At 45.0% G+C, this 71,181-nt stretch overlaps 3 protein-coding genes and 2 pseudogenes across 7 annotated transcripts; 1 reads left to right on the forward strand and 4 right to left on the reverse strand.

The window, feature by feature from the left end:
- Positions 1–8,061: 8,061 nt before the first annotated feature.
- LOC136521346 (zinc finger CCCH domain-containing protein 45) lies at positions 8,062–14,405 on the reverse strand. The gene is made up of 7 exons (XM_066515073.1): positions 13,928–14,405; positions 13,060–13,449; positions 11,916–12,078; positions 11,676–11,786; positions 10,464–10,532; positions 9,655–9,741; positions 8,062–9,038 (listed from the first exon to the last, which is right to left on the reverse strand). Exons 1-7 carry the CDS (start codon positions 14,278–14,280, stop codon positions 8,268–8,270), a joined length of 1,944 nt encoding a protein of 647 aa, XP_066371170.1. The 5' UTR covers positions 14,281–14,405; the 3' UTR covers positions 8,062–8,267.
- Positions 14,406–21,286: 6,881 nt separating this feature from the next.
- LOC136519721 (uncharacterized) lies at positions 21,287–21,763 on the forward strand (annotated as a pseudogene).
- A 1,558-nt stretch (positions 21,764–23,321) lies between these two features.
- On the reverse strand, positions 23,322–28,509 carry LOC136520472 (geranylgeranyl transferase type-2 subunit alpha 1-like). Its single transcript, XM_066514016.1, has 8 exons — positions 28,269–28,509; positions 27,672–27,831; positions 27,375–27,541; positions 27,204–27,308; positions 24,777–25,550; positions 24,511–24,700; positions 24,259–24,436; positions 23,322–24,001 (listed from the first exon to the last, which is right to left on the reverse strand). The coding sequence occupies exons 1-8, from the start codon at positions 28,382–28,384 to the stop codon at positions 23,610–23,612; spliced, it is 2,082 nt and encodes a 693-aa protein (XP_066370113.1). The 5' UTR covers positions 28,385–28,509; the 3' UTR covers positions 23,322–23,609.
- A 528-nt stretch (positions 28,510–29,037) lies between these two features.
- LOC136521686 (probable 3-hydroxyisobutyrate dehydrogenase, mitochondrial) lies at positions 29,038–32,112 on the reverse strand (annotated as a pseudogene).
- Positions 32,113–51,716: 19,604 nt separating this feature from the next.
- Positions 51,717–55,823, reverse strand: LOC136520271 (uncharacterized). 5 transcript variants are annotated; one of them, XM_066513724.1, is made up of 9 exons: positions 55,662–55,823; positions 54,172–54,612; positions 53,870–54,044; positions 53,472–53,766; positions 53,200–53,272; positions 53,011–53,101; positions 52,436–52,515; positions 52,111–52,355; positions 51,717–51,984 (listed from the first exon to the last, which is right to left on the reverse strand). In XM_066513724.1, the coding sequence occupies exons 1-8, from the start codon at positions 55,704–55,706 to the stop codon at positions 52,119–52,121; spliced, it is 1,437 nt and encodes a 478-aa protein (XP_066369821.1). In that variant the 5' UTR covers positions 55,707–55,823; the 3' UTR covers positions 51,717–51,984; positions 52,111–52,118. The 5 variants fall into 5 exon arrangements, 3 of the variants coding, with proteins under 3 accessions (XP_066369821.1, XP_066369820.1, XP_066369822.1); XM_066513723.1 differs by having other exon boundaries at positions 54,172–54,624; positions 55,662–55,822; XR_010775204.1 differs by lacking the exon at positions 51,717–51,984 and adding an exon at positions 52,639–52,768 and having other exon boundaries at positions 52,297–52,355; positions 54,172–54,624.
- Positions 55,824–71,181: the final 15,358 nt, after the last annotated feature.

Here is a 71,181-nt window from a genome sequence, read left to right on the forward strand (position 1 = left end):
CGAACGTCACTGCCAGCGTGCAGATGGCATCCGTCAACGAAACCCTGGCCGGAGCTTCGACAACTACGGCATTCGATGGTTTGCCACCTATCACCTCTCTCTCTCTGCCTCTCTGTGATCCCAAACACCTACTCCTACTATGCTAAGTATCCTGATCTGATGAACATGACTAAAAAGAATACTAACAATGGTATCGGAGCCATGGTTCGATAAGAAATCAGATCAGGAAAGTGAATCCGACCGATCTGATGTGGATCGGGAAAGAAAATAGAAAACTGAACCCTAAGACCTAACCCTAATTCCCCAAATCAAATCTGAAGAAGGGATTGTAGAAGGGAAAAGGGGAGGGTTGGATTCTAAGAACCCTAGACGCAAATCCAAAAGAGAAAAAAAGGGGAAGAAGAAAGAAGTAGGGTCAAACCCTAACCCTAATCCTAGTTTTTCCATTCAGATGAACGAAAAGAAAGAAATAAAAAGCAAAGAAAACGAATCGGCAAGAACAAACCCTAACCCAAATCGGCAAGAACAAACCCTAACCCAAATCGGTAAGAACAAACCCTAAACCTAACCCTAGTTTTTTCCCATTCGGATAAACCCGAAAAGAACAACTCAAAAGAAAGAAAGGGGAAAGTAGGGCTAGGGTTATGGTGCGTTGGATGAACTTTCACCAGCGCGGAAGAAGAAAAGTCGAACCAGTTTCTTCGCCGGTGTGGGAGAAGAAACCGAGCCAGGGGCGCGGGCTCGCCGGGCTCGGCCAAGGAAGCGTCGCGGCCAGGCCGCTCGACGGCGATGTGTTCACCTGTTGGGGAGCACGCACACCGACGAGGGGGCCGGCGACGGCGCAAAGGACCGCTCGCTCGTCGTTTTTTCGCTCTCGGTTGCAGCTCTCTACTGTGGATGAAGAGAGATGAGAGAGAGCGGCGAAGAAGAGAGAGAAAGGGAAGGGCCGAATGGCTAGGGTTTCTAGGGCGCCAGCCGCGGCGATGCTTTTGATCCGCGCGAAATGGCCGCTCGGCCGTTGGATCGAGACGAATGGCCGTGATTCGCTGGGCCAACTCGCCGGCCCAGGCGGGCATGAGCGCGCGCGGCACTTTGCTGGCCCAGGCCTAGGTTGCGGCCTGGGTGCGGCCTGTGCACGCGAGGCAAGCCGGGCCGAGCCGGTTTCAGCACGTCTTGGGCCACGCTGGGCTAAAAATGAAAGAAGAAGAAGAAAATTTTCTTATTATTTTCCAGGAGCAATTTTAAATGCATATTTTTGATGAATTTGAATGATTTTGATACAATTTTCTGTGCAAATTTTATCCAACGATATTTTGCTCAGAAAACAATGAATTTTTTAGTGCTTCCGGAAAATAATAATATGAAAAGATTATTAATGTTTCCGCTGTGCATGATAATTATTGTTCTCTTTGATTAAATTTGAACCAACGGGATAATTTAATTTTAAGAGAAATGAATTTCTGATAATTTTGATGCGATTATGATACTGTTATTTTCTGACCAATGTTGTTAATAACAATATTATAATTTTTTATCCATGAGAAATTGTGCATTAATTTTACTTCTACCCAACGGTGATGTAAAATGTTTGCATGGATGAATTATAAGTTTTAATTTGACCAACGTTGAGTTAAAGCATGGAATTTTATGTATAAATGTTTCTTACTTACTTTGGTGTGATTTCAGGAGGCAAATGCATTGTGAACATTGCCAATATCCCGACACTCAACGGAACCAATCACCGTGTGTGGTAGGAGAAGTATGAATTGGAACTTGCGTTGGGAGAGGTCGATTTTGCCATCACCTCACCGTGTCCTACTGAGCCAGAGGACCCGGTGAGAGGTGACAATGAATCTGACGCTGATTTCGCTACTCGAAAGCGTGATCATGCTGAAATAAGAATGAAATATGACCTTGAACATAGGCAATGGACTCTCTCCAACCGCAAGTGCCTATTGGTAGCCAAAGCCACCATAGAAGAACAGATAAGGGGCTCAATTCCTGAATGTGCTACTGCTAAAGAATATCTTAAGAAAATCAAGAGTCAGTTTACTGGGTCTATCAAGGCCACAGCAAGTTCACTGATTAAGAAGCTTGTGAATGAGAAATTCACTGGTGGTAGCATAAGAGAGCACATTTTGAAGATGAACACTACGGCATCTAAGCTAAAAGAAATGAATTTGAAGGAGGAGGATTTCCTAATTCATTTGATTTTTGCTTCTTTGCCAAAAGAATATGACACATTCATTGTGAACTACAATATGCAGCCTGAAAGATGGGGCATAGAAAGACTCATCTCAATGTGTGCTCCAGAAGAGGAGAGGATAAAGTCCTCACAAGGTGAATCTGCTCATTTTGTGAAGGATAATAAAAGAAAGAACTTTAATGGCAAGAATTCTAAACCACAAGGGAAACCTAAGTGGGATAAGACCTCTTCCTCTAGTTCACAGGGAAAGAAACCCCAAGATTCTGAGAATCAACAGTATGGTGGAGCTAAAAAAGATCAGTGCAAGCACTGCTTCAAGAAGGGACACTACAAGAGGGATTGTCCAGACTTCCTGAAATCTCTACTAAAGAAAGGTGATGAATTTATTACATTTGTAGATGAATCCCTGTATTTATGTTATGATAAATCCACTTGGTGGGTTGATTCAGGAGCAACTACTCATGTTGCAAATTCTTTACAGGGGTTAAGTGGGACGAGAACCTTGCAAAGAGGAGAAAGAATGATTAAAGTTGCAAATGGAGTGCAAGCCAATGTTGAAGCCATTGGAGATTTTTCTTTAGAATTGAATAATGGTTTTGTACTTAGACTTAAAGAAGTACTTTATGTTCCCTCTTTGCGTAGAAATTTGATAAGTGTTTCGAAACTTGATGATGATGGAATTGATTGCCATTTTGGTGATGGCAAGTGTAAGATACTGGTTAATAATAAATATGTTGGTCTTGCCTTCCGACAAGACAAGCTTTATTTATTATCTCTTGCTGAGAATGCGAACAATGTATGTGATGAGAATGTGAATGATTCCCCATCTACAGATGTAACTAAGAAGCAGAAGAGAATTGATACTGTCTCTTCAAAATTATGGCATTGTCGCTTGGGCCATATTTCGAGGGGGGGAATGGAATGATTGGTTAAGGAATCAATTCTCCCGCACTTAGAATTTTCAGATTTAGAACAATGTATTGATTGCATTAAAGGAAAGTATGTCAAGAAAATTAAGAAAGATGCCAAACGAAGCACAGGAATTTTAGAAATAATCCACACAGACATATGTGGTCCTTTTCCTATGAAAAGTGTGGATGGTTATGACTCATTTATAACATTCACAGACGACCACTCTTATTATGGCAATATTTATCCAATTAAAGAAAGATCGGAAGCATTGGATAAATTCAAAATATTTAAAGCTGAAGTTGAAAATCAGCACAATAAGAAAATCAAGATAGTACGATCAGACCAAGGTGGAGAGTATTATGGGCGACATACCCCATATGGCCGAATTCCTAGACCATTTGCAAGGTTCCTACAGGAAAATGGCATAGTTGCTCAGTACTCTACACCGGGTGAGCCTCAGCAGAATGGAGTGGCTGGAAGACGTAATCATACCTTAATGGATATGGTAAAAAGCATGATGAGTTACTCCACATTACCGATTAGTTTATGGATAGAGGCACTAAAAACCGCCATTCACATACTTAATCGAGTACCAAGTAAATCGGTGCCTAAAACACCGTATAAATTATGGACAGGAAGGAAACCCTCACTTAACCATTTGCATGTGTGGGGCTGTCCAGCTGAGGCAAAAGTGTTTAACCCAAACATAGGAAAGTTAGACTCCAAGACAGTCAGCTGCCATTTTATTGGCTATCCAGAAAGATCGAAAGGATATCGCTTCTATTGTCCTGACAGACATACGAAGATTGTAGAAACAAGACACGCTGTGTTCTTGGAGGATAACATGATCAAGGGGAGCGTGGTAGCACGAGAAATCAGCCTACAGGAGAAGCAGGTACATGTACCCACTCCGATGGTTGAAGAACCATTCTTCACGCTACCTGCTGCTGTTACACCGATAGTGCAGGACACTGTAGTGCCAACACCTGTTGCAAGTTCTCCCGTGGCGACAATGAATGAACATGAGAAACCTGTCCTTGAGGAACCTATTCTTGAGGAAACTATAGAACCAAATGTTACACATGAGGAAGAACAACAACAGCCCAATGTGGAACAAGTGCCGGAGGCACCTAGAAGGTCTCAAAGAATAAGACAATCAGCTATTACTGATGACTATGAAGTTTATGAAACAGAAGAATGTCAGATGGGGGATGATCCCACCTCATTTGAAGAAGCCATAAGAAGCGACCACTCATCAAAGTGGCTTAAGGCCATAGAAGATGAATTGAAATCAATGAGTACCAATAAAGTTTGGGACTTAGAAAATATTCCTAAAGGAGTCAAAACAGTAGACTGTAAATGGGACTACAAAACGAAATATGACTCACAAGGAAATATAGAAAGATTTAAAGCGCGACTTGTGGCAAAAGGCTTCACGCAAAGAGAAGGGATTGATTACAATGAGATGTTTTCTCTAGTCTCATGTAAAGATTCCTTTAGAATTATAATGGCACTTGTAGCCCACTATGATTTGGAGTTACATCAAATGGATGTAAAGACGGCTTTTCTAAATGGGAATTTGGAAGAAAATGTTTATATGGTACAACCGAAAGGTTTTGTCGTAAAAGGAAAGAAAAATATGGGATGCCACCTGAAGAAATCAATCTACGGATTGAAACAAGCTTCAAGACAGTGGTATTTGAAGTTTGATAGAACGATAAAAGGTTATAGGTTTGAAGAAAATGTTGCGGACAATTGCTTTTATGCAAAGTTCAAGAATGAAAAGTACATATTCCTAATTTTGTATGTGGATGATATCTTGCTTGCTAGTAGTGATATCAATCTACTAATGGAAACGAAGAAATTCTTGTCCTCAAACTTTGATATGAAAGATCTCGGTGAGACCTCGTTCGTTTTGGGAATAGAGATTCACCGAGACAGGAGAAAAGGGGTTTTAGGATTATCGCAAAAGGCATACATAGAAAAGGTCCTGAAGAAATTTAGTATGCATGTGTGCAGTCCTTCACCTGCTCCTATAGTCAAGGGCGATAGATTTGGGGGAACATCAGTGTCCCAAGAACCAATATAAAATTGACCGAATGAAAGCGGTACCGTATGCTTCAGCTGTTGGAAGTTTACAATATGCTCAAATGTGTACACGCCCTGACTTAGCTTTTGTTATCGGGTTACTTGGCAGATATCAAAAGAATCCAGAAATTGAACATTGAAAATTAGTGAAGAAAGTCCTACGTTATTTGCAGGGTACGAAATGCCTCATGCTTACGTATAGAAGATCTAACTCCCTGCAGATAGAGGGGTATTTAGATTCTGATTATGCGGGAGACGAAAGAAAATCCACGTCAGGATATGTATTTACTCTTGTAGGAGGGGTTATATCGTGGAAAAGCTCCAAACAAACCGTAACTACATCCTCGACAATATATGCCGAGTTTGTAGCATGCTATGAGGCAACGGGGCAGGTGAATTGGCTAAAGAAATTCATACCTGGATTGAAAGTGATTGATGATATAAATGAACCACTGAGATTGTATTGTGATAACAATCCAGCGGTACAGTACGCTCACAACAATAGGCCAAGTAGTGCTGTCAAACATATTGACATAAAGTACTATGTTGTGAAAGATAAAGTTCGGGATCATATAATAAATCTTGAGCATATAAGTATAGAGAAAATGCTCGCAGATCCGCTCATAAAGGGCTTACCACCCAACGTGTTCAGAGAACACGTAGCCGGCATGGGTTTAAGGGAAAGCCTATGATTCCCGAACATACGAAGGGCCCAAAGAAAGTTTACATTTCAAAACGGAGAAGTGTATTGTGGCTGTTAGTCCAATGGCACTAATTGCTGTGATGATGGGACAGTTCTATGCACTAATCTGTGATGAAATAGGATAAAAGCAAGAAAAATATGAATTGAAAGTTTTGAGTATGAAATTAAAGAACGAAGAATAGATGAGAGATCAAGGGGGAGAATGTTAGGATTGATCTCCCACCAGTTAGGCCCAACGGCCTAACTGGGCCTTGTCCTCGCGCCCTGATCGGGGGCGCCCAACCCTACATGGTTGGGGACCCCGTCGCACAGCGCTATAAAGGAAAGGTGGGGGCCGGGGCTTGCTGTACGAGGTTCACCGCGCCGCCAGTCATCCCACCGACATCCTATCCCTAGACCCGATCTTGAGAAGGGGCGCTGCCAGCGACGGGAAGCACCACCGACGCCGGCAACGCCACCCGACGCACACGCCGCCGCCGAGGACGCCACAGCGCCGACTCCCTCTCCACCGAACGTCGCTGCCGGCGCGCAGATGGCGTCCGTCAACGAAACCCCAGCCGGAGCTTCGACAACTACGGCATTCGATGGTTTGCCACCTATCACCTCTCTCTCTCTGCCTCTCTATGATCCCGAACACCTACTCCTACTATGCTAAGTATCCCGATCTGGTGAACATGACTAAAAAGAATACTAACAGCTAAATGAATGAACCAAAAGGTCAGAAGACCTTGTTGTGGATGGCTCGATGCCGATCAAAACGACGTGAAGAAATTGGAGATATGCGTAGCGTGCATTGACTGAGTCCACCCTTTTGCGTACCAAGGCAAATAAAAGCTGATAATGAAAGAAAGTAAGCAGTGGCCACTACAGTTGACGATTACAAAGGCACGATGGCAACTTGCCCTGGAGCCGGAGTCCGGAGATACGTTGCCCAGTGTGGACGGGAACCGGCACGAGACTGTGGACCGTGGGCCGGGCAGAGCCGCAGAGGCTGGCATATTTCAGACCGTTGTTTCCCCTGAGATTGCACTGTAGGAGTACAAACCAGCATTTCAGACCGTTTCTGTCGGAAAGGCTAGAGCGCATGAAATGAGGCCTTGTTTAGTTTAAAAAAAAAATTCAAAAAATGCTACGATAGCCATCACATCGAATCTTACGATAGGTGTATGGAGCATTAAATGTAGACGAAAAAAAAACTAATTACACAGTTTGGTTGAAAATCGCGAGACGAACGTTTTGAGCCTAATTAGTCCATGATTGAATACTAATTGCCAAATAAAAACGAAAGGGCTATAGTAGCCAAATTCTCAAATTTCACCCAACTAAACATAGCCTGAATCCACGAAGAATACGCAAAACAAAGAAAAAATTGCTACAGCTCTGAAAGTGAAAGTGAGGTCTGTTCGGCTGGTATTAAAACCGACTGATAAGCCGGCTAAAGCTGTTTTGTTGTGAGAGAAAAATACTGTAGATTCTAACTGATAAGCCGGCTGATATGTTTTCAGACGTGCATACCCAATGCGAGCAGGGTTGACTTGACTATGAACGAGTGGTCAGGGAGGCCTGGATGCGAGCAGGGTTGAATGATCGCCCGGTCTTTTTTAATCTTGTGAGTCCCATGTGTGCCTCAGCAATCCAGGTGGCCACTTTACGCCGCCTTTTTTTTTTTTTTTTTTTTTTTTGCAACTCACGACGGTTTGGTTATTTAAAAGTGAATCAAAAACCTTTTTAAGCCTATAAGCAAGAAGACAGGTATGTAGATACCTTGCAGAAGTCCTAAAGCAAGGGTAGGGAGAGCATATATAAACCCAAATAATTCAAACATAGCACCTTCGTGCTAACTAAACAATATGCGAGAATAAGAGTATAAGGAAATGTGTACTGCAGCCTACGGCGACCCCATCTGGGTCTAGGCTGTCAGCGTATTTTGATGACATTTGTTTTCATATGTAAAAGACAATAAACCATTCTTATCATGTTGTATAGTAAATGTGTACATCGTTGTGATGATAAGCACAGGACAACTGCACAGCTGAACAAATAGTTCATGCCAACGTTATTCTACCAGTTTCTAACTCATGAGTCAGTACTGTGATGCACCACTAGAATAATATCAGCCTGCCACAATGTTCTTACACTTTCCGCCTGAGCAAAATTCAACTACCAAGTGTCACTGCCCACAGCATATGCAGTTATACATAATCCACATTTTTCACTATCTTAGTTCTAATCTCGGTTTAGAAAATAAGAGAGAATCTATTTTAGTCTATCTCAGCTCTGTTTCACCGGTACATCATACCTCTCTCATATCAAGTAACAACATGAATCTCAGCACTCGGTATCGCTCTATGTTTTTTTCTATCGTTTCCTTGACCGCCTGGGAGCCGCCTCCTCTTCACTCTCGCTGTCATCGTCCCGAAGGGCGCTTCTACCGTACCTGTCTCCAGACTGGGCTCTGGCCCCATCTGTTCCAGAGTTTCCAGTGTTATCATGGCCCCTGCTGCCCTGGTCTGATGACGCTGTTTCGAACCTGTCCCCACGGTCACCCCCTGGCCTTCTCTGTTCTCGCTTCGCAGCACGGTTATTTGGAGGTGGTGGGGGCACGAAGGGCGCCATACCCATGGGGCGATTAGGCCGTCCAGGTCCTCCCATTCCCATGCCTCCCATCAGTGGACCACGGCCAGGGCCCATCATCATGTCAAGACCCAGAGGGAAAGGCTGCGGAGGCCTGCCAGGGAAGCCCATCCCGGGCATCGGGCCTCTAGCAAAGTCCCCAGGGAACCTTGGGCCAACAAATGGTGGGAAGCCGCGTGGCATGCCAAAAGGATCAGGCATGCCAAAACCGCCACCGAAACCAAAGCCATCACCCATCATGTTGGGAGGGAAGCCACGCCCTGCCATCATTGGCCCACGCATCATTGGCATTTGAGGCGGCCACATCATCCCCCTTCCTCTTCCCCTCCCTTGAGACTCTTGGCCGTTGCCTTCTTCCTCCTCCTCGCTTTCCTCTTCCTCATCCTCTTCATTGTCATCAAACAGCACAATATCTTGATTATCAGCTGCCTCGTCAGCACTGACTCCCTTTGCTTTTTCCTCCTCTCGCTTGGCCTCTGCTGCAATTAGCATAGCCTGAACCCATATTATAAAATATCAGACACAGGAAATGGACACTTCAAACAAGTGAAAAAAAGGAAGAGGCAACATATGGTAACTAAAATAATATATATCAAGTAAACACAAGTGTACCGGGCCTTTCGACAAAAATGTACCAGGCTATTTCTCTTTTAAGCAAAATAGCACTAGCACCGACCAACATGTGGAGTGCTACTGCTTGTAGAGAAGTGTATATGCATTGTTAGTCCTTATTCCATGAAGAGAATACAATGTGCCATTATTAAATTTTAGTCAATCTAAAAGCAGTAGCAATTATCTCCATTAGAATAATAGTGTAAAGAAATATTGTAAATTTTAGTGATATCTTCCACCTCTTTCTAGCACAACCCTGCTATGTGAATCTTATATGCACATAAATTATGGTCATCCACAACCATGATTTGACAATTACACAACTAGTTTAGAGTTAAGAAACAAGGCAAATAGTGCTCAAATGTGACTAGACCAAATCCTATAGTGTCAGTTGTGGTTGCAATGGACTAGGTTGATATGCCTGATAGTAAGAAAACAGAAAGGTAATGAGAATGTTAAAACCAAGATAAATGGCAATGGCAATAAATGCATAACCTACCGTAAGTTCGCTGTCTGGCTCCAGATAAAGCAGAGAAGCCAACTGCTCACCAATGAAAGGTTCTAGTTCCTGGCAATCTCTGCTGATCTGCATTAATCAGAAGTGAACTGAACAATTAAATCCTGGAAACTTTTTGAGAATGTAGATGTATAAAAAAAGCATACAATTTCAACAATCTAGTCAATCATCAGTGTGTGCATACCACTAGAATTTCTGTTACTTATCTTTCTGGCCTACATCAATTTAGAATATCCTACCGGCAAGATTACTTTTCCAGCTAGTGTTTTAATCATTATATAAACTATACAAAAGTTTGAAGTTTAATCAACCAACCAAACGTAACACAATATTATAATCTCTGGTGAAATATAAATCTACTCCCTCCGTTCCAAATTATAAGTCGCTTTGACTTTTTTGTTCATCCATTTTGCTATGTATCTAGACATATTATTATATCTAGATGCATAGCAAAATGCATGTACCAAAAAAGTCAAAACAACTTATAATTTGGAACGGAGGGAGTAGACAATAAGGATGAACAACATATGTATGGTTTGTAGTTAAAGCAAAGTCAGCTCAGTCTTTCCAGGCAGGTTTGACAATGGCTCATTCAACATTTTGATAAAGAACAATCAAGATGGAAATATATCAAAAAAATATGAAACAAGACAAGCCGTGAAATAGTGTTATATGTATAAGCTAAACCAACAGTTTCCACACTTTGCCATTTTATAATATATAAAAACATAAGGTGTCGTATTTCAACGAGCCAAGGCCAGCGAACACCTAAGACAAGGTGATCCACGTACCTTAACAGGGAGGTTATCATTGTATGGATTGCGGAGATGATGGGTTTTCTGAAATGACAACTCACAAAGCTGCAGTGCAAAAACTGTTGTAAGTATAGACATAATGATGATAGACTTATCGTAAGGCTTTAATGCAAAAACAGATGGCAAGAAATATTCAATGAGAAGTCTTATCAGCCACAACTTCAATTAATGATTTGTTGAATGATATAACCATGCTTGTAAAGTGTAAACTCAACATCAATTTTATGGTCCAGTTCAAAACAAAGAATTTATATCAATATAAAGGTGATAAGCCATATTCAATTGTGTTATGTCCAGTTCATAAAAAACGTATACAGAACATAAACACAAGGCCTTTGGCCTACGCGCTTGCAAGAACTAAAGCTAACCAATGACTAGTTCATCTGTACAGTGAATGTAGCAGATCCAAATTTTGATATGGAAAACAGCGCCCAATGGAATGACACTTCAAGGAATTAATACGATAGTTTCAGCTCTAAATAAATTGTCTGGGCCTAAAGCACATCTTAACCACAATTCCATCAACATATAAGTCTCACTTTCTATCAATGTTTGCAAGTTTGTAAACCTGAGCTTGGCTATTTTAGATGGTTTTCCCAGAGGAGAATTAAGTCCAGATTCCCTTGGGAACAGGGACAGGGTTGCACAGATGAATAGGTGGACAGAAAGGAAGATCTGCACTGTTACTAACCTAACCAAAAGTACAACATACAAAAGTCTTCATGAACTATAATGTGAATTTATAACCATACTGTCATGGGCCAGGGCTAGGCGCAACACATTAGCCAAGCTGCACGGCTTCCCCGCCCAAGCCAGGCGGCAACAGCATGAACTTATGTGATGGGTTAGTTTTTCAGTCATTATTAGTTGCATTAGGAATTTCCATCTGTTTGCCACAATGCCACATGGGCATTTAAAGGAGTAATGTGGTCTGTGAGGATCGAACAAAAAGAAAAATCAATATCCATGCCGATCTATCTTCTCCTTATCCTGCCATTGTGAGGCTACCGCCGGCCGACAAGGTCACTCTGTTTGGGCTCAGGGCCATCTAAAACAGCCCATAACGCATAAGCTATGATAATCAGTTATCAGCTCAAAAGTCGAATATCCCAACATCTGGAAAGGGCTAAGCTACGATTAAAGTGGTGATAAACAAACATGAGTACAAAATCAGCAAGAAAAATGCACCTTAAGCCACTGCATAGAGAAGTTCCGACCATAATGTGCTGTTCCATGAGCAGATTTCCAATTTCCACCACCAATGTAGCCACCAATCCTAGAAGTCATCTTTGCACACCCCTTGAAAAGCATAACATTTAGTCTAGTAAATAAATTTAATTGAACAAATTCAAAATAGCATTTGCAAAGATTAGATCAAAGACAGGCAAATACAACAGTATTCATAACAAATATAAACCTTCAGTATACCTGGAAATTGCGAGTTCTATTAATTGAGAATATCAAAATAACATTCTCAGTGGATTCAAAAGCTTCATTGAGTTTAGCCTCGTTACTCCTCTGTGTGGCCCAAATTCCTTGTTGAACTGATATTTCCAGATTCTCCCGATTGCAACTTTTAACAATGAAGTACCTAATGTTTTACATTTACCAACCCAAGACTGGATTAGAGAACCATTATAGTATAGCACAGCTGATACCATTAAACAATTAAATGGAACTTCTGACAAGATGCATAGGTGATGGTATTACTAAAATATGAGCTAAATTACTGCATTCACTCAACCATAGCAATAGGTACAGAAGTAAAAAAAAATTGATAAAAGTAAGCAAGTAACCTGACAGAAGGTGAACCCATAGTACTGTTATGCATAAAACTAAGTAACTTGCTAAGCTCCATATATATTTCAACAAGCAAGTCAAATATCTGATTACTATGTCTGTAAAACAAAAGGGATATTCTAACCCTTCTTTTTCAAGGGATTCCTCAAGAAACCCAAAAAGAAACGGAAAAAATGTTGATTTCCCAAATATTGCAGCGCATGAACCAGACATATAAAAAAAATACTAAACAAGTACACATTCAGGTAATCAGGTTAAAGTATAGTGTAAACTGCATATGTGAATAATCCTGTGTATTGTCTCCACGGGCAGCAGAGGCGTGCTCAATACCCTGTGTATGACATGGCCTGGATCAGACTACAGGTCTCCAAAATTAACCATTCATGCGATGTTCACCATCTCATGTGCTACTTGAACTTTCCACAACGAAATCCGTCTATACAAATAGAGTAGTAGCTTAGCAGTAACTATCATTACAAAAAGCTTCTTCTACTGAAGAGCTAAATATTGTGGAACCAACCTCAGAGAATAACTAGCTGACATATAACCTAGCTTTGTAATCCAAAGAGCAAAAATAACTACAAACTTTTTCTTTCAGTCAGTTATAGAAGACACAAGTTTGAAATTAAGTACAATTTATCAACAAGTGTCAAAACATATAATATAATATAGTAGTTTTATGAGATACGCTGTTGCAACCAAAACTAAACTATGTATGTAGTTTTCACAGTTCTAAAAGCTTTACAAGCATGACTAGAAACTCCACACACACCTAGATGGTCCTTGTGGAAGGGGTGTGGCAATTCTAGTGGCCTGATGGCCATTTGAAACACCTTGGGCCTGGTCATTTGTATTTGGCTTCTGCTGCTGCTGCTGCTGCGGTGGCTGTTGATTCAGCATTTGTGCTTGTTGTCCACCAGCTGGTGGAGCCACAGCAGTAGCATTTTCTGCCGAATTTTGGTTAGGCATCCCAGAACCCTGTGGATGTTGGGGTCTCTCCCCCTGCTGATTATAATTATTATTTCTATTTTGACCGTATCTGTTGAAAGAGCGCATCTGCAAAATCTTCTGAAGAACTTCCTCAACAGAAGGCGGTGGCCCAGGTAGCTTGATATGCTTGTACCGGCAATTAGGACCATTGGGACAAAAACCCATCTTGTACCTGCAAAGTATGTTACAACAGATATTCAGATGTGACGAAAGATGGCAAGCAATCATTCTTAACTTTGAACAACGACTATACAAAAACTAATCCTAGTCACAGCTTTACAGGTTATAGTCGTATGGCCATTTTTGTAGCAAAAAAACTGCCAAATGCATTGCATTCCTAGAATATCATATCAGTTGTAGCTTCTTTCAGTGAAACTATCAAAGTTGCTAAATTCTACAAAATTGAATCAAACCACATGTACCAACCGAAGATTAAGACAGACCCAGGGATCATGATCGCTATAATCTCAAACCCAAACCCCCTATCAATCAACACGAATTGGGCATCTTACTTAGAAAAATTACCGACGAGTTAACAAATTTCGTCAACCACAGCCACCACCAAGCTTATAAAAGCCACCTATTTCCCACCCAAACGTTAAAATCAACACGGGGAACCCGAACAAGTCGGGTGGGATCAGAGATCTCACATGTTGCACTCCTTGACATCGTCGTACGAGTGCTTGTACGCGCAGTCGGGCTCGCGGCACTCGCCGAAGTCGCGGAAGAAGCGGCAGACGGGCATGCGGGCCTTGTCGAACTGGTGCAGGAACCCGCACGCCTCGCCCTTCATGCAGAGGCCGCGAAGCCAGTGCCGGCACACCGTCTGGCGGTAGCTCCCGCGACCTCGGCCGCGCCCGTGCATACCCGGCCCATCGCCGCCTCCGCCTCCGCCTGCGCCGGGGTCGGTGGAGGACGGCACGGGCCCCCCGCCCCCGGCCGCCGGGACGGAGTCGAGGCCGCCCTCGAAGTCGAAGCTCAGTCCGCCGTCGCCGTCGTCCATGGGGAGATGTTAGGGTTTGAGATTTTTTTTTTCGTCGATTTGTAAAAGAGAGGCATACGAGGGGGAAGCTGAACAGTTCTCTCTCCCTCTCTCTAGAAAATCAGCTTTGCTAGAGATCCCAATTTCGGAGATATGCATGCAGGTGACCGACTAATCTCAAGTGACCGACTCATATTCCACCATGGTAGATTCATGAATTAGATCAACGATTAGCTAAGATACAGAGAAAAAATCAACTTAATTTTCGAAGTTGGCTCGTGCTAGAACAAGGGTCTGTTTGGATCCTCCTTTTAACAGATGGTTGGATAGTTCAGGGTAGATATAGCCTTGTTTGGATGTTTAGTTTTTGCCAGTTTTTAAGAAACTGGTTTTTAAAAACTGAGTGGGATCAAAACAGGCTAGTTTTTGTTGACAGTTTTTGCCAAATATTTCAAAACCAATAAGCTTGTTGATATCCAGCCTTTGCTAATTTGTTGCGACCTATAGAGCAATAAATGAAGACAGGTTTTTAAAAACTCAATCCAAACACCCCCGACTGATTTTTACTCATAATCCAGATTAAACTAGAGACAAAAGCTAGCTTTTAAGAATCTGAAAATAAAATATTAGCATGTATTAGCAACTTTAAACAAAGCTAATGGAACTAATAATTAGCATCCCTCCCGCTAATAATTAGCAGGTATGTTTAGATCCACTAGTATTAATTAGTTGCTACTCCCTTTTCTTGATATATTATTTTTATTATGTATCTAGACATATTATATATATAAATACATAACAAAACTACATTAAAAAATAAAATATCTTGTAATTAGAGCCGAAGGGAGTAACTTTTTTTAGTGCTAATAAATCTAAACAAGCGCTAAGGAAATAACCTAGCTAATCGGAGCTGTTTTTTTGTGAGGTGAGGAGCAAAACAAGAAGCCAGTTCATTTTAATTTATATGTGTTGGGTCTTTAATTATGTTGATGTAACCAATTGAGAGAGAAAATAAATGGTGGCACATATTGAAAGTCATTGTAGGTACTCTTACATTTTTTTTGACAAATAGGCACTCTTACATTTATCTAGAACAATAATCCCTTTGTCCTAGAATAGAAGTCGTTCTCGCTTCTCGAGAAGTCAAACTTTTTTAACTTTAACCAATAATATATAAAAAACTATTGATATTTATAATACATAATTATTATCATTAAATAGATCATTCAATATACTTTCATAATACGTACTATTTTTTACAAAGCTAGTTAAAGATGAGTGTAACACTCCCGGTGCTATCGCTTAAACAACTCGCTAAACTATGTCATGAGCATCATGTTTATGTGTCAATGCATGTGATAAAGTGTGTAGATCAATTTCTGTAACTCAAAACGATCAACAAAAATGCTTAACGAAAGTTTATTCAATAGTCATGTTATATCACTTACGGTTTAAAACTAATTTTTATTAAGCAAAAATACTATAGAACATGTATGTGACACTTAAATAAAGTTGAAAGTACAAACTTGGTAGATGACAATGTAACTTTAACTTTTGGAAAATAGATGTTGTTAACTAGTGTTTTGGGACCTCTAAAATCAAACTTGACGTTAAGATAAGCTCTTTTCGTTAAGTCGGCAAGCACTTGAACGATTGTTAAAATATCATTTTTGACGAATTATATTGAGCGAAATAGTTAAATGGTGCTTAAATATTTTGCTCCTCCAGGTTAGTATAGGGTATGGACTATTACATGAAGTATTTATTGGTTGAAGTTAACAAGGTTTAGATCTATTAAAAATTACGACAAAAGAGTTAATGGTGACTTAGCCTCAATTGAAATCCTTAACTTCTTAAGTATGGAAAAGTAGTAAGACAATGCTATTTTGACATTTAATTTCTAATAAAAATGTTTAAACACTAGTCGCACGTTTTGGTATTGTTAATTGCATAAAAACGAGTGCTTGAGCATGGCATGGGTCGACATTGTGTTGGATGTCATGTTGTCCACTCTAAAATTGCCCTAACTTCACTAGAACGCGTTGTGAACCCTGATTCGGTGTTCGATTCGTGAACCGGTGTTCAGCGTGACGAACCCATGTTGGCACCTCCCTATCTCCCTTTCTGGTCGCTCTCTAGATGTGAGGTTTGCTTCGTTAGCTAGATGTTAGTATCGACTTTGGGTTCATAGAGTTGGTTGAGTCTTCATCGAGTTGGTAAGTAGTTTTTGGCCCTCTTTAATAAGCGTGCATGTCACCATTTCGTCCATTTGGCCCCGTGGGCACGGTCGCCTCGCGCTCATGCGCAGCTGGCGCCGGGCTCGGTCTCGGGCTGGTCACGACCTTTTTCGGTGCTCGCACTATTTTGGCCAGGGAACTCGTCGGTGACGTGGTGACTCGCCGGTGTCCATCACAGAGCGCTGCCGCCCCATCTCGGGCGCACGTGGCCAGGCCGCCACAGCGCTTCCCAGCTTCAACTGTCAGTAGGGTGTACACCACGGTGAGCTACGGATGCTTCTCCGCCATCTCTACCTAGCCGTGAGGGCGTAGACTAGCTAGAACAGTCACGCCGTCGCCGCGGATAGCCGCTTGCCGCTGCAACTCGCGATAGTGCGCCTCCGAGTCCCTAACCGCCACCCATTCTTGCGTGTTTAGCAGTAGATGGTTGCCGGTCCCTTACTTCCGTCGTAGCGAGCCTAGTTGGCCTGGCGTAACCGCTGTTGCCACCGATGTGCCGCGCCGCCGCGCGCGGGCACACCGAGGACCGCCCCATTACGAAGGCGATGTATTCCGGGGTGCTTTGGGCAAAACTCGAGACTAGTGGAACAGTGTTGCATAGTGTCGTTTGAATTTTTAAGAGTACGAGCCCTCTTTTGCAAAATGGGCAGGCGCGTGCGGGCTCCTCGCCGTGGGCCGCTTGGTGGGTCGGCCTGCTACGTGCGTGGCCGCTTGGTGGGCCGAATCGTTGGCCATCGGCCCTTTTCTTTTTCTAAATCATTTTCTAATTAGTTTTCCAAGGTAAACTTATAAATTCAATATAAATTTGTGTAGTTGACCAAAAATTATGAAACCAATTTTGTTAAGTTCATAAAATCATGATCTACCTGCTAGTGTACTTGGTTCCCATAGTTCTAAAATATTTCATGGCTGCCTTAAAAATTTTAACATGCTCTAATATTATTTAAGCGTAAACTTGTAGGAATTTTCATGATAAATTGATAATAGTGTTGACTCTGAAATTTTTACAGTAAATTTCTAACATTATTAGGTGCTCACTATAATTTTTGTAGCTCCATAAAAATTAGTTTGTTAAGGTAACTAAATAAGCCCTAGTACAAAAATATATAATTAATCAATCAAATGTCAAAAATAATTGAGGGTTGTAGAACGAAAATATTTTCTGAAAACAAGCCTTACTTGGTGACATGGATACGTAGACTAGTGCGTAGTCATTAAGCTAGCTCGTTAGCTCCTGGAGCATAATCGTATTATAGAGTTGCAGTTACCATTGGTTAATTGCGTCTCTGCGTTGAATCCACGAACAACGATGGAATCGTGGAGATGACCGGAGTAGCGGAAAAGATGGTGACTTAATGATCATGCCACCAAGATGAAAGTTAACTTGGTTATATCTTACCTAGGCAAGCCCCGGTGCATAACCCCTATTATTCTGTACTTTATCTTATGCTTATACATTAAGTTTTAAGAAGTTGAATGAAAACCACTTGCATATATATATCCTTATCCTATGAGTCCTACTAGTATATCAGTATCGTATAGATTGCTATACTATAGGACCCGGTAGAAGTCGAGTGATTACCCGTCACTCATGAGAGATAGAAAAGATATTATTGTTGTTATTATATTACTATCACATAGAATATATATGAATAATAATTAGAGACCGGGCAGAATGATACTTTGGATCTGGACTTGGTTAGACATTTGAGCGAGGCTCGGATTACACTTGTTCTGCCTATGTCGGATAAGGACCGGCCGTTGTATTGGATTCTAGTCAGGTCACAGACTTATTATCCTGAGCACATACTTCCTTATGGGGGTGGGAAGGCTCGTTGCTCTCTTGTCGTGGGTTCTGGCTCTTTTTGGACCGACTGATTGGAGACGGAGATGGTGGAGGTCTAAGCACCACACTGAGTCCGGGACTCAGGTGTGGGGGTTTGGAGTCCAAGTTTGGACGGAGACCTGGACCCCTTGACAGGAAAGTGGTGGGTTGGTCCTGCTTGTGCCTGGGGTACAAGCGGGACATGTGTTTCAGGGTACTCAGCTGTGATACATTGGTTCGTAAATTGTCATGTGATACGGTACGACTTGGCTACGATCTAGCACCGTAGTAAGAACTGAAATATGAAAGATGGTAAAATAGTTCTGATTGCTTACCACCTGCTTGAAAGTAGCATAGGTGCTTACATAGAATAGTTAGTTAATGAACTAATGGTGACTGCTAATAAAATTGAATATAAGGACACATGTTTAGTAATGCTCCTGCAGATGCAATAAATCCACAAGCCAGATAGCCTTGTATATCATTGGAGTCTTTTCTTTTCTTCTGACGGGTAAGTCTTGCAGAGTACAATTGAGTACTTAGGGTTTGTCTTACCCTGTTGCAAGTGACAGATGGATGCTAGAGCTGACACTTGTATGCGGAAACCTCCTGGTGGGCTCAACGAGGATTTTCTCAACGTTGCGGACATAGAGTTTATTTAAAACTTCCACCCAAAATATTTTACAATGGAAAAACTTATAACCTGTTATGATGTATATAATGGATCATTATGTTAATGTTTTACTTGTCATTAAATGATTTTATTTCCGCTAAAACTCTGATAACCTAGTTATATTCCACTGTTATAAACAATAAATATTATACTCTGATGTTGCACGGAAAGTGATGTAAGAAATGGCTAAAATGTTGTAAGCTTTATTCTCCTATTTATGATCCTGTTGAAAAATATGGATTTTTGGGCTCTCCCTTGGGGTGTGCTCGACAGAACTGCCTGATGTATCTCACCTTCGGGGTGTTTAATGTCTAGTGGAAGACAAGCGCCTCCATAAGTAAGTTATTTCGGGCGGTTCTGCCACAATAAGAAAGTTTGACCTTCACGCAACTCATAATGTCCTTCTTCTTGGGACGGAGGGAGTACTTCAGAAGTACGACAACTTACACGTAAGTTGTTGAAGGTATGACAAATGTAGCGACTTTCTGATCCGATTCAAGATTATGATTTTGACAACTTTGATAATAAAGTTATGACTATATAGCTTTCCGTGGACGATAATAATAGAAACACATGGAAATGATTTTTTTTGCGAATGACGTGGGAATAATTATTGATGTATCTTTCTAGGATTCGACTCTTAGTCGTTTGCCTAAGGGTTAGAATGAGGCACTCCACTGGAATTTTAAATTTTTAATCTTACATGTGCCCTTTATGATTTTGTACAGACCAATGTTGTAAATATAATTAATTCAATTAATATATTTTCATCATATTGCAGTATCTTGGTATAATTTTTGTATTCATGTACACTTTTGTCACACTAAAACATGATACTTTGAGTTAGAACTTGTCTATACTTACCCTGTTCCAAAGTAAGGCCTCTTTGGAATTACCTTGTTCCAAAGTAAGGCTCCTTTGGAACACAGGATTGAAAAAAAATACAGAAATAGGAAAAACATAGGAATAGATAGGAATACATATGTAAAATATAGAAATGAAAAATATAGGAATGTTATAGGTATAGGTGTTTGGATGGACCACAAGAAAAACATAGGAACAAGAAACAATGAGGTTGGAGTGGATGTTTTTTTCTATGATTTTTTCTTGTGAAATCAAAACAAAGGAAAGTTTTCTATGTTTTCCCCATGATCATTTCGTGTGAACCAAATAGTGCTACAGTAATTTCATCCATAGAAGTTAAAATTCTACATTTCTTCTACAATCTAAAGGGGTCCTAAATGATATTTTAGCTACGAATCTAGATGTCTAGATTCATAGCTACAAGGTTATTTATTTGTAGGATGGAAGAGCAGATGTTTCCTTGCTTTTTATCAACCGAGCGATACAAACCCAATGGCCGGGATGATTATGCTAGCTCTAACATAGTTTCGCCCAACCTTCTTCCTCAATTGCTATGAGAGGCTTTCTTATTTATTTGTTTGGCTCAATCAACTATCCACTCAAAAAAAAGTCTGGACTGCAGGTCCAGTTAAATAGAGTCCTCCACTCAAAAAAAAAACAGAGTTAAATAGAGTCCAAGGAATGCAAAGAGAATTTGGATAATCCAGGCTCTAGTGGGCCCTTCCCTCTCTCGCTCGCTTTTCCTTCCTCGGGCGCAGACCAGGCGAGTGCCGCCGCCCTCCGCTAGGTCTTCGCAGGCGACGAGCACCCACCGGTATGCACGATCCTTCTCCACCGAGCACCCCAAACCCTAGCGTAACCTATCTGTATTCGGATCTGACCCAATTACAACATCATACCTACCAACTTCAAGATTTTCTGCAAAAATTGTCCACCCCTCCCATCGAGATTCTTAAGTAAACCAGGCATCAACTCTTGTGTACTAAGGGCATGTTTGGTTCTTTAGCCACCTCCTAAAATTCCTATCACATCGAATGTTCGACACATATATGCAGTATTAAATATAGATTAATTATGAAACTAATTATACAACTTACGACTAATTTACGAGACGAATCTTTTAAACATAATTAGTCCATGACTTGACAACATGGTGCTACAGTAAACATAGTGCTAATGATAGATTAATTAGGCTTAAAAAAATCCAGTCTTGGAAATTGAACCTCCATCTATGTAATTAGGTTTTATAATTAATCTATATTTAATGCTTCTTACTAGGCATCTAAATATTTGATGTGACATAATTTTATGAGCCACTCAGAACAACAGCCCCTAATTCTGCGAACAGAATGCCAGCAGGTAGCATGTCCAATCTTCTTTAACCTGTTATACACATGCCATGCTCATCTACCAGGAGGGGGGATCGTTCTTGGCACAATGGAAGGAGGAGGGCCACCAGGGCCATCCCAAGCCATCCCGGTTTCCGGAGACGCGTACTGCAACAGCTCCACTGCGCCCGTGGATGCTGCCGGCAGCAGCTCGCCGGCCGTCGGGCGGAAGCTGCTGTTCCGGCGGATGCTCATCGGCGTCAACGACGGCCGCTACTTCCACGGCCTAGTTCCACTGCATCGACAAGCACGGCAACATCATCCTCCAGGACGCCGTGGAGTACCGCAGCGCCGCCCGCCATTGCTCGCCTCCCACGGAGCAGCGCTGCCTGGGGCTCATCCTCATCCCGGCCGCCTGCCGGTCGTCTTGCCAGGTTGATTGCTCCGTTGAAGAGAAGATGTCGCTCCTGTGTTTGGAATGAATTGTGCTTCTGAAGATGCTATGCATAGATTGCAGCCAATTCTGTTATCTGAACGGCTGCATTTTTTTTATTTTATTCATGCCATTATAATTTTTTATGTTTGGAGAAACGCTATTACTATTCGTCTATTTTAAAGCATGCCATTATAATTTTTCGTTTTCCACAAAAATGTCACTGAATACGTATGAACACAGCCTGGGCCCAGTTACAGGCGTATACAAAGACGTATACCCCTGTCACTGGCACGCGGGCCCCACATGTCATCTTCTAATTCCTCCTCTCCTCCTCTCTCTCTCCATCCCGACGCAGCCACGGCTACGGCGAGCAGCAGCACGTCGGTCAGGCCGCGAGCTCCGCGCCGGCCGCGTCCTCGGCGCGCTGCCCGGGCGGTGAGCTCCGCACCGGGCGCGTCCTGCTGCTCGGCTGTGGTGCTCTCATCGTCGGCTGCTCGCCCACATGTCATCCTCTTCCTCTCATTGTTCCAATGAACTCGGCCATCGAATAACATCGTCGCGGGGAGGGGGACGAGGGCGCCGCCGGCGAGGGCTGTTCACGGGGAGAGGTGCCTGACCGGCAAGGGCCGCCCACGAGCAGGAGCTTCGCCGGCGAGGGCTGTCGAGCTCCGCCGGCAAGGGCCGCCCATAGGGGATGAGTGCGGCCAATGAGGGCCGCCTACGGGGAGGAGCTCCGACCGACGAGGGCACTCGTTCTGGTGTGGCTAGCGAGGGTCGCCAGCCGAGGAGGGGCATCGCCGACATGTGAGGGCCGCCCCGCGGGGGAGGAGAACTACCAGCGCCGGAGAGGGTCGTCGCGGCCACACTGGGGATCCCACCGGGGAGGAGGCGCCCAGCCGGCGTTAGGGCAGGACGCGCTGCGGGGGAGAGGAAGAAGAAGATGGCATGTGGGGCCCTGCGTGTCAGTGACAGGGGAGATGAAGTATACGTCTTCATATACGCCTGCAGCTGGACCCAAGCTGTGTCCATACGTATTCAGTGGCATTTTTGTGAGAAACGAAGAATTGTAATGGCATGCTTCAAAATAGACGAATAGTAACTGACGTTTATCCAAACATCGAAAATTATAATGGCATGAATTCAAATAACCTGTTTTTTGTTGTTGTACTAGCTAACATCTTTGAAGAACAAAATTGGTGTTCCTATTTTTAAAGAATTGTGTTCCTATTTTTAAAGAATTGTTTATTTGAAACTATTAGGAAGGGCATGGAAGGAGTTTCTAGCTATTGAATGATTATTACATGCAGATGTGAAGTGCTTCATGCATGAGCATTTCTATTTTCTATACTATGATGTAGAGTTAATTTTCCATAGTCATTCCAGAGCTACAACAACAGAAACAGGAGTTCAGAAGAGTGCATATCAAAAGAAATTACAAATTGTTCAACTAGTGAAGGCTGAGGCTGCAACACTAGAAGCAAGAGCCTCTGATAGGGAATTTAGCTTCAGGACTTGTAAAAAGAGATGGGGAGAAAATCTGTAGTACATCAACTGCATTCAAACTCCTGAAGTTTAATTACAAAATCATTGACAGATAACCTCGGCAAGAGCAACTTTCACCGCAAAAATGTAAATGGTAGCAGTATAGCTATGTTCTATTTTAAACTTAAAAAATTGTGAAAGTAACAACAACTTGCAATTAGATAACAATCTTCTTTCTTGTATGATCTATGACAGTTCAATCCTGAAAATTCAGAACTCTGTAACATCATATTTGGGTCTCAGATTCGCTTAAACAAAAATAGCAGTACATATGAAGCAAATCAATGGCTTCTAGCAAAACTTAGTTTACAGTGTGAGCCTTGACACTACCCAAGTTTGCACAACTCTTAAGTGAAAGCCATCAATTAATTGACATCTTCACCATCAAACCATTTTAGACAAGGAATGAGTGTCACGACAAGAGTTCTGAGGTTCTCCCCATCAATTAATTGACATCTTCACCATCAAACCATTTTAGACAAGGAATGAGCGTCACGACAAGAGTTCTGAAGTTCTCCTTGCTGGCAATTTCATTTCCTTTGATATCAAGCTGTGCCAACTTCAGAGATCTAAAGAACCGTATGGCGTCCCAGTATTCCTCCACGTTGATATTTACCTTCTGGTACTCTTCAAAAGCTTCACTTGCTTTGATTTTGTGTGAGAATGGAGACGAGCAGATATACCGTGTTGTGTCAATTGAGTGAGCTCCAATCTTGTTGAAGGATAAATCCAGAACTTTCAATGAGATTATCTTCATAAGGGGTTCAAGTGCTGTGAAACTACTGATCTGGTTGTTGCTAATGTTCAAGAACATAAGGTGCTGCAAAGCCTCCAAACCTTAAAAGAACAAAATGTTAGCATCCCAAAGCCACTGTTTCTCAAATCTTATCCTTCAGGCATTTGCCAATGACTAAGCCAATTATCTCATAAATAGAAATTAGTTTAATATAGTTATCAGTTCTGCAACTGCATTTGAGAAGCTATAGCAGACCAACTGCATTTGAGAAGTTAATTCACAGGCCTTGTTACACAGTTAAAATATCATAATTTTTTTTTCTTGAAGTGGACATAAGAGAGATGATTCAAATGCTAACCTTCGACTGATCTAAGACTATTATGGCTTAGGTCCAGCATTTGAACCCACAACAAGCGTTCAGCAAATCCAATGCGTGTTAAAGACAATCTGCAAAGTTGCACATGATTCAGGGGAGCTGAATTTGGTTGAACCTGAACTGAACAGTGATTCATGAAAGTCTCCATGTCACATGTTAGCTGCAAGGAAAAGTTAAGTTAGACAGCAGCACATTATCCGTTAGCAAAGTCTCTTCAAACACTCTTTATGTTACCTTATCCATCAGGACTAAGCTCCGTTCATCCTCGTAGTATTGCTTATGAGATGGATCCAGGTGAATCAAGTCAGTGAAGAGCCCCAGAGCCTCTTCACAGTAACCCTTCCTTTCAATTAGAGATCTTCCACGGGATTTTATAGCAGCACAAGCAAGCAATAGCCGGGCTAATGTCAACTTCCCAAACTTGCTGGAAAAGAGAGTATGCTATGAGAATGAGGTTATAATTATGAAAAAGCAGCTTCAGAATGAATTTAGAGCCTAACCTATTGTCATCAGGTAACTCTCTGAAAAGATCTATTTCCTCGGATAGTCTTTCAAAATGCCAATTTGAGTCCTGTTCAACCAAAGCGCTAGTGATCTTTAGCAGATCAACAGGGATAGGATCATGGTTTCCATGAGACTGGAAGGATTCTGAGCAATTCCAGGCAACTGGCTTATCAAACAGATCTAAACCCTCGGCTGTGTCATTGCTAATCAGTTCAATGTCAAATGTAAAATGCACAGGACTATTGTAGTTAGAGCCACTTCTAGACACAATGTCATCCGAGCAGGGTATGTTCACTTCAACAGAATATTCCTGCAAACTGCTACATTCATTGCTAATTTGGAGATATGCGGCCCAACAGTTAGAATACCCAGAGTCTGCCATTGTGAGGGGTCTCCATTGAATATCCTTGCTGAACTCCAAATCAGACTTTAAGTTAACACTTGATTGATTTAATCCTTTGACAGGCTCATTAAAATAAAGAACAATGGGTACAGTCCTTGACCAGATGGATGAAAGTGTGTGCTGCTCAACTTTTTCCTTGATCAAAGAGGAAGTGAGCTTTGCAGCATTAGAAGGCCATGAAGCAATCAGCTGGGGGTTATCTGGACTAGACGTTTGAGCTAAAAGCCAGAGGTGATAGAACCATCCACTTTGGTCACTTGGATCTGTAAAGAGAGCTTGAGTAACAAGTTCAAACTCCTCGGAAAAAATCTTCTGCTTTGACTCAAAACCTTTGCTCTGCTGGATTAGTAGGTTGGACAGAAGTATACTGCCAAAAAGGTGAATGAGAACGAAATTGCAGCAAATATATGATTTTAATATAAGTACCAAAACCAAAAAGTAAACATAATAGTACACATTGAGACAAATAGGACCAAGGGTAATACAAGGAATCAAAATATCCTTTGCCAATTACAGGAAGTAAGCATATTTACAGCATATCGATTTACAGTACAAACTACATAAGACTAAACACACTGTTTCCATTTGCTGTTTAACATGAAATGTAATCACATTATGACATTACTATAAAGTGGCAGCTCAGTTTGCCAGTAATTACTGCTTATTTCACTACAGCTGAAAATTAAAGGTGGAGCAGACTACATTTTCTTCACTCAAATGGCTGTTACATCTATTTTCATTAACCATAATCCATGGTCACCAAGTATAGGTTTAGAACAAAAAATTCTAACATCACCACATGGACATATGAAAAAGTCAGAGTAAGCATTTAGAAAGAACATCCATAAATAATAATTGTATACAAATCATCCTGAAAGAATCAACAACACCAACAACACCAACAAAGCCTTTAAGTCCCAAACAAGTTGGGGTAGGCTAGAGTTGAAACCCAGTAGAAGCAATCAAGGTTCAAGCACGTGAATAGCTGTTTTCTAAGCACTCCTATCTAAGGCTAAGTCTTTGGGTATATTCCATCCTTTCAAGTCTCCTTTTATTGTCCTCTACCCAAGTCAACTTCGGTCTTCCTCTGCCTCTCTTCACGTTACTATCCTGGCTTAGGATTCCACTACGCACCAGTGCCTCTGGAGGTCTCCGTTGGACATATCCAAACCATCTCAACCGGTGTTGGATAAGCTTTTCTTCAATTAGTGCTACCCCTAATCTATCACGTATATCATCGTTCCGAACTCGATCCCTTCTTGTATGACCGCAAATCCAACGCAACATACGCAATTCCACGACACTTATATGTTAAACATGTCGTCTTTTCGTAGGCAAACATTCTGCACCATACAACATAGCAGGTCTAATCGCCGTCCTATAAAACTTGCCTTTTAGCTTCTGTGGTACCCTTTTGTCACATAGGACACCAGATGCTTGGCGCCACTTCATCCACCCTACTTTGATTCTATGGCTAACATCTTCATCAATATCTCTGTCTCTCTGTAGCATTGATCCTAAATATCGAAAGGTATCATTCCTAGGCAGTACTTGACCTTCCAACCTAATATATTTCCTCCTCCCGAGTAGTAGTGCTGAAGTCACATCTCATATACTCAGTTTTAGTTCTACCGAGTCTAAAACATTTGGACTCCAAAGTCTCCCGCCATAACTTCAGTTTTTTATTCACTCATGTCCGGCTTTCATCAACTAGCACTACATCGTCCGCGAAAAGCATACACCAAGGGAATGTCCCCTTGTATGTCCCTTGTGACCTCATCCATCACTAAGGCAAACAGATAAGGCTCAAAGCTGACCCTTGATGTAGTCCTATCCTAATCGGGAAGTCATCCGTGTCTCCATCACTTGTCCGAACACTAGCCACAACATTGTGGTACATATCCTTAATGATCCCGACGTACTTCGTTGGGACTTTATGTTTGTCCAAAGCTCACCACATAACATTCCTTGGTATTTTATCATAATCCTGAAAGAATGACCATAAATAACAATTGTATACCTACGATTATGCCATGCCGAGTAATTACTGAAGTTCTCACTGATTTTATCCATGGTATACTTTAGCTCCTCCTCATCTGGCACGCCCATGAATCTTGCAAGGAACCTGTAAAAGGGGGGAATCAATCCAAACGGACTATCTTGACTGTAATCTCCAACAACAGAAACCTACCTTCGGTAATTCCATCCATGGAAATTCCTGGCGTCCACCTTCAACAGTTTATCCAAGAGGCCAAACTCACGTTTGAAATCCACGGGCGCTAGCTTTTGGTTTAGCAACCACTTCCGGTGATACCAAGCCCCATAGGACTTTGGGTTCTGCCTTAAAGCAACCTCAACCTTCGAAATTCCAAATTTGAACATCATCTAAGTAGGCAATTGCAATGGGCGCCAGAAACGACTAAAGCACAAAAACACAAGACCTCCACTTCTAATTGATACAATAGTGTTGATGGATCAGAGAACTAACCACTCTCAGCTCATCATCAACAGCAGACTTGATGGCCTCCGGGTCAGAAAGCTCCTTCACATTGTGCTGAAACGCAAGCTTCCGGTAGTTCCATGCGGTGTAGGCCTCTGGATTTATCTCGAGCAACTTGAAGCTCAGCCCAATTGCCTCCTTGGTGTACCTACAGGCCCTAGCCATTGATCAAATAAGTCCAGTGTGTTATCAAGCACTACTCCGGTAGACTGAATTTGGGATCTTTACTTTGTCGTCAAGGAAAAAGGGTGAAATTACAACTGGGATATGGCATCCAATCTTTTTCTTTGCTATATGACTGATTAAACGACAGATAATTTGCAATTATATGCACCAGGCCAGGTAATGAGGACCTCCAAGAACAATGAGGCAACCGCGGGCCTTCATAGCTTCAAGAAAGAACCAGATAACACAGCGTGAACGAAGCAATAAAAATCGCATCATTCCTCCGCAGGAAAATCGCCAAGCCATGAGAGCTAGCCGAAGCTCTATCATGCTAGTCCTATAGGTTGCCAGAAACGACCGGTGCTAGATGGAGCAAGAAGAGAGGGAGGAGGGTGTAGGTACGGGCGGGCGGCGGCTTACGTGCGGGCATGGTGATTGTGCAGGACCTGGGCCTGGAGGTCCCGGAGCTTGGCGGCTTTCGCTGACGCCGCCTCCTCGTCCTCAGGCTTGGCTGGGCGCCGCGGCCGGCCGTGCATCGCCTCCTCCCTCCGTCGCCGGCGCCGCGGGTGCGGGGGTTTGGATCTCGGGGAGAGCGGCTGTTCACCCTTCCAAGTAGGCCCCTTCCTCGAGGAGATCCCGTTAGCCAGGAGGAACGTGGATAAATTTGTGAGAGCTGTTCGAAAAAAAAAAAAAAAGAGGCGGAGCCGGATTTAAAGACACGTGAACGGAGCCGTACGTGGAATCTGGATAAATTTGTTAGAGAAAAATACTTTTTAAAAAAAAGAAGCGGAGCCGGGTTTAAGGACACGTCAACGGAGCCGTAGCGGGCCAATACTCGTGCTGCTGTCGTGTACACTTAGCTGGGTTCAGATTTGCCCGCACCACCGCCCTCCTCGGCGGCCGCCGCTGCCGTCGCCCCGGCGCCAGCTGCAGTGGTTCTTCGTTGGAGCCGTCGCGCAACACACTACTATGCGCTCCTCTCTTCTTACCTCGACGGGAGCCGCTGGCACGGCCGACGGGTGTGACTGACAACTGGCGTGCAGGTGCATCACTGCAGGCTGCAGCAGCGGCAGACGAAGGCGGGATGTTTCTATCTGATATTCTGATGCACATAGCTCAGATCAACGCATCTCAATTTTGTTGGCGACAACAGAAACGAAAATGCTGGAAACTGGCAGTTCTTGGCTCATGGTCGAATCTGTCCCAGAACAATCTATTGCCCGATTGCCTAGAAGCAACAAATAACAGTTTACAAGGTGATCAGATCATCCCTACAGCTCAACAACCCTGTCTCGGTACAGCGCTACACGGCTTACACTGTAAGCATTCCAATAACTTTATTTGTTTTATTGATTTTGAAAGGAGGAAAATTTGCAGCGTAACTTCAAGATCACTCTTCATCCTTGCCAGCATAGTAATGTCTGAATGAGCACGAGAAGTCTTTGAGTTCACAGCCATCCTCGCACAGCTTTCGGTAACTGCAGAGAGCACCAGCTTAGTCGCAAAGCAATGGAGAGGGAGTAATATCTTGTTCTACCAAGTGTCATCTCATGAAAAGACAAAAAGAGGGCGAAAGTGTTTTACATTTCAAGTGCCTCGGAACCCATAGGGCATTTGAAGCCAACTCCAGACAGCAGAAGCCATGGCCAAATCCAAATCTTTAGCCTGCAGAGAGATGTAAACAGTGAACAAAGTTTAATCTGGTACTCCACTCAAGCAACCTTTCTCTATGGGAAATCAGTAGGAGACTAACTTATCAGTACAAGCTACTCCTCTGTTCTAAATTGTAAGTTTTTCTGGCTTTTCAAGGTACATAGCTTTTGCTATGCACATAGATTAAATACTAGTAAACACTGTTCCCAAGCAACTCACTTGTATATTCATAAGAGTATAATAGACACATCAACTCATCCTTAGGTAAAGTAATTCTGCTTAATATTCTACAGTAGAATTTGATCAAGTGTCAATTTGTACCATTAGTTTGGAAGTGAAACCACCGCTATAGTTCCTTGATGATGGTACACCTTCCATAACTCCAGGAACTGGATTGTATGTATCGCTGTTGAAATCGACAAAAACGAAAACCACTTAAAATTCAGATGATGCAACATACAAGCTGAAGCTAAAAAACTAATCTCCATACTTCATGACACCCAACTGAATCATGGTTGTTACACTTCCAATTCTTTAGGAAGCAAATCCCAAAGTCGCAGCAGCTTAGACCGCAATAAGATGATTAGATGAGCAAAGGAGACAATACCTACTCCAGCAGCGAGCGCTTGAACAGTTGAAAATGTCTGTAAGAGTGGTTGCTTTGATCCCAAGATTCTGACCAAGAGCCAAGGCCTCGGAGACCCCAAGCAAGCTGATTGCCATTGCCATGTTGTTACATATCTTTGCAGCCTTAAATACCCAATATCAAGAGTGAGCCGGAATCATCATCACACTGAGAATTTTTTTGAAGAATGAAGGTTAACAAAACTTGCCGAGCCATTTCCAGCCCCACCGCAGTAGATTGCCTTTTTCCCCATTGCGAGAAGTAAGGGCTTGGCTGCTAAATATGCTTCCTCAAGACCACCCACCTGTACATCATTGCTTGAAACAAAAAATAAATATCAATTTCTTCTATCTTAATGTAATAGTTTTTTAGTCTGACCAAACAGCTACAAGTTATTATGATGAAAAGCAAGAAATAATACCATGAAAGTTAGCTTGCCAGCTTCTGCAGCAGGAACACCTCCAGACACTGGAGAATCCAGAATCATAGGGCTTTCAGCGTAACCTGAACATAGTATTAATTGATGCCAGTAACAGAAATAATTAGCATTCATTTAAACTCAATTGAAGTTTTTACATCACAACTGCCAATAGTAGATTATGGCTCTAATGTTATATGGTGGAACTTAACCTTTCTTTTCTTTTAAATGGCATCTTGATATGGCTGTCGATATCTTTCTTGATGTTTGTGGATCAACTGTTGATGAATCTATGTATAACCATGGTCCCAGGCGTTCGCCCCCAAAAAGCAAGCCATTGGGTCCATTGTATACATCTAAAACCTGAAAAGCATCCATGACCATCCTAAATCAAAGTTCCAGGAAAATAAGCTATATTTGTAAAGATGGTTGGATATAGGACATGCTACACAGAAGGATAATTACCGTCTACTTCTGATGTCATGATCCAAATGGTTGATCAAGAATTGATTTGACAAGAATAGGAGTTACAGAAACAATCTACTTACATGAGAAGATGAAGGAAGCATGGTAATTATGACATCACTCGACTCTGATACTTCAAGTGGAGACTGTTTTGTGGGGATTCCATCGTCTGAGAATTTCTTCATTGAATTTTCATTTCTGATAGATAGATTCAATGTTTATCGAATGAGAACCAGAAGAAAAAAATCAATGAACTCTGTGACCCATATCATGAACAGTGTATGTAAGGATAGGCAGGAACTTACATATCATGAACAGTCACTTTGTATCCAGCCGTGATCAAGTTCCTTGCCATATGGGAACCCATGTTCCCAAGTCCGATGAATCCGACATTCTGAAAAGCACCAGCGACTCATGAAAACCAGCATTGCACATCGCGATGCCCATATCTACCTTAAACAATGACTAGATGAATTGAGTCAGAAAAAAATGTCAAAGCTTCTTCCTTTTTAATTAGTCAAGGTAGACGTTGCAATTATAGTAGAAGTAGTCTGTGAAGCCAGAAAACCCCATCTAGACATCATGATTCGTGGATATGGATAGTCACCTCCAGCTGAGATGGAAATGCAGCAGAAGAGAAACCCCGGAGGCAGCTCCAGCCCCATCTCTGCAACTTTGAGCCGACTCTCCATCCGAACCCCACCATTGCCTTCCGCAAGGCTGCAACAGGGGGCGGATAGGGATAGGACTCAGCTTGTGCCGCGCAGGAGAGGAATCCGCAACCGAAATTTACTGATGCAGAGAAAGGAGTGGGAAAATGAATTTGATTGCTGGCAACAAGATAAACCAATCCATCCAAGCAAGTTATGATTCGTTACCAGCGAAAGCACTAGACCCAACCCGACGCAGTCCGCTCTGATTCAATCCACTACCAGTACAGCGGGGGCAGGAGGGGCAGGGGCTTCGGCGACGATGGGTGCCCGGCGTGCTTGGGTGGAAGGAAAGCTGGAAGAGGGTTCGGTGGTGTGGGCGCCGGCGCCGCCGAAGAGGAAGATGGAATGGGGTAACCGATGCTCTCGTGGTTGAGAAAATTGCATATTTGGGACGCGTTTAGCAGGTTTACGACCGCAATGGTTGCTTCATAAAAATAACCCTTGATTTTTATGACATGGTGTGTATTTTCCCTATTTTTTATCTTTATACACGTATTTGCCATCTAAAAGAACATCTTTGCCCTTCTGTGATTTTTGCTCCTTCTGTTCTCGTCGGATGTACGTACATACTTCATGGCCGAGACCGGTGTGCCTGGGCAGGCTTCGTGGCCGCCGCCGCCAAGCCTAGGGCCGGCGCGGCCAGTTCGCGAGCGGGCGCGGCCAGGCTGGTGTCATCCGATCCTTCCATAGACGCCGCGCGTCCGTCGAGGCAGGTCGCGAAGGGAAGGGCGGCGCGACTTCGTATGATCGGGCGCGGACAAGAGATATGGGACATGTCAATTTCACAGAAGGGCAAATTCGTCCATCAAGGCCACAAATACATGGCCAAATACCACAAAAGAGATAAAATACACATAAGTCAATGATTGGAGTTCCAAAACTGCTAAGCGCGCGATAATTAGACTCCCCAATGTGCAATTTTCTCTACGTGGAGGTAGTACTAACTGAGTTCCTCGTTGCTCGTCGTTGAGCAGTTTCAGCATCCGTAGCATACACACACGCAATTGGGAATCTTTATAAAATCAAGAAAGCCTTTTGCCATCAGTAGGTTATCCACACCCACTCCACTGCGTTATCCAATTAGCGCCATGTTCGTTTGACTTACAAACCGTATTTTTCAGTTAACAAACAGTATTTTTTTCTCACAACAAATCAGCCAACAGTATTTTCAACCATAGCTTATCAGCCAAGCGAATAGAAAATAGAAAGGGACGGACTGTTCTGCAGTCGTTGATTCTATCGTGTTAGTCGCTGAATTCTTACTCTTGGTAGTAGCAGAATTCTTACTCTCATCGAGAGAGGATGACACTAGAAATTAGAGCAATTTTCTGGTTTATTTCTCACGCAAATGTCATGCCAACTTAAGGGGTTGGAGATACATATTTATAGGCCGCTAGCCAGCCAAGCATATACCAAGATGCCAAGCATATGCTGTCCTAAATGCTATCCTAAAACTATGCCAAGATGCCAAGTATATGCTGTCCTAAATGCTATCCTAAAATAGATACTGTCTTAGATGCTAAGATGCTGTCCTAGCCAGTCAAGGATGTTGTCCTAGATGCTAAGATGCTGTCCTAGCCAGTCAAAGATGTTGTTCTTGATGAGCAGCAAGACCACCATATGTTGCAGCCCCACAAAGACCAGCCAACACAGAGACTTATCCCATCATTCTCCCCCTAAGTCTTGTGCGTCATCTTGTGGGAAAATTGAATCATCCCGGTCCAGGAGCAGAGCTCAAGGAACTTGATCCTCCCAAGAGGCGTGATAAGCAGGTCCGCAAGCTAGTCCTTGGTGTTGATATAGCTCGCCTTAATGCTCCCTTCCTCCAAACAGCATCGGATAAAGTGGTACCTCACCCGGATGTGCTTACTCCGTTCATAGAAAACGGGGTTCTTTGCTAGGGCCAGAGCGGACTTGCTATCCATCCTGAGCTCCACCGCTCTAGTGTCTCTACCGAGGAGATCACCAAGCAGTCGAGCGAGTCAGAGCGCCTGAGTCGAAGCGGTGGAGGCCGCTATGTACTCGGCCTCGCAACTGGATAGGGCCACCACCTGCTGCTTGATCGACTGCCAGCTAACGAGGCACTTGTCGAGGAGGAAGAGGATCTCACTCATGCTCTTGCTGGTGTCGATGTCGCCGGTGTGGTCGCTGTCGCTGTACCCGACGAAGTGTGCCGCCCCAGGGCACCTAGGGTAGTAGAGGCCGTGGTCAAGAGTCCCCGCAACATAGCGGATGATCCTCTTCACAGCCTGCTGGTGCTCCGTCGTCGGTCGCTGCATGAACCGACTAACGTAGCCAACAGAGAATGCCAAGTCCGGTCGTGTGTGGGCGAGGTAGCGAAGGCTCTCCACAAGACGTCGATACTACATAGCGTCCACCTCCTCCGTCGTGCTGTCGTGGCTCAGCTTTAGCCTCTCCTCAATCGGAGTGAGAGCTGGGTTGCAGTCGGTGAGCCCAGCTAGCTCAACGACACGCTTGGCGTAGACGGTCTGTCGAAGCGTGATCCTAGACAGGCCTGTCCTATGGGGGGGCAGCCTGTGCGATGCCCATGGGCCCATAAGGCTAGGGGCCCATAAGGGTATCCATGTGTATACTGTATAGTAGATGCTATCAGCCCATATGCCGACAAGGCAACAGTGTATACCAACAGGCAACAAGCCTGCGTATCAATTGGCGGCTGAAAGAAGCTTCTCCAAATTGAAGCTAGTGAAAAAAATTTTGAGGTCAACTATGCTACAAGAAAGATTAAATGGCTTGGCTATGTGCAGCATTGAGAAGGATATTTTAGATACAATTAATCTTGAAAGTGTTCTTGAAGATTTTGCATCAAGAAATGCCCGAAGACGCTTTTTAAAAAAGCACTGAAGCACCGTAGTTTTATTTGAGGTAACCATCATAGTTATTTTGCCGTTTTTTATCTTCTTTGATGTACTGTTACCTTTTCAAGAAAAATTAAATAAATGCTACAAGTTATATACTTTAATCGTCCTATTCAAATACTACATTGTCGGGCCCTTAGTGTCTTACTGGCCTAAGGGCCCATGAAATTTATGGGATGGCCCTGATCCCAGAGTCATCCTGGTGCACCTCGATTCCCAGGTAGAAGGGGAGAGGCCCCAGGTCACTCATCTGGAAGGTGGCCTTCATCTCTTCCTTGAATGCTGCCACCTCCGCATCCTTGGTGCCGGTGATCACCAAGTCATCGACGTAGACATCCATCAGCAGAGCATTTCCTCCACTGCCCCGTCGGTAGATGGCCGCCTCATGCGGGCTTTGCTCGAAGCCCATCCCCTTTACCGTGGAATCCAACTTGGCATTCCACGCCCTCGGTGCCTGCCGCAAGCCATAGAGGGCCTTGCACAGGCGGAGCACCTTGCCCTCCTTGCTGGGGATCGCAAATCCCGGTAGCTGGTGCACGTAGACCTCCTTCTTCAAGTCGCCGTTAAGGAACGCCGACTTGACGTCCATGTGATGAACACACCGGCCCTCCTGGGCAGCTAGCGCAAGGAGGAGTCGCACAGACTCCATCCGTGCCACGGGAGCAAAGGCATCGTCGAAGTCGACCTCCTCCTACTGCACGAAACCTCATACCACCAAGCGAGCCTTGTGCTTGACGATGGTGCCAGTTTCATCCCTCTTCAGCTTGTACACCCACTTAAGGGTGATCACGCGGTGACCACGAGGAAGGTCAGCAAGCTCCCAGGTGCAGTTCTTTTCAACCGCATCCATCTCCAACTGCATCGCGGCGCGCCATGCCGCGTGTCTCTTGGCCTCTGTAAATGACCGAGGCTCGCCGTCATTACACGCAAGGTGCAACTATGCCTCCAGGTCGTGAGGCACCAGTCCCGGCACCGGCTGGTCACCGAGAAGGTTCTCCATCATACGGTACCGCAACGGCTCGCCATCATGGTACGCGTCGATGTGCTCCTTATCGTGAGAGAGCGGAGTAGCGAGGTTAACCGGGCTGTGCTTCGACATGAGCTGGTGTGGGAGTAGACATGCCCAGAGAGGTGCCTGTCGATGCTAGAGTGTGTGGCGGTGCTGGCTATGGTGGAGCCGACGAAGAACTGATCACAGCCGAGGTCCTGGCTGGAGAGCGTGGTGCTGTCGGGGTAGCAGGCGCCAGGGTCGGTGGAGGCTCGGGGACTGGGGTAGACGCGCTCATCGAAGAAGAGCTGCCTACTCCCCTAGCTCCCTCAAAGTGGACGTACTCGACAGTGAAGTCATCGTACGTCGGAGCCAAGCCATCGTTGTGGGGTGTACGACCCCGGATACCCATGGCAAACCACATGGGCTGCGCCCCTTGGGGTGGTCCAGCCCACAAGAAGAAGCCTTGCGGGGCACGACTCTGCTCGGCACCTTCCGCAAGACATCGGAAAGATATCCTGAAGATACTACGAGTTCTGTTAGGATATGTATGATCCCGAGTTTCCTGTAATCAGTTATTACTTTCTGATTATCTCTCAGATCTAACCGACTTGTAACCCTACCTCTCGGACTATATAAGGCGGGCAGGGACCCCCTCTAAAATCATGGTATATCATACGATAGCTAATACAAACCAACAGACCACAGGAGTAAGGTATTACATCATACTGACGGCCTGAACCTGTCTAACTCGTGTGTCTTTATTGTCTTCTTGTTCTTGATCTCGCGCTCCTCTACCGATCAATCTATCTTCGTGGGATACCCCTCGGAGGACTGCCGATGATAATATGTCAACAGTTGGCGCGCTAGGTAGGGGTCTACATGCTGTTTCCTTGTCGAACAAGATGGCTTTTTTCATAGGCTCTTCGTTCCTTCCACAGCCTGGCCAGATCTTCACGGTCGAATCCATCTCGTGGGTCATCAACGCTGACGGAGTCAGAGAGCTCCTCGAGCCAGAGTAGATTGTTTCTGCGCCGGCCACCCATGCACCTGTAACTGCAGATCCAATCTCAAAGGAGATTCTGAGGTCCCTTTCAGCAACAACTCACCATCCGCTTCCTCGCTACCAGAGGAGGCCGATCAACAACGACGATCTGATCGAATCCATCGATCGGGTCGAACTAAAGCTCACCGATTATCTCTCCGTCGCCAAATTGGCACTGGACACTTAGGTTCAGCCCTGACCACCCTCCGATCCAAATCTCTCGGAGGGTGCTCGTCCAACTGCAAGGGCTATGGCCCTACCCTTCGGATTCTCCAACACCACCGCCGCTTACTAGCACACCCTAAGGGGCAAACTAGCCGACCAGATCGCTGTCTAGCTCCCGCCGGCTGTCAACACACTACACTTAGGCTGGAGCCCTGGGGCGCACCTCCAGACCATCCCGGAAGAAACTCTGGGCTCCGAGTCTCAGGGCTCTACGGAGACCCTCGCCGAAACCTTCTCCGATCAATTTCGCCTCCCATCCTTCCGGGGTGGCGCGATCTTCAACGTCAGCATCAACAGCCCCCCTTGGAACAGCAAAACCGAGGAGGAGCGCACTGCTCGGGAGAACCAAAACGTCAACCGCGCATAGCGGCGAGAAAATGAGGCAGCCATCGCAAGGGCCGAGGCTGCTTGGAATAATCGGCTTGGCTCTTAAGGAAGACCGCTCCTGCTCTACCGCGACCTCGACGAAGAATTTCTCCGCGTCGACGGCCACGACGTCTTCAAGACTCTAAGCGCTAATTTGGCAGTAGCCACCAATGAGCTCGCTCATTTCCCTCAGACGCCTAAGCTCGCCAAGATCACCGCCATGCTTAAAGCGGCTCACTGTCATGTCAATGAGATCCACGAGGATCAAAGACCTTCGTGCTCTATGAGCACAATTCATCGATCAGCTGCGCCGAGGTCCAATCGCCGCCCAAGTCAAAGTCGTTTTGCCGACCAGTCATTACCTCTCCAAGGGGGACCCGGGGGGCATCGCACCGAACACCATCGCCAACACGACCAGGAGGTCAAATAGGATGCTAGAGTACATCTTAGCAACCTCCGAGATGCGCGATGGCGCATCGAGCACCGTCGCTTTGGTCACCATGAAGACGAAGTACGTCGCTGCTAGGATTATGAAAGGGAGTACGGCAACCCGAACTCAGCCCTCGAGCCTATCCCCGACCACAATGCTGCAAATTACGGTGTCGACAATCCTGAGGGGCCTCCGGCTTTCACAAGGGCACTCCAAATGCTTTGATGGCCCCGTGGTTTTAAGATCACCAGAGTCGAGCTCTACGAAGGAAGAATGAACCCAACTCAGTGGTTGCAGGCTTATGCCACCGCCATCCGAGCCGCTGGAGAAGACACCAGCGTTATGGCAAATTATTTCCCCATCATGCTCACGCCACCCGCCATGAGCTGGTTCACTAGCCTTGCACCAGACTCCATCGGCTCGTGGGAAGAGTTGAAGAAAGTCTTCACCGACGACTATATGGCCATGTGTACTCGACCCGGCACGAAGCATGATCTCAGCCGCATCAACCAGAAGCCATCTGAGCTCCTCCACAGCTACATCTGGCGTTTCTTCGAGATGAGAAACTCTATCCCCAACATCACGGAAGCTGAAGTCATCAGCACCTTTATCCGAGGACTCCACCATCACAAGCTTCGCTCCAAATTCAACCGTAAGCCACCGATCGGTATTGGCGAGATGATAACTATCGCCAACCAGTACGCCGATGTAGAGGAAGCCGAGGTGCGCTTCAATGAGGATGCGAGCACTCAGCAACCACCTCACTGATACAATGATCGCCCCGACGACCGACGTCACAATGACCACCGCCTCGACGACCGTAGCTATCATCGCGATAGCGGCCGTGATCGAACAGGAGGACACAGGCCTGGCCAAAATTGCTGCCGCCGACCAGAACACATCTTCACCACCACTAGTCAACCTCACGCCAAGTGTAACTATGACGAGCAGTACCAAAAGATACTCAACGGCCCGTGCCCTCTTCACAAGAACGCCAAACACAAGATGAAGGACTACATTGGTCTAGCTAGGGAGTTCTAGGACAAGAGGCTCGACGACGACGCCAACAATGGAACAAGAGGTCGTCGACCGCCTGGGAACAACAACAATGCCTTTTAGGACCGCGATAAGGTGGTCGCCACCATCTTCGGGGGCCTCACCTCCACTGAGAGTCGAAGGGAACGGAAGCTTGCCGCTCGACGAGTGCTCGCCGACACTTCAGAAGAAACTACCGCCGATCCCAGCTATCGCCCATGGTTCGAGATCCCCATCACCTTCAGCAGGGCTGACCAGTGGGCAGACATATCATATACAGGGTGTTTCCCCCTTGTCCTCGATGCAACCATCCAGAAGGTGCTATTCAGAAAAGTCTTTATTGATGGTGGCAGTGCTTTGAACCTACTTTTCGCCAGAGCCCTAAGAGAGTTGGGCCTTGCGATATCAGATCTCACACCCTCAGACTCCTCCTTCTGGGGTGTGGTACCTGGAAGGGCATCCAAGCCACTTAGAGAGATCACCCTACCAGTATAGTTTGGCATGGCAAGCAACTACCGCATCGAGCATATCAACTTCTACGTCACCGACTTCGACACAGCCTACCACGCCATACTTGGCCGACCAGCTCTGGCCAAATTCATGGCCATACCACACTACGTGTATCTGGTGTTGAAGATGCCTTCGCCTGCAGGAGTCCTAGCTCTGCAGGCCAACCTTTCCATCACCTACGCCAGCGAGACAGAGAGTCTCTCCCTCGCCGAAGCCACCGACCTCTCCATCTAGATGGCTAGCATGGTCGCCGAAGCTAAGATGGTACCTGCCGAAGACATGGAGATTCTAGAGCTTGAGCTTCCCCGCGCCTCCGCCAAGTCCAAGGAAATCAAGGAGGTCAGCCTTGGCCTCAATGACGCTTCCAAGACCATGAATATTGGGGCTCGCCTTGACCCCAAATAGGAAAGTACGCTCGTCTCCTTCCTATATGCCAATGCCGATGTGTTTGCTTGGAAACCTATAGACATGTCGGGGGTACCACGGGAGACGATCGAGCACTCCTTGAATGTCTCGTCGGCCGCCAAACCGATCAAGCAGAAACTTCGCTGATTCGCGCCAGACAAGGAGGCTATTAGGATAGAAATAAAACGGTTCTTAGCTGCCGGGTTTATAAAAGAAGTGTATCATCCAAATTGGTTAGCAAACCCTATTCTCGTTCAAAAAAAGAATAAAGAATGGAGAATGTGCATTGATTATACTGATCTTAACAAACACTGCCCTAAAGACCTCTTCGGCTTGCCTCGGATAGACGAGGTTGTAGACTCTACCGCCGACTACGAACTACTCTCTTTCCTTGACTGTTACTCCGGCTATCATCAGATCTCCCTCAAGGAAGAAGACCAGATAAAGATGTCATTCATTACACCTTTCGGTGCATACTGCTACAAAACTATGTCCTTCGGACTCAAGAACACTGGGGCTACCTATCAAAGGGCCATTCAGATGTGCCTCGACTAGCAGATCGGCCGCAATGTCGAAGCCTACATCGATGATGTGGTCGTCAAAACCAAGACAGCCGACAACCTTATCACCGACCTCGAAGAAACTTTCGCCAATTTGAACAAGTACCGATGGAAGTTGAACCCTTCAAAGTGCATCTTTGGAGTTCCATCCGGTATACTACTGGGCTACATCGTTAGTGCTTGAGGCATCGAGCCTAATCCGGACAAGGTCTCCGCCATCACCAATATGAAATAGCCAACATGTGTTAAGGATATACAAAAGCTTACAGGTTGTATGGCTGCTTTAAGCCACTTCATATCATGCCTCGGCGAAAAAGGGCTACCCTTCTTCAAGCTCCTCAAGGCCTCCGAGCACTTTTCCTAGTCGGAGGAGGCATACTTAGCTTTCGAGCAGCTCAAGTTGTTCTTGACGAAGCCGCCGATCATGACGGCGCCAAGGCTAGATGAGACTCTACTCATATACATCGCCGCCACCTCTCGCATTGTGAGTACAGCTATCATCGTCGAACGCGAGGAAGTCGGGCACGCTTATAGGGTGCAACGTCCGGTCTACTTTATCAGTGAAGTACTCAATGAGCCAAAAACTCGTTATCCTCAGGTACAAAAGTTGTTATATGCAATTCTGATTACGTCGCGCAAGCTCTGGCATTACTTCTAATACTACAAGATCGCCGTGGTCACGGAGTTTCCCCTAGGGGACATTCTTCGCAACAAAGAAGCCAATGGCCGCATCATTAAATGGGCTGTTGAGCTCGGCACCTATTCCATTAAATTTAGAAGCCGACCTACCATTAAGTCACAGGTGCTCACTGACTTCATCGTTGAATGGACCGAGATCCAAGAGCCCATCGTCGCCGCTTGCCCCGAGCACTGGGTGATGTACTTTGACGGCGCCCTTAACATCAATGGTGCCGGTGTGGGCATTCTGTTCATTACGCCAACCAAGGATAAGCTACGTTACGTTCTTCGGATACACTTCCCGGCCTCCAACAACGCCGCGGAATACAAAGCATGTCTTCATGGTCTTCATATAGCCATCGCGCTCGGCATCAAACGCCTCATGGTGTACGGAGACTTCGCGCTGGTTATCAACTAGCTCAACAAAGACTGGTCCTGTTCCAGTGAGAAGATGGACGCATACCGGTATCAAGTACCACCACGTGGTACGAGATCAAAATCAACCAGCCGACCAGCTCTCAAAAATCGGTTTGTCTCGCGCCGCGGTTCCACCGAGGGTCTTCGTGCAAGATCTCCTGGTGCCATCCATTAAAGAAGAAAAGGAAGTTGAGGAGGTTCCCCCTACCGAGCAGTTGGTACTTGCGGTGCCTTCGCCAGTCACCGATTGGAGGGAGCAATTCATCAAGTACCTCACTAACTCTGAAGTACCTGCCGACAAGACCGACACCGAACACCTAATCCACCGAAGTAAGCACTACATGTTGGTAGATGGTAACTTGATGAGGAAGAGTGCCAAGGAAGGGATATTGTAGAAGTGCGTCCCTCAAGACGAAGGAGTGAAGCTGCTTCACGAAATTCATTCTGGTTCCTGTGGCAATCACGCGGCCTCGAGAAACCTGGTCGGCAAAGCTTTCCGAGCTAGCTTCTACTGACCCACGGCCATCTTCGACGTAGAAGACCTCATCCGGTGCTGTGAAGGATGTCAGTTCTTCGCCAAGCAAATACACGTACCGGCACAGGAATTGCAGACCATCCCAACTTCTTGGCCTTTCGCATGCTGGGGATTGGCAATGATTGGGCCCTTCAAGCCAGCGCCAGGAGGTTTCAGGTATGTATACATCGCCATTGATAAGTTCTCCAAGTGGACCGAGTACAAACCGCTCATTTCAGCTACTACAAAGAAAGCAGTCGACCTCTTTGAAGATATCATACATAGGTTCAGTCTCCCGAACAGCATTATCACCGACCTCAGAACCACATTTACCGGCCATCATTTTTGGGACTTCTGTGAAGGCCAGTGCATCTCCGTTAAATACATTTCCGTTGCTCATCCTATAGCTAATGGCTAGGTTGAGCGGGCTAATGGTATGATCCTTGACGCCCTCAAAAAGAGGCTATATCAAAAAGAAGAAAAGCATCCGAGCAGATGGCTCAAAGAGCTACCGGCTGTGGTCTGGGGACTGCGCACTCAAGCTAGTTGCAGTACCGGTGTGTCTCCATATTTTTTGGTCTATGGCTTAGAGGCCGTACTACTAGCAGATGTTGCCTTCCGAGCACCCAGGGTGGAAAATTATGTTGAAGAGCAGGCCATGGCTGTTCGGACAGAGGACGTTGACCGGGCTGAGGAAGAACGCATGATCACCGTGTTGGCACAGCCAAGTATCTAGAAGATCTGCGAAGGTACTATAACCATAATGTAAAAGGTCGTTCATTCGCCGTCAGCGACCTCGTTCTCCATAGAAAACAAAAGACCGAGGGGTTGCACGAGCTTTCTTCCCCTTGGGAAGGGCCCTACGTTGTCAAAGAGGTCACCCGACCAGGATCTTATCGCTTATGCGACTTAGATGGGATTGATGTTCCAAACTCATGGCACATCGAGCACCTTATATGTTTCTACCCTTGAAACGCTCTAGATATGTACTCTACATTTTATGTTGAATAAAGTTTTTGTCTCCATGATTTGTCTCCATTTTTTCCTTTAACTTTCGATCTCCGCGTACGGTCGCCGAAGCATTACGATACTCCATAACGATCTCCAAAATCGCCAAACAGTTTTCTCCAAAATCGTCGAACAGTTTTCTCCAAAATCGCCGAACAGTTTTCTCCAAATTCACCGAACAGTTTTCTCCAAGATCGCCGAACAGTTTTCTCCAAAATCACCGAACGATTTCTCCAAATCGCCGACCACGATTTCATCGAATAAAGTTCTCCAAATCTCAAAAATCTCCGAACGGTTTTCTCCAAAAAACGCCGAACGTTTTCTCCAAAACACCGACACATTTTTGCCAAAAAACGCCGAATATTTTTTCCCAAACACGTCTCCTCCAAATCGCCAACGTGTCTCGCCACATGTTTTTCTCCAAACTGCCGAATAATTCGCTGTGAACCTTTAAAGATATTTCGCCGATCAGCGAGCAGTCTACTTTCTTTTCTGTTCTCTTCGGAGAAGACCTAGCCTCCGATCTCTCCCTACACGTGCCACGGGCTCCGCGCTCTGCGTTATGGGTGATCGGCTATGGTTCCTTGGTCACGCCTGTTTTTCCTTCACGTGCACGGTCTCTACGCTCGACGTTATAGATTATGGGCTATCCGAGGCCAAGAGCTCAGAGCAGAATTTATTGCTCGGTTGATGTTTATGCCATCTATAGTCATTTTGATAACTGCCAAGCAGCATACGTTTCGCTCTTTTCTCTGTGGAGAAGGCCTAGTTTCTGATCTCTCCCTACAAGTGCAACGGGCTCCGCGCTCTGTGTTATGGGTGGTCGGCTACGGTTCCTTGGTCACGCCTATTCCCCCTACACGTGCTCGAGCTCTGCGCTCGACATCATGGACTATGGGCTAGCTGAGGCCATGGGGGTTAGTAGCAAACTAACTGCTCGGACTCTACTTATACTCCGTATAAATATCTTATGATCATAACTACGAAGATTTTTTCGCCGAAATACAATCTAACTGCATACACATGCACTTTATAACATTTATCGTATATAAGTGTTCTTGCGCTTTCGCGCGTTCTAATTGCATTGCGCAGAAATTATAGATGATGTTAGCCAAGCCGATCATTAGGCTACGTCACTGCCATCCGTCTCACCAAACAGATCTATGTCGCCGGCTAGTTTCTTCGCTACGTCCTCCACCTCATCCTCTAGCTTCTGGGTCTCCGCATCGCTCAGCCCTTCAGCGAAACCGCCCCCTATCGACTGAACGTCGATGGTTGGGTAGTGGGACCGAGCAACCGCAAGGTCATAAGTAGCAACGGTTATAATGGCGTCGCGGTTGAAGATCTTGAAATTCTCCCACGCAGCCTTGCACTTCTGGATAATGGTATCTGACCCTTGCCTCCTACCGTCAAGTCGGGGTGCCGTTTCTGGGTCGACGCAGTCAAGCACTGGTTTGATTCCGGCAACTACGACGTCAAATTTGTTCCTCTGGGTACGGGCGTCTTGCTCCAACACATCGAATTGTGCCTTGACCCTCCGACGGTAGTCTGCATGCATTTTGAAGTTCCATCAGGGAAGACATTAACCTCAGCAGAAAACTCGACCATGGGGTACTCACCGTCTAGCTCCTCGGTCAGTTTGTTCGCTCACTCTGTCTCCTTTGCTTTCTCCTCCCGGAGTTGCTCGAGGGCCTGGCGCATTTGATCGAGCTCCGCGTCTTGTTCTACAAGTACATCATTCATCAACAAAAGTAATTGTATCCAACTATGTGAGGCATTTTTGTGGATCGAACGTACCTCTCTTCTCCTCAGAGACTTTTTGCAGCTTTTCCAATTGCTCAGAAGCATCTTTAAGTTGTGTAGAGGCAGTGATCAGCTGTTCGGACTTGCTCCGAAGTTGTTCTTTTGCAGTCGCTAGTTGTCCGGACAGGACCCCCTTCTGGTATTCTTGGTCCCGCGCGTTGGACTCGGCAAGGTCTCGCTCGCGCTGGGCCCTTTGAATATTCTTCTCCGAAAGGTTCATCGCCTCTTTGAGTTTTTTGTTCTCCTCGGCGAGAGGCTCCATCCTCTTAATCAACTGGTAACGGTGCTCGGTAGTTCGAGTTATCCCCTGGAAATGCACAATGACAATGACAGAAGGAAATAAATAATGACAATGAAGAATTTTTGGGATTCAGTATCAACCTCGATTTGTTTTACTACTCTGCCGAGGGTGGATTTTAGCCTCCTCATTTCTCTAGGGGTGTCCTCTTCCTCGACAACTACCACTTTATCACCACGCTTGCGAAGGATCCGGACGGATTGGGTTCAAGGCTCATCATGAACGATCTCCTCGACCTCGTCCTCCTCTTTCGCAGCAGTAGGGCTCACCGCAGGGGGGCTCTATGGCTAGACAGTGGGTCTGAGCATGACTTGCGACCCCTTAGGGGGCACCGTTAGCTCCTTGGGCGCCCTGGTCTCGTCAACCCAGACTATGCTGCCTCGCTAGCCACTACAGTTTCAGCTCCTGAGGTTCCGACGCTACCCGACGTTGTTTCGGGTATTGTTGCCGAGCCGGCCTTTGCTGACGTTGATCCCTCACCATCTCTAGTTCCACATGCAGCAGTTGTTGTTTGTTCCACCAGTCACCGAGCATTGGGGGACCCTAACACGGGGGCGGCAGGCGCTACCTCTGCCTTAGGATTAGCTTGAGGCTGCTTGTCAGTCTGGGCGGGTGACTTCGGATTCTCCATGTGCCTTGCGCTGCATCAGAACATTTGGTAAATCACCCAAAAAAATAGAGGTCAAATGCAAAACAATAACAATATGAGATTACTTACCGTTTGGTCTACCGGTGTGCTTTTTTGAATCGGCGAGGCCTATTCGAGCCCCCGGGTGCGGCTATGGGGTCAACCTCCATAGTATCGGGTGGAGGTCTATCCTCCTCTATAGTTGGCCTCTGCTCCGCTTATTGTTTCGGTGTTTGCTCCGTCTGTACCACCGGGTTTAGCTCCGTCTAATGCTCGGGGACTCCCATCGCCTACTGCTCGGGGACTTCATTGCTTCCCCTTGGTTGCTCCTCCACGCATGTTCTGCATGAAGTTGTTTGCATGCTTGGGGGAGGAGGAACTGTATTGTCATCGTCATCAGACCACTCCATCACCACGGCCCTCTGCGGACGGTTGGTCTGGTCGCCGCCTAGTGATATACCGCCCGGTTTGTGGGGAGCGGTCGTTGCTGTTTTCCTCTTCTTCTAGGCCAGGTCGTCTGCTGCTGCTCGTTTTCCCTGAGATTTCTCCGATAATGGGGGGACACACCGTATGATCAACATTCGAATCTCTGGATTCTGATGAGATACCAATGAAACTATCTTCAGAGTTTTCTGTTGGTCGGACGTCCACCGCTGGCGGCCATTCAACTCTCGACACGTCAGAAAAGTATACTGCTCTATCCTGCGAATGGATCTTTGCATAAGTAAGTCAGTTCCCTGCTCGGCGAATCGACAATTGAACAATGCAGGGCAAGATTATTACCTGAGGAGGTGGGTTGGTACAGTTGAAGGCCTTTGTTTCTTTTGGTCAGCTAAATGAGGCACTGGAGGTGAATAGTTCTGTGGCGCGGCATATTACTTCTTTCCTTGATAGCCGCTTAGGTCTCTCCCGGGTTCCGTTGTCGTCGCCCTTGTAGTCAAAAGCAGGGTAGGCCCTTTCCTTGCAAGGCTGGACACGGCGTACTATGAAGCTTGCCACCACAAGTTCACCTCTCAACTCCACCCTTTGAATCAAGTCAAGGAGCTCCTTCACTTGCTCCATATCGACACTCCTTGGTCTCTCCGACCAGCTTCTTTGGTTCTCCGGGATATGGTGAACGTCGCAGCAGATGACCGGGTGGTTCTGTTTCATGTAAAACCACTTGGCATTCTACCCTTTCAAGGAAGTGTTCAGTGGTACGCTGGTATAATCGCTGGCCATTCCATCCCGGAGCTGCAGATATACACCGCCGACCACCTTGGAGCCACCGACGCCTTTCTTCTTTAACCAAAATAAATGTCTAAAGAGGTTGAAGTGTGGAAGAATCCCAAGAAATGCCTCACAGAAGTGAATAAAGATTGAGATGTGTAGTATAGTGTTGGGGTGGAGATTGCACAGACTGATCGACCAAAATACCAACAGATCTCGCAAGAAAGGATGAACAGGGAACCCCAATCCTCGCCAAAAATAATCATCAAAGACTACAACTTCGTCGGTGTTAGGCATTGGAAAGGGCTCACCAATGGCTGGACGCCATCCGTCGGTGACGCGGTCGGGAAGCACGCCCGTCGTCACCATTCTTTTGAGCTCCGCTTCTCCAGTGCGCGACGGCGTCCACTCTTCATCGCGGCTGGCTCCGTTTCCCACCTTCTTTGGGCTTATTTTCTTCGGGTTCGTGGCTCTCCTCTTTGGCGCCATCGCTCAAATCTAGATACGGTCTGGCGACGGCAGCGTTTGTGGCTGTGAATCTAGAGGTGTGGTGGCTGAGATGGAAGATGAAATGGCAAAGTGGCAAAGGTGGGAGAATGGGGGGCGGCGATACTGTTACAAAGCACTTTCCCCACTTTTATGACTCAAGGGTTTTTGGGAAACCGTTCCTGCGAACTACGTCACTGTGATTTCTTCGATGCGCCAAATGGGCCGTTACATGGGCTTCCGCGCAAACCGAAGCCCACGGCGCTCATTTATCGCTGCCTTCAGTTTCTCCTCGCCTAAATATCACCGACTTCTCCACCATTTATTGAGGCTCAGTAACTGACACTGTCCAGCTGTTACTCTGATTTTTCCTCCACGGTTGGATTACTCCTATAACTCCGCCTGCAGCTCGAGGACTGGCGGTCTTTTCCGTTGGTTTTAGGTTGTTTCTCTTTTTCTGACCCTGGCACCACGTGACTGCGTCACCTACTGTCAGGCTCGGGGGCTAAGTGGGCACACTTCACCTTACGGTGAATGTGCTGTGTGACTTTTTGTGGTGACTGTCTTGTTCCATGCCCATCCTCGCTCTTCGTTGAACACAACGTCACACGTCGTGCGCACACGCTGTGTCTTTGAGTCAAGGATGTGGTAGGCCTTCGAGCCCTCTACGTAGCCGATGAACACTCTTGGAGTGCTCCTGTCATCGAGCTTGCTGATGTGGCGCAAGTGGGAGACCGCCGGCTTGCGCCCATGCCAAGCCTCGTACGGCATCCTACCGTCAAACGCCTTGGTAGGCGAGCGATTGAGGATGTAGACGGCCAACACCACCGCTTGAGAAGGGCCTGAGCTATCCCCACAACCATCTGGTTACGCTGCTCGATGACACTATTCTGCTGTGGGCTGTATAGCGTGGAGTAGTGGCGCTGAATGCCCTCATCAGCACAGTACGACGTGAATTCAGCCGCCGTGAATTTGCTGCTGTTGTCAATGCACAGCACGTGTAGCTTGCGTCCGCACTCTACCTCCGCAGCAGCCTGTGAGTGCCTAATGGCGTCCCGTAGCCTCTCCCTTGCTACCGACCATCACCCACATGTAGTGGGAGAGGTCGTCGACGAGCAGCAGGAAGTAGCGTCGTCCTCTCGGTGTGGCCGATGTCACCGGGCCACATAAGCCCCCGTGCACAAGCTCAAGCCTCTCCTTGGCTCGAAAGCTCGCCCATTGGGGAAAGGGGAGTTGCCTCTGCTTCGTCAATACGCAGACGTCGTAGAGTTGCTCCACATGGTCAAGGCACGGCAGGCCTTGCACCATCTCCGTGGCATTGAGCCACTTCAAGGGCTCAAAGTGAAGGTGCCTGAAGCACTCGTGCCACTGCCACGCCTTGTCATCCCGACGAGCAGTGAGACAGAGGGGTTGTGCCACCTGCACGTTAAGGACGTAGGGTCAATTTGTGCTTCTGGTTACCTTAGCAAGAAGGCGACGACGGCGATCCCAAATCCTCTTGACTCCATCCTCAACCACCACGCGTGAACGGTTCTCATCCAGCTGTCCCAAGCTGATGATAGAGTTCCTCAATGCAGAGATGTAGTAGACTCCGGTGAGCAGCCTATGCTCACCAGACATGGCGGTGAAGATGACGGAGCCGACGCCCTTGATCTCCACACCGGAGGCATCCCCAAACTTGATGAAGCCTCGGACGCTAGAGTCAAGCTCGGTGAAGAACTCCCGTCGACCGGTCATGTGATGGGTGGCGCCGGTGTCGAGGCACCACCCGTCAGTCTTGTCATTGCTGGAGCCATCACCGAGGAGGGCGTGTGCTTTTGGCTCGTCAAGGTGGAGGAGAGCCGCTGCAGCCGGTGCCGCTGGAGGTAGCTCGATGCTTGCATGTGCCATAAATAGAGCCAGCTCCTCCTCCACCTATGCGACATGGGCCTGGCCGTGTCGTGGCTATCGATAGTCCTTGGCAGGGGTCGTCTCGTGCGGGCTTGTGCGTGCCGGCGGCGCCGCCCTGGGCGCCTCCGCGGGCATCACCCTCGGCACGTCCTCGCGCCCCGGCCTGGGCGTCTTTGCATGCCTTGCCACGCTTTACGGACGCCTATCGTGGAAGAAGGCTCCCCCTTCTTCCGGTCACCTTGGTAGGCAGCCTACTGCTCCCGAGTGAGAAGAAGCTTCCCGCCAGTGGTGATGGACCCCGAGAGAGACTGTGGCTCATCGCTATCGATGACCTTGAGGCGACCTATCGCCTCCTCGATCGACATCGTGGAGAGATCCAGTAGGAACTCGATCGAGTGAGCCATCTGCTTGTACTTCTCGGAGACACAGCGGAAGAGCTTTTCGACAGCTCTCTCCTTACCGTAGATGTCATCGCCGAACTGCACCATCTTCTGCAATAGAGTGTTGAGATGGAGAGCAAAGTCATCAACGTCCTCACCTGGCTTGAAGGCCAGGTTCTCCCACTCCTTGCGAAGTGCCTGCAGTGTGGACTTGCGGGTGCGGTCGCTGCCAATGCGTGTCACAGCGATGGCGTCCCAAGCCTCCTTGGCAGTCCGCTTGTTGATAAGCGAGAACTGCATCTCGGGCGGGACTGTAGTGATGAGGGCATCCAGCGTCCGTCGATCCTGGTCATAGTCGACGTTGCCATACCGGACTGCCTCCCACATGTGTCGCACCTGGAGCTTTACCCGCATCACCGCAGCCCACTCGACGTAGTTGGTCTTAGTGAGGGTAGGCCACCCACCGCCGGGGCCGACGTCCCTAACAATAGCCTGGAGCCCGTGGTAACCACGGTACTGATTCGGGGAGAGAGAGCCACATTGCCTATGAAGGCCACGCTCTCCATCGACTCGTCCGCCACCGTTACCGTGCACGCCTCCTCCAGGAGCGCCACCGCCGTGCGCGCCTCCTCTAGGAGCGCCGCCGACGCGTCCGTGCCTGTCTGGACTGCCGTCGCGCTCGTGGGCGTGCGCGGCTGCCCACTGCACCGCCCGCGCTCGCGCTACCTCCTTCCCAAGCAGCTCGAGGTCCGCGTCGGCGCTGTCGTCAGCAGAAACAGAGCTGCTGATGCTGCCGCGCAGAGCCTCGACCTCTGCTGCCGCCGCACGTGCTGCATCCGCCTCCGCTCTGGCTGCTGTCAGCTCCGCCGCTGCCAGTCTCGACGCCCTTGCCGTCGCCGCAGCGGTCTCTACCGCCGCCGCAGCGGTCTCTGTCGCCGCTCGCTCGCATTCCTCTACCGCGGTAAGTTCGGCCTCCTGCCGACGCCACGTGCTCGAGGCGACCGAGCGCTGAGACTGCCCTGTGGACATGACGCGCTATCGGGGGCTGCTGCGTGGGGAGAGGGCTGCTTCAGACGAGCTCGTCTGCGTAGAGGGAGAGGAGTGAGCAGGAGCGGGCGGAGTTGCTGCTGCTCCCAGCTGGGGCTGTTGAGAGGCTGGGAAAGGAGATGAGCAAGAGATGCTCAGGCTACAGGATAGTACGGCTTCGATACTAGTTGTTAGTCGTTGAATTCTTATTCTTGGTGGTAGCAGAATTTTTACTCTCATCGAGAGAGGATGACACTAGGAGTTGGAACAATTTTCTGGTTTATTTCTCACACAAATGTTATGCCAACCTGAGAGGTTGGGGATACATATTTATAGGCTGCTAGCCAATCAAGCATATGCCAAGATGCCAAGCATATGCTGTCATAAATGTTGTCCTAAAACAGATGTTGTCCTAGATGTTAAGATGCTGTCCTAGATACTAAGATGTTGTCATAGCCAGTCAAGGATGCTGTCCTTGATGGGCAGCAAGACCACCATATGCTGCAGCCCCACAAAGACCAGCCAACACATAGACTTATCCCATCATATCGGTTGCAAATTTATTTCGTAGAGCAAGATGTACTGTATGCTACACTAATGTTTGTCTGATCTCGCTGAATCTAGTAGAACTCTCACAACATTGAAGGAAACAGTTTGGGATTTGGGTAATTTGATCCTTACAAATCTGAGATTTGGATACAATAAATCAAATGAGATTTAGCTGCATTTGGATGTGTTTATTACTTTCGTTGATAAGCGATAATACTTCTCATCTGCTCTGCTGAACAAAGTACCTTGTAAAGATCTGTGCTGGAAGAAGTAAGTGTCTGCCAAATTCATACATGTTGCCTGTAGATGGCTTTACTAGTAGAACCTGCAGAACAGACATCTTCTGGAGAACCAGCATCACTTGGGTATTTCAATCGCTCGCATTGCATACAATTCTGTAGTTCTCAGTTGAGACAATTGTATCACAATTCAATCTGAATATTTCTTCCGTGCTGACTAGCAAACCTCAATACTAGAAAGCCACACTTCATTTATTTTCGTATATCTATAATTCTATATGGGGATATACTCTCAAGTCCCAACTATATGCTGCACACACTTAGCGATGTACACTACTTCTGTAACATCAGATCTACAATAACAACAACAACAAAGTCTTTAAATCCCAAACAAGTTGAGGTAGGCTAGAGTTGAAACCCAGCAGAAGCCATCAAGATTCAGACACGTGAATTTATTAACCTTAAAATGAATAACCCATACATTTGGTGTCAAACTACTAGACTAATAATACACAAACATATCATGTTTTGGTTCATCTATGCGTGATGTATAATAACTATATCTGTGAGCACCCTCCACGTGGCATATGAAGATATATGTTTTTCCAGGTTTCAGCTTCTTGTGACTGGTGCCGAGTTGAATGAGCTAAACTTACTGTACAGACAGCTGTTCACACCCATAACATTTCATAATCTGCAAAAAGATAACATTAAGATAGGAGGTGAGCATATTAGCATGCATTCGCACAGATCATGGGAATTTTTGCAGTGCTCGAGAAAAAAGAAGAGAAACCACTACTTAAATTTGCTGCTGACAAACCTGAATCATCATACAGCATTGTTCCCAGAATTTGGATCGTGCCCTTGCTGAGCACCATCGTTGTCATTTGCACCATCATTCCCAGATTCTTGATGCTGTGCAGCATTGGCAGCCTGCTGAGCCAAACGGTGATTCCTCCTAGCTCTCCACCTCAAATACTCTACTAGCAGAGAGTTCGTACTAATAGCAATACCGAACCCAGTGAATGAGGAGAGTAAGACTGCAAGGACTGGATTCACTCTCAACTGCATGTGATCACAAGACAATAATCAGCATCACACAAACACTTATCTGCAACAGATGTCACCCAAGAGGAGTTTCCTACCACATTGTAGAAGATATGAGCAAACAGGATAACGATAACAAACTGGAATGAAGCATAGGCCCATAGATAGCTCTTCGACACTGTTGGAGAAAACAAAAGATGGGTTTTACACTTAAACATGAAGTGAGAAGAGAAGTTCACCCAGTGCAGAGAGCTCCCGCTCTGTACGGGGTCTGGGGAAGGGTGTCAGTGGCAAGCCTTACCCTCGCCTGTGCAATGCGAGGAGACCGCAACTCGAACCCGGGACCTTCCAGTCACAGGCGGTAAGACTCTACCGCTTGCACCAGGCCCACCCTTCACAAGAGAAGTTCACCAAATAACATAAATTCAACCCTAAGAGAAAAAAACAGGTGCTAGTTATCTGCACAAATACTTAAATCAAGTACGCTGTTTCCTTAGCACTTGTTACAGATGGGGGGCGGATAATGGTGAAGTACTATATCTTAAGTCTCTAATCTCTTACTAAACACTGAAATGACTTCTACCTTTCTCTATAAAATAACTAGTTTTTTTTTACACTGCAAATGTTTATTATAACAGCATGAAGGGTAAATGATGAGGGTACAATTGATCACCCATAGTTGATGCTATCATTGAAGAAAGGAGGCCTAACACGCATGAGAAAGGCAATGAAATTGCCAGTGCACGTGACTGCAAATTAGTAACCTGTTCCAATGAAAGACAATGTTACAAAAGAATCGGAAAGAGAAGTACAGTTGAACATTCAAATGCACTAGTAAATGAAGTAAGCAAGGGACACAAACCAGAAGTTGTTCCAAGAAACAGAAGTACGCAAGCATGCTAACCATCACCAGAATTGGAATGTCCTGCCAAAATCTGTTAGGAACTGAAGTCAGATTGTACCAAGCATGCAAACCCATCAAGAAAGAAAACAAAAACAATACAGTTGTATCTCCATATCATGATAGCAGTAAAAACATCATAGGTCCATCAATGTAGCATGATAGAACCCTCTCCGTCTCCCTCTCTCAACTATCTTTGACTTATTTTATTTTTTGGACAAAGCTAATCTTACCTGTATTGTTGAGCTGCTCTCTGCTGAGCAGCATTTGCTACCCGCCTGTTTGCAGTTTGAGTTGGTATTCTCAGTAACGTCACTGGCAGATTCTGAACTTCTTGTTTGCAGACATCACATATCTTATTTCCCTTGATGCTAAACCATTTGACAGCACAATCTTGGTGTGCAAGGGCAAGTTCTCCTTTGCAGCTGCACTCCATTTTAAGTGTTTCCCCTCCTTCGTTGAGCTCAACAAAACAAATTCTGCAGACTGCCTCTTCTTCAGGAATATCTTCACCTCCATCTTCAGGGACTGTCAGGAACTCAAAAATGTACTCAGATGAGCACATGGTGCTTTTTCGAAGCAAGATTCAATTTGTGTAGTTATCATAGTAGAGGATTGTAAGAGTTTATACCATCGATTGTTTCTTCAACTACATCGTTCGATGTGGTTGCATCGACTGGCACAGGTCGTGGGGTTGTTGGAATCACACGGATGACGCCTATTGAATCTGCCCTCCTCAAACTTCTGTTTTTGCGATTTCCTGGTACTGAAAGTGAACGCCTAATTTTTGCTTCAACTCCTTCATTCTGTTAGTAGTGTAAAAAACATCTTAATGCACTGGGAGTAGACTATTTAGCATTACCTGGTTTCATGTAAAAAGGTATTTAAGTAGCATTTATGGGCATAGCTAAGCAGGAAAATATATGTACTTACAGATGTAGTTGGCAGGGTATCTAATTGATTTGCAGGAGATGCAGCCTTGTCAGTAGTTCCTACAGGCGTGACTGGAAGAGAATGGGTCCTTTTTGCCGATAATGAGCTAATGACCTTTCTAAAAGAAAATGATCTTGCTGTGGTTGGGTTATTCTGCTGCCCTTCAGATGACGTCCCAGGATTTAGAAGGACCACTCGATCACCTTCCTGGGCTGAACTCCTTGCTCTGAAACTGTTCTGAGGATTGATGTTCTTGATAGATGATTTTGTTCTCGTTGAATTAGGTCTCGGTGGCAAACCCACTCTCGTTGAACTGGGGCTGGGGGATATAGTAACTCTTGTCGAAGTAGGTACACTGGTATCCAAGGTCCTAGCTGGTATTTGCAAAGAAAGGTTTGGCCTTCGCGAATTATGCCCAGGTGTAGTTTGGGCATTGCCATCCTGAAATGGTGCCTACACAGTCAAGTAGAAAATACATCCAGCAACCGTGGTCAAATAAGCCAGATAAAACTTGGTAAATGAGTGAGACGAAAAGAAGAGGAATCCCCATGACTTCCATGAAAGAGGGGCTTCATTTACCCATGACACCTCATCTAACTCATGGGATTCATCACTCCTCTCATTCTCGATTATGAACAGATGGAGTGACAACATCTGACTGCTCCTTCAGGCACAGCTGTATGCTGTATGCCCCCCGGAGTCTAAATTTACATGTCGACAAAAGAAAGGAAACTCAAAAGGAACGAAACTGAAACATGGCCATCAAATCTTCTATTGGTATCCCTAATTCCTATTGTCTGATTGTGGCATAACCACATGGACATATCGTAAATTTAAAATGCTAGTTTCTTTAAGGTGTAATCTAGAGAATTCATGTGGTAAGATGCTGAATCTGGCCTGGTATTACATTAGTCAGAACATGTTGAGCTAAATATACACGCAATTGAATTCTACAACTATACTTGTGGTGACATAATCACAGAGTTACTTAGTACATGGAAATTTAGAAAAGTGATACACTACATCAGTTAAGTCAGAAAGGTAAAGGGCCTCAAAATAGAATCTAGTCCAATTTTAGCTCATGTGACACAGTGGCAGTACAAGGAAGTCAAGTTAGGCGAACAAGAACAATCTATCACTGCCGAGCGAAAACTGCCTGATGAAGCAAAGCAGGAAATATCCGATCTTCTGGTCCTAATCTAGTTTGCCAAAAAAAGAAAAAAAGAGAAGACGAAAAAAAAAACGAAGCACAAAATCGCAGAACAAAGATTGGTCCAGCTCGGCCATAATTCACCAGCAAAGGTCGCATCTTTGGAGTTGTAGATGTAAAGTTTAAACCCAAGCAGATGAGAACAAGTAGGTGGTAATCGGTGCCGCGTAGTCTTCGCACGGGAAGCAAGGAATTGGCAGAGCACGAGCCAAAAACTGTGCGAGAAATGGAGAGGGGAAATCTCAGGGGAGTAGGGCGAAGCAGGGCGTATGAATCTCACCGCGTGATCACCGGAGTCCGGGGACGGCCCCTCAGCGTTCTCCATGTAGGATTCGATGATCTCGAGGGAGAGCCGGCAGAATCCAGAGAGAGAGAGAGAGAGAGAGGGTGGGTGGGCAAGTGGTGTGGAAGTTCTTGCTGAGTTGTTGGGTAGCAGCTCAGCGGGAGCAATCCGCGAGGTGAGGGGCCCTTTTGCAAAGGCCTTTCTTGCATTTGGCTCTCCGGGTTTATGCTTTATCTCATTTTAGTCATTTAGACGTGGGCAAATGATACGAGATTTGGAGGGATATCTAAAGGAGAGAAAATATTTGGTGGAAAGCACCTCGGACCATTTCAAACTTTCCCTTTATCTTCAATTTTCATCCTGAGCTACAAGACCAGATACTTTTCACCGGGCCTGTTTGGCAGGGCTCTGGTCCTCTGAAAATGGCTTCAGCTCCGGCTCTTTTGAAGGAGCAGCTCCTCTGGAGGAGCTGAAATCGTTCTGGAAAACGTTTGGCAAAACGACTCCTTCGCACTAGATGACGTGAACCCATAGCAAGGAGCCGCGCGAAGCTCGTTTTTAAGGCTTCTCCTGCGTAGGCAAAAATAGCTCCGGCTCTTGACCGGCTCTCCATGCGGAACCCATTCCAAAACAGGCGTTTGGCACAGCTCCTACAGGAGCCGAAACTGAAGCCCCTACAGGAGTCCTGCCAAAGAGGCTCTAAGTATCAGTGTATCACTCCCCTATTTTGAAAATGATTCAGAACTTTGCCTTGACCTTCCATCCTGAACTACTCCACATGACAATTGAAATGGTGCCATTTTTTCGGTATGTTCAACACACAGTGAACCAATAATATTTTCTTCTCACACAAATCAGCATTCAATATACAACAGTGTTCAACAGTATCCTACAGTAGCCAAAAGAGAAGGAGCGGAGCCCCGGAGCTAGGCCAAACGCGCCCTAGATCTCTTTAGTTTTGGTCGAAGTAAAATTTCACTAACTTTGATCAAGTTTTTAGAAAAATATATATTAAAATATACAAAATCAACAAATGCACTATCAAGAAATAATTCGGTGGATTTAATGGAACTAATATAATGCCGTGGATGTTGGTGCATTTTCATATGAACTTTTTTAGGTGAACAGGAAGGGTTTTTGGCCCCTACTGAATAGATTAGAAAAAAATAATTAAAGGAGGAGCGCTAAAAAGAAAAAAAACGCCTGGAACCAGCTGCCCGAAGCCAGCAGCTCCTGAAGAGACGGAAGGAGAGGAATTTTCATACAAACTTAGTTAAAGTTGGAGAAACTTACCTTTGATTTTTTTTTAAAATGGCGTATATTTTGGAATGGATGGAACATAATGCCACTTCTCAAATACTATATTATTGGTTTAAAAATATAAACCGCTTTAATTTTGTCTTAATTTAAAATTTCTCTAACGTTGACCACAATCATGTAGAAAATTGCACCGACATTTACAACAACGAAATGGTTTTATCGAACCCACCATGAAAAATCTTGATGTTGCATTTATTTCAAACTATAGCTATCAATATACTTTTTCCCTACAGTCTTGATGAAAAGTGACTGTGTAGCTAAAAGTGAGCTAAGAGAACTAGTTTTGTTTTTGAGCCCCCGATGTATTAGATTATTTTAGAGAATCACTTAACATAATCAACTTATAAAACTATGAGTTAAAGGGTATGTTGGTATTTTGGTACAAAAAAGGGTTAGGGTGGCTTGGGTTGGCGGATCATCTCAAATGGATTCACACATGATGCTGCCCTTTTTTTATAAGAAAAGAAAAAAGAAGTCCAGAGTCCACACATACGAAAATGAAACGAACGGATATTTCAGGTCGGAGGGAGAGGTGACTTGCTAAAACAGCAAGATACTAATAATGATTATATATGGGTGTGTGCATCTACGGCGAACAAGAATCCGGCCGCTGTGCCTAGTCTAAGAATTATATGCTGTTCTGGTATCTGGTTCCGGTAATAATTAAAATAAAGCTAAGCATGGAGTCGTAAAAGCATGCTGAAGCTGAACCGCAGTCCGCAGGACTCGCGAGCTCAAGCTACTTATTCTCTACTAGTCCATGTAAAAGTGTGTTGAATTCGTGCACCGAAACTAATGACGCCCGCGCTGCATCCGCACCGCACCTTCGTCGTGGATGGTCGTCGTCGCGGGAAAATATATGCGTGCCGGCTGCCTGCCTGCGACAAGTGGTGGCGGGTCTCAGCAGCTTTATGCCTGCACTGCACAGTGCACGCACTGCGCCTTTGCTGCCTTGCCTTGCCTACGTGCAGCGCTGTGTGTCTGTGGTGGCAGCGGCAGGCAGTTGTCAGGCAGCTCGCGTGGGCGGTTGGAGTTTGACCGGGCCAGAGAGGCGCCGGAGTCCGGAGACGAGACGAGGACGGGGAAAGCCAGGCAGAGGCTCTCGTGCCAACCGTCAGTGTTAGGTCCGGTCCGGGGCGCACGGGCGCGGAGCACCAGCGTGCATCCCTTGCAAAGCAAAGGTGCAGGCCGGCAGCAGGTCAGGACGGCACGGGACCAGGGTCGTCCCGACTTCAGAAATGGCGGCTTCCTCCTCTCCTCTCCACCACTCCCCTCGTGCGTGAAAGCATACCGCACGAGAAAGAAAGAGAATCTACACTAGGAATTCAATAACATTTTCATTCCTACATCCACACCAACAAACGTCCCCCACCATAAGTTCTCCCTCCATCCACGCAGAAAAGTATACCCAGAAAAACAATATCTTCACCAACATTTTCTTTCCTCCATCCGCACCAACAAACATCCCCCGCTCACAAACTCCCTCTCTATCCACTCAGAAAACTGTCCGGATTTAAGGCCCGTTTAGTTTGCCTAGTAGCTACTAAATTTAGTAGCTTTTAGTTATTTTAGTAACTTTTTAACCAAACACTATGACTAAAAATTACTAAAAAGGTTTTAGTCTTCTATAGTAAAAAGTAACTAAACCGTCTGGTAGATATTACCTGAGCTTCCTCTCGCTTGCTCACTCAGATCGACCGGTCCAGATGCAGTGTGTCAACCTCCTCAGCCCATCCCCCGCTCGGCACTCGGCAGTCATCCCCACGCGCGCGCGACAACCAGGGTTCGACTCCCTCCTCCGTTCGAAAAAGAACGAAAAAAACAAACTGCTTGACGGAATGACGGACGCCAACGACTCCCTACGCGATCGCGATTTGCCTCACGCGGCTAGGGTTTCCGTCCGCTGCCCCGCCTGATTCGCTCGCGAAGCCGTAGACGCTGCCCGATGGGACGCTCAACCTGAGGATCTAACACTGCATCATCGGCGGGTGGAGGGCATCACCCTCTGCAGCCGCCGCCGGCGGCGGCCCTGCCCCCGTTCTCGGCGTCCTTGTGCGGGCCCTGCCACTTCATCGAGCCGGCCTTCAAGGAGCTGGCCTCCCGCGTCACCGACGCCATCTTCGTCAAGATCGACGTCGACGAACTCGCGGTACGCCACGCCCCTGCGGCCCTAATGCCATCCTCTTGTCTTCTTTTTCCGTGTTGCTGGGAGGGGAATCGGCAGCTGTCGCCGGATTGGGTCTTGTATTGTGGTATTCGGAATACACTGTGATTTAGTCTGGGTATGATCCTGTCTGTAGTAAGTAGCAGTGAAACAACAGTTTGGAGACTGGAAGAGTGGGAAATTCGATATGATTATTCTTCATATGTTCAGGAAACTCCTCGAGCTCAGTTCAGTTCTACTAGGCTGGGAATCCGGATGCATCCTGGTGGTGTTTAATTGTAGCGAACTTGATATTGAGGGTAGTAACGAGCTGGCCGTGTACTAGCAGAATTAGACACATAGTGCATATGCTTTTGTCCTCTCTTGCCTGAAAGAGAAGATATAGGCCATCTGAATCTGATGCAATATATTTGATTATCTAACTGACCAAATTATGAGTTTTAGACTTTAGTTCTAAAATAGGCCCCTGGAATGTTTCAGCATGTCCGTAGCACAGATAAATTGAATCTGCGTCCACGTGAATGTGATAGATTTTTTTTTTCTGTGGAAGTGTTAATGCTAATTGTGCTAACGAATCTATTGGTTTGAAGAATGTATAGTGGCACTGTTCTTGGATGGATCAGTTGTATGCATCTGAATTAACAAGTTGAAGGGAGATACAGCAAATGTTTTACTGTTTGATTTATGAAGTAATGAATCTATTGGTTTGACAGAATTATGAAGTAAGCAGTTTTTTTTTGAAAGACCCGAAGTAAGCAGCTATCGATTGCAGCAGTACTACTGCTGCCGCTGTATACTCATACCAGTCAGTAAACCATTTATAATAATAACCAAGCTCACTTCAAACATGACACAGAGTGCTTGGAGGCTGTCGATCAGGATCGAAAGCGGCCAAATGGATCCTTCAGGAAGGATGACATCCAGATCAACCCATGGACATTGATCAACATGAACCAAGAGGTCGGGGTGGCCTGGACCTCCGCCTCAGCCGTTGAGGAGGAGCCGGATCTGCGTTCGGTGATGGAAACGGGTCAGATCCACTGATGTCGAGGGCTCGTCATACAGGTTTGTGCTTATTCGCGTCATTTAGATCTCACCCCATGTATTGTCTTCTGGTTGGGTAGTATTATACTATTGTTATATCATTATTAGGTATGCATAGGGAAACACCGTTCTTCTTATATCTGCTTAAATTCTGTATTTTGACAGGTCTTGTGACAAACAATAATAAGATGATGACAATGTATATTTCTGTGTTAAATAAATATATCTTGAGCACAGCGATAGACTTGGAGACTAATAAATTAAATCGTCAAACAATTTTTTTCTTTGCTTTGATGGATTGCAGATTTGAGGGGCAAGTGATACAGGTGCACAGGGCACTGGCTGACTGTCATGAAACCATTTGGAAGCTCGGGTATTGATTCATGATTGATATTGCCGTGCTATACCAGATGTCACTCATTCTTTTATGTGTTATCATATTGTACGTCACGCCGGCTGCCACTCCTCGCCCTTGGACGGGACGGTTAATATTTTTCTCATTTCTCTGATCAAGTTTGTCTCTGTTCCTTCTCTGCCAGGTGCTGCACTCGTTGAGCGTGGAGCTCTCGCAGTACCTGCCGCTCCTGCTCAAGCTCGTCGTGGTGGTGTACGCCGTGCTGTGCCTGGGCGAGCTCCTGCATAGATGATCATCGGGCAGCCGCTGCTCGCTCTCCCTGGTGCGCCTGAGCAGCCAGCAGCAACGCTGCAGTGCAGTGCAGTACTGGGTGCCAACAGGAGGCTGATGATGCAAACGCAGAGCTCTTCTTCTGCTGCTGCCGCACCAAGCAAAGCACTGCCATTTTCAGGCTCCACGAAGCAGGTGCCAGGTTCGATTTGCTTTTTTGTTTGTTGATTTTTTAGCGCCTTTTTGTGTGAAAAATTGATTTTTTTTTTCACATGGTGGATTTAAGGACTGCACGGATGATGTCGCTGCTCAACCAGAAGGTGCTGGAGATGATTCTTTGTAGCACTTTTCCATGTATGATGATAACCTCAGTTGCCTGTTGGTGTTGCTCAATTGAATAAAAAACACATAATTGGAGAGAACTTCATATCATTATTAACACATTAGCCGTGCATAAAACGTACAAGTGTTATGCTTTTTTGTTAGCTGAGTTATTATGTTTCTTAGTATGTGCTCATCTGAATTTCATCTCACTTTTAACAGAGTTATTATGCTTATTATTTTGTTGTCTGAGTTATTATGCTCTTTGTTGGTAGATTTGTATTTATAGATTTGTATGAAGTGACTCCGCCTATGTTGTCTCAATATAGCAGGTCCTAAGCCCTGGTAAAGGAGTAGGGTTGTGATAGGCGTGGCGAGCCAATGTTAAATCTAGCCATTCTAATGGAGATGAAACCCGAAAGAAAACCGTTGGGGCGTAACCCTCTTAGTGACACGCCATATCAGAATCCGGGTACGGTGTTAAATGAGCAAGGGCCGGATCGTCACCCCCATGACGAGCCGTGTCGCGATCTGAGCACGGTGTCAAGTGAGCAAGGATCAGGTCATCGCATCCTTAGTGGCGCGCTACATCGGTGTTTGGGTGTAGTGAAAAATGAGTAAGGGTCTTGACATCTGAGTCGACGGGTGCGAAGGGTAAGAAAGCTAGTCGAACCAACTAGGATCCGTTTAGATAGTTGAAATGTAGGGTCGTTTACAGGTAAGCTAAGAGAATTAGTTGATACCACGATTAGGAGGCGTGTAAATATATTATACGTTCAAGAGACTAAATGAAAGTGTCAGAAGGCGAAGGAGGTGGACAATACAGGTTTCAAGCTTTGGTACACAGGGACAGTTGCAAATAGAAATAGAGTAGGAGTTTTGATTGATAAGAGCCTCAAGAATAGTGTGGTGGGAGTGAGAAGGCAAGGAGATAGGATTATCTTAGTTAAGCTTGTCATTGGTGATATGGTCTTGAACGTAATTAGTGCATATGCCCCCCAAGTAGGCCTCGACGAGAGTGCTAAGAGATAGTTCTAGGAAGACTTAGATGGCCTGATTAGAGCTGTACCTAGTAGTGAGAAGCTTTTTATAGGAGGAGATCTTAATGGGCATGTAGGAGGCAGTTCATAGAGGTTTTGGGTATGGTAGTAGGAATCGGGAGGGGGAGGAAGTTCTGGACTTCGCGGTAATTTTTGACCTAATGATAGCCAACACTTTCTTTAGAAAAAAAGATAATCTCATCTAGTGACCTTCAGTAGCGGACAACACTCTAGCCAGATTGACTTTGTCCTCACAAGAAGAAAGGACAAACGAGCATGCTTGGATTGCAAGGTGATACCAGGGGAGTGTTGTTTCTCAACATAAGCTTTTGGTGGCAGACTTTCGTTTTTAGGTGCGTGCCCGTAGGGATAAACAAGCTAAGATTGAAAGAACAAAGTTGTGGAAACTAAAAGGGGAGACATCAGAGATATTCAGGGAAAGTGTTATCAAAGAGGGCTCTTGGAAGGAAGAAGAGGACATAAACAACATGTGGGAGAAAATGGCAACCAACATTCGGAAGGTGGCCTTAGAGGTGTGTGGAGTAACCAAAGGAAGTGGAGGCGAGGCTAAAGATACTTGGTGGTGGAACGAGGAAGTCCAAGGGCTATTAAGGAGAAGAAAGAATGCTATCGACACTTATACCATGACAGGAGTGTGGACAACATAGAGAAATACAGGGTGACAAAGAAGACTGCAAAGCGAGCTGTAAGTGTGGCAAAGGGTAGAGTGTACGAGGATCTTTAACAATGTTTGAGTACGAAGGAAGGAGAGGACATTTATAGGATGGCTAGGATTCATGAGAGAAAGACAAGGGACTTCAATCAAGTTAAGTGCATTAAGGATGAAAGGGAGCATCTCTTGGTGAGGGAGGATGAGATCCGACATCGATGGCAAGAGTATTTTGACAAATTGTTCAATGGTGAGAATACGGACACAACCTTTCAGTTGGATGACTCTTTTGATGACACCAATAGGCGCTTTGTGCGGAGAATCCAAGAATCTAAGGTCAGAGAGGAGTTGAAAAGGATGAAAGGAGGTAAGGCAATGGGACCGGATGGTATCCCAATCGAGGTGTGGAGATGCCTCGGGGACATAGCTATAGTATGGCTAACCAAGCTGTTCAACCATATTTTTCGATCGGACAAGATGCCTGATGAGTGGAGGAGAAGTATATTGGTACCGATCTACAAGAATAAAGGGGATATTCAAAGTTGTACTAATTACCGGGGAATTAAGTTGATGAGCCATGCTATGAAGCTATGGGAGAGAGTTATCGGGCATCGCTTGAGAGCAATAATACAGGTCTCTATGAACCAATTTGGTTTCATGCCCGGAAGGTCAACCATGGAAGCCATTTTCTTAATAAGATAAGTTATGGAGCCGTATAGGGAGAAGGACATACATATGGTTTTTATTGACTTGGAGAAGGCTTATGATAAAATACCAAGGAATGTTATGTGGTGGGTTTTGGACAAACATAAAGTCCCAACGAAGTACGTCGGGCTCATTAAGGACATGTACAACAATGTTGTGACTAGAGTTCGAACAATTGATGGAGACACGGATGACTTCCCGATTAGGATAGGACTACATCAAAGGTCAGCTTTGAGCCCTTATTTGTTTATCTTAGTAATGGATGAGGTCAAAGGGACATACAAGGGGACATCCCGTGGTGTATGCTTTTCGCGGATGATGTAGTGCTAGTTGATGAAAGCCGGACATGAGTGAATCAGAAACTGGAGTTATGGCGGGAGACTTTGGAGTCCAAAGGTTTTAGACTCGGTAGAACTAAAACTGAGTATATGAGTGTGACTTCGGGACTACTACTCGGGAGGAGAAAGATATTAGTTTGGAAGGTCAAGTAGTGCCTAGGAAGGATACCTTTCGATATTTAGGATCAATACTACAGAGAGATGGGGATATTGATGAAGATGTTAGCCATAGAATCAAAGCAGGGTGGATGAAGTGGTGGCAAGCATCTGATGTCCTATGTGACAAAAGGGTACCACAGAAGCTAAAAGGCAAGTTTTATAGGACGACGATTAGACCTGCTATGTTGTATGGTGCAGAATGTTGACATATGAAAAGACGACATGTTCAACAGATAAGTGTCGCGGAAATGCGTATGTTGCGTTGGATTTACGGTCATACAAGAAGGGATCGAGTTCGGAACGATGATATACGTGATAGATTAAGGGTAGCACCAATTGAAGAAAAGCTTGTCCAACACTGGTTGAGATGGTTTGGACATATCCAACGGAGGCCTCTAGAGGCACCGGTGCGTAGTGGAATTCTAAGCTAGGATAGTAACGTGAAGAGAGGAAGAGGAAGACCGAAGTTGACTTGGATAGAGGCAATAAAAGGAGACTTGAAAGGATGGAATATACCCAAAGACTTAGCCTTAGATAGGAGTGCTTGGAAGACAGCTATTCACGTGTCTGAACCTTGATTGTTTCTGCTGGGTTTCAACTCTAGCTTACCCCAATTTGTTTGGAACTTAAATGCTTCGTTGTTGTACCGTAGTATTAGCACGAACAATATACTAGTAATACTAGTATATTTTAGGCCCTGGGAAACTAGGAAAATACCCCCACATGCATGCAAAGCCAGAGGGTTGACATATGCCCATATGTACAATTGTACATGTACCCACTTGCCAGTTGAAGGTGCGTGCGTGCTCATCTTCATTATTACATTATTCAGTGCGATGCCGTTTGACACTTTGGGCCTCTTTGGCTATCGATTCTACTCCCAGAACACAAAATATTTGGAAATTGCTACATAATCTGTCAACAGATTTTGTCGGTCTATATCTGTCAAATATTCTTAGTCACTAGACGTGGAATCAACGCGGTGAATCTCTCCCCTTCCCGTTCCCGGCCTTGGTGGATCTCTTTTGCTGTGTACTACCATCCATCCTATATCTATGCTAGTAATTCACTAACTTTTTCTTTGCTAAATCCACACCAAAGAACATCCCTCGCTGAGAAGCCCCCCATCCATCCACCCAGAAAAATAATCTACCATACTAATTCATCAACTTTTTCTCTGCTAAATCCACACCAAAGAACATTCTCGCTGAGAAGCTCCCTATCCATCCACCCAAAAAATTATACAAAAAAATAACTATCTTTAAAATAAATTATCCAGATTTACTTATAAGCCCTCTCTCTCTCTCTCCATATCACTCAAATCACTACTGGAAAACCGAGATTTGCCTAGTGTTTAATGGTTTGCCTAGTGCCAATCGTCGGACACTAGGCAAAGAGCTTATTTGCCGAGTGTTAGACCCTGAAGCACTCGGCAAAATAAAGGCACTAGGCAAAATAACGATTTGCCGAGTGTCAACACTAGGCAAAGAAATCCACTCGGTAAATGACCATTTTGCCTAGTGTCAATACTAGGCATACCATCACACTCGGCAAAGGCTGCCGGAGGGCAACCGCCGTTGCCATTTTGCCGAGTGTCTTCCGTTAACACTCGGCAAAATTAGAACTTTGCCCAATGTCTCCGGACGACACTAGGCAAACTGGCCAGTTTGCCTAGTGTCTTACAGAGACACTAGGCAAAATATTTTTTTTTTATTTTAGCTTCCAATTTTTTTCTGTAGCTTTCCTACTATACCTTGACCAACATGTTGAAAGTTGCATAATTTTATGAAATTTTGCTATATTTCTTTAGTTTATTTAATTTCTTTGAATTTTTTCGACAAATGCAAATTTGAACTACAAGTGTGACGAATAATGGCAATTCATGAATCGTTCAAACTTTATCAAATAAAAAGTTGACAAAAACAACAAATGTAGATCTTGATGAGCTTAACAAACTTGGTATTCATGACTTTTCTATTTGAAACCATTTAGAGTTTCAAAAACTGGTGTCAAAGTGTCATTTTTTTTAAATTTAAAATTTGACTTGGTCAAACTTTATCAAACGAGATACTAAATGACCTCAGATGAAAAACTTTTGAATACAAAGGTGTTAGAACTCATCAATATCTACAATTGTTATATAGGTCATTTTTCCATTTGAGAAAGTGTTAGTAAACACTAGTCACAAAATCATGAATCTCACATAGAGTTTATGAAACTATACGAGAGACTTGTCAATTTAGAACTAAACTTTCCTAACACTTTCTCAAATGCAAAAATAACCTATATAACAATTGTATATCTTGATGAGTTATACAAACTTGGTATTCATGTCTTTTCTAGTTGAGACCATCTAGGGTTTCGAAAACTGGTTTGGAGCAGTCAAATTTTAAAAATCCAAAATTTGAATCGTTCAAACTTTATCAAATAAAAAGTTGACCGAAACAACAAATGTAGATCTTGATGAGCTTAACAAACTTGGTATTCATGACTTTTCTATTTGAAACCATTTAGAGTTTCAAAAACTGGTGTCAAAGTGTCATTTTTTTTAAATTTAAAATTTGACTTGGTCAAACTTTGTCAAACGAGGCACCAAATGACCTCAGATGAAAAACTTTTGAATACAAAGGTGTTAGAACTCATCAATATCTACAATTGTTATATAGGTCATTTTTCCATTTGAGAAAGTGTTAGTAAACACTAGTCACAAAATCATGAATCTCACATAGAGTTTATGAAACTATACGAGAGACTTGTCAATTTAGAACTAAACTTTCCTAACACTTTCTCAAATGCAAAAATAACCTATATAACAATTGTATATCTTGATGAGTTGTACAAACTTGGTATTCATGACTTTTCTGGTTGAGACCATCTAGGGTTTCGAAAACTGGTTTGGAGGAGTCAAATTTTAAAAATCCAAAATTTGAATTGTTCAAACTTTATCAAATAAAAAGTTGACCAAAACAAAAAATGTAGATCTTGATGAGCTTAACAAACTTGGTATTCATGACTTTTCTATTTGAAACCATTTAGAGTTTCAAAAACTGGTGTCAAAGTGTCATTTTTTTAAATTTAAAATTTGACTTGGTCAAACTTTGTCAAACGAGGCACTAAATGACCTCAGATGAAAAACTTTTGAATACAAAGGTGTTAGAACTCATCAATATCTACAATTGTTATATAGGTCATTTTTCCATTTGAGAAAGTGTTAGTAAACACTAGTCACAAAATCATGAATCTCACATAGAGTTTATGAAACTATACGAGAGACTTGTCAATTTAGAACTAAACTTTCCTAACACTTTCTCAAATGCAAAAATAACCTATATAACAATTGTATATCTTGATGAGTTGTACAAACTTGGTATTCATGTCTTTTCTGGTTGAGACCATCTAGGGTTTCAAAAACTGGTTTGGAGCAGTCAAATTTTAAAAATCCAAAATTTGAATCGTTCAAACTTTATCAAATAAAAAGTTGACCAAAACAACAAATGTAGATCTTGATGAGCTTAACAAACTTGGTATTCATGACTTTTCTATTTGAAACCATTTAGAGTTTCAAAAACTGGTGTCAAAGTGTCATTTTTTTAAATTTAAAATTTGACTTGGTCAAACTTTGTCAAACGAGGCACTAAATGACCTCAGATGAAAAACTTTTGAATACAAAGGTGTTATAACTCATCAATATCTACAATTGTTATATAGGTTATTTTTCCATTTGAGAAAGTGTTAGTAAACACTAGTCACAAAATCATGAATCTCACATAGAGTTTATAAAACTATATGAGAGACTTGTCAATTTAGAACTAAACTTTCCTAACACTTTCTCAAATACAAAAATGACCCATATAACAATTGTAGATCTTGATGAGTTGTACAAACTTGGTATTCATGACTTTTCTAGTTGAGACCATCTAGGGTTTCGAAAACTGGTTTGGAGCAGTCAAAATTTAAAAATCCAAAATTTGAATGGTTCAAACTTTGTCAAATGAAAAGTTGACCAAAACAACAAATGTAGATCTTGATGAGCTTAACAAACTTGGTATTCATGACTTTTCTATTTGAAACCATTTAGAGTTTCAAAAACTGGTGTCAAAGTGTCATTTTTTTTAAATTTAAAATTTGACTTGGTCAAACTTTGTCAAACGAGACACTAAATGACCTCAGATAAAAAACTTTTGAATACAAAGGTGTTAGAACTCATCAATATCTACAACTGTTATATATGTCATTTTTCCATTTGAGAAAGTGTTAGTAAACAGTAGAGTTTCAAAATGTCATTTGTGAACAATTGTTATATTGTTGACATATTTTTTATTTGAAATTTGTTATTATCCTATAATTTTTGTATTTACACCTTTTTCATTTGTATTCATTTGGTACTCAATATATTTATATAACATATCTGCTTTGAAAATAGAAAAATAAAAAAACAAATCTAAAGAGTAAATTTGTTGTGGCCACGGCGCGGCCTCAAGGTGGCCACGTCAGTAAAATTATTTTATGCCATTGGATGACCATCCGACAACGGCCAGTCTACTCTTTGCATCTGTACGGTCCTTCTTGTTGCTGTCGATCTGTGATTGGTTGATCGAAAAATATCTCCCTCTCTCTCCTTTCTCTCTCTCTCCCCAAGTCCCACGCCGCTCTCCCCACTCCACCTCTACTCCCCTTTCTCTCTCCCTCTCTCTCCCGATGCGGCGGCACACGCACACCGGCGCCGGCACGGGGCGAGGTCACCCCTCTCCTCCCTCTCCCTCCTCTCTCAGCTGCGGCTAGGGCGGGGCACGGGTCATGGGCATCCGGCCGAGGGCGCCGCAGCCCCTCGGCGAGGGAGGCCCGAGCCCCCGGTTAGGGCCGCCAGGCGCGGCGGCGTGAGGGGCCCCGGCGCGAGCGGCGACACGAGGTGCCTTGACTGGGCCCCGGCGGCAGGTGCGAGCAAGACACAGCGGCACGGGCAGGTCTTGGAGGTCGGCACGAGTGCGGAGCGAGCGCGCCCCCCACCGTGGCGGTGCGGCGGCGCGGGCGGGTCCCGTCGGTGGGCACGGCGGTGTTCTCCGGCATGCGCTTCCGTGACTCCACGGCCAAGCTTCGCCAGGCTTCTTCTCTCTCATGCCTCCCTCTCCTCTCATGCTCTCTTTCTCTCAATTCCTCTCCGTTGCGCTTCCATGAGCAGTTGCTGGTCGGTGTGTGCTCCGGCGTGCGCTCTAGTAACTCCGCAACCAGATCTGTTGCCTCCATGATCCGATTTGTCCATCCCCCATCGTTCTTCTGTTCCTCATGGTTTCCATGCAGGTTGGTTGGTTCCTACTCTATTATTTTCGTTTTCCTGTTCCTTCTCTAATGGTGCCTGTCTTGCTTGTTGTGGTTGCCATGAATGAGATCTCTGTCTTGACATGCCTGCCAAGGCACTGGTGGTGTGCATCGGCAGGTGAGCAGTTGGAGTAGGGGTATATGCACTGATGGATGTTCTTTCTTGGTTCAGAGATATTTGGATTGGCAATTCATTTTTGAGGTACGGTTGGCTGCTTCTTCGTATCTATGACCATGCTTATTTCTGTTGCTTTAGGTTTGCTTCAATGAGATTGGCTGCATGTGTGGTCCCATGGGTGTTTGGAGGATGGCTCTAATATGTTTTGGACGCGACGACCTTAGCGGTTTAGGCTTCCTCCTAACTGCATCTATTCTAGAGAAAAAAGAATGCGTTTTTAGGCCTAATCCGGCTACAGAGCATTAGATACAACAAAAAATAGATGTTTTGCTCAACACAGATCTATAGATGTTTTGCTCAACACAGATCTCGGGACAGCAAGATATGAACAACAGTTTCATATGGTGCAGGGAGACGAATTAGGAGAAGCAGCAAATCAATTTGGTGATAGAGACAAGTTTTTGATCTAGAAAGTATTTGATTTATGGCCATCCCTTGAGTGTTGTTTGATTCTTCGTCGAAAGCTTTCTTTTGACCTGTAGGCTGCTTGATAAGAACAATCTGTCAGAGGATAAAAGGTGAATCTCAAAGCATTGCATTAAAAATAAATATACAGAAATATACAGCTAGAGCCAATATAGAACTGCCAATAGTTTCTAGAATTCGTATGGATAATTCAGTACTTTGCAGTGCATGCTGTTTTTCTCTAATTTGTGGAGAAAATCAGTTGCCTTTTGGACTAGGTTCAATTATATTTTCATCACGTTTGTCCATGTCAAAATTTAGTTAGGATTTTACCTTTTTAGAGGATCGTTTATCTTTCTTGTGTTGCCCTTGATCAGTTTACAGAGATTACTGAATTCATTGGGTTTAAATTTCCCAGCCGAATAAAGACTCCCTACTTTTAGGTACTTTTGCCAGTCTTCCTCTATGTTTGATGTGCTGCTTTCTCGCGCTTTTTTTTTGCAAGAGTAAGTTGCCTATGTTAAACTTTACCAAATCGGGAAAGGCGTTCCTTTTCTGTCTGTGTCGGTTTGTAGCAATTGGCGTTTGATCTACAGTTTGTCCTGAAACTGGAACCTGAATGTTGATCTTATTAGAGGTTGATATTTCCTTTTTCAACTTCCTATATAAGAAAAAAGATCAGTCGCTATTAATTTATGTTTTCACAACACCTGAACAGCCTATGCACTGTTTGCTAGGGACATATTGCAGCGTTTGCATTCCTTGCCATGAGATTTGTACAAAATGTTTTCAGGACAACAAGTGCATTTTTGTTTCGTCATCCTAAGAAAAAATTTCCCGCAGCGGTTATTACCTTATATTGACTGTTCCTTTTCCTTTTTTCTATGATCGGATTTGAATGATAGTTGGGTCCTTGTGTGGTTACTCATTTTAGTTTGCACTGTCTATTGTGTTCTTCATCGTTTGTTTCTAAGAAAACAGTATCTCATCATCGTTGATGATTACAGTTGTCAGTTAGGTGATATTTGTTATTTGTCAGCATTGTGCCATTTCCCAGATAGATTTTCGGCCATTTCTCGCGCGCATGGGCGCGCGCAAATCACTAGTGAATATTGGGCAACGTAGGGCTCTAGAATAAGCATTACATTTAGCCCAAACCCAACCCTCCCACGTGCTTGGCCATTAGATCAAAACGGACGGCCAAGATACATCAGGTCCCAAATAAAAACACT

Source organism: Miscanthus floridulus, chromosome 18, assembly GCF_019320115.1.
Source record: "Miscanthus floridulus cultivar M001 chromosome 18, ASM1932011v1, whole genome shotgun sequence".
Taxonomy (NCBI): domain Eukaryota; kingdom Viridiplantae; phylum Streptophyta; class Magnoliopsida; order Poales; family Poaceae; genus Miscanthus; species Miscanthus floridulus.

Excerpts from the sequence above, each read along its gene's own strand:
- LOC136521346 (XM_066515073.1), bottom strand. The coding sequence starts at position 14,280 with ATGGACGACGGCGACGGCGGACTGAGCTTCGACTTCGAGGGCGGCCTC. Across the intron at positions 12,079-13,059 it reads CTTCCACAAGGACCATCTAG|GTACTTCATTGTTAAAAGTT; the intron begins GTGTGTGTGGAG and ends GTAAAACATTAG. Across the intron at positions 9,039-9,654 it reads AGCCAGACAGCGAACTTACG|GCTATGCTAATTGCAGCAGA; the intron begins GTAGGTTATGCA and ends ATATGGGTTCAG.
- LOC136520472 (XM_066514016.1), bottom strand. The coding sequence starts at position 28,384 with ATGCACGGCCGGCCGCGGCGCCCAGCCAAGCCTGAGGACGAGGAGGCG. Across the intron at positions 27,832-28,268 it reads CACAATCACCATGCCCGCAC|GTACACCAAGGAGGCAATTG; the intron begins GTAAGCCGCCGC and ends TAGGGCCTGTAG. Across the intron at positions 27,309-27,374 it reads CATGGATGGAATTACCGAAG|GTTCCTTGCAAGATTCATGG; the intron begins GTAGGTTTCTGT and ends CCCCTTTTACAG.
- LOC136520271 (XM_066513723.1), bottom strand. The coding sequence starts at position 55,706 with ATGGAGAACGCTGAGGGGCCGTCCCCGGACTCCGGTGATCACGCG. Across the intron at positions 53,273-53,471 it reads AGAGCAGCTCAACAATACAG|ATTTTGGCAGGACATTCCAA; the intron begins GTAAGATTAGCT and ends AGTTCCTAACAG. Across the intron at positions 52,356-52,435 it reads CTCATATCTTCTACAATGTG|TTGAGAGTGAATCCAGTCCT; the intron begins GTAGGAAACTCC and ends GATCACATGCAG.